The sequence below is a fragment of the Phasianus colchicus genome, chromosome 18 (assembly GCF_987193195.1).
Source record: "Phasianus colchicus chromosome 18, bPhaCol1.hap1.1, whole genome shotgun sequence".
Classification (NCBI taxonomy): Eukaryota; Metazoa; Chordata; class Aves; order Galliformes; family Phasianidae; genus Phasianus; species Phasianus colchicus.
Genome location: NC_143453.1, coordinates 3,106,493 through 3,178,581, shown reverse-complemented (window position 1 = coordinate 3,178,581; position 72,089 = coordinate 3,106,493). Strand labels below are relative to the sequence as shown.

Genomic DNA, 72,089 nt, shown 5'->3' with positions numbered 1-72,089 from the left:
ACAAATTAAACATAACACATCTCCAGGGATGAGACAGATATGGGAATGGGGGTGTTGTGCTCCCTGTAGCCACCCTCCCCTCTCCAAACAAGCTGTCACTCGGGGTCCCTCTCTCTGTGTATCACCGCCTCCTCTCCATCTCTAGTGATGCAGAGTCAGATCCCTTTCTCCCTGTTCCCATGATGGCATTGCCCTGTGTTATACATGGAGCTGAGGAGTGCTGGGCAGAGAGGTGTTGGAGTTGCCCAGATGTTGAGGCTGAGCTTTTTATAAGCAGGAGAAATCTCATTGGAAGCCTTCGGGTGAGGAGAGCCTGATTAGAGGGGGTTGGATGATGAGTAGCCATTGCAGTAGCGCTGATGCTGACTTCACATGCTGTGATGGAGCTCAGCTCCTATGCTCCAACCCACTCCTCTGTGGCTGTGGTGGATTCTCCTGCCTGTGAGCTACAGAACAGGAGTTACAATTGGATGCTAGCAATTGTTATGGAATCCTATTGATAAGAATTATTTTGAAACATCTGCCTCCAAGGACCTCAAATTCAATCCCAGCTGAAGAAAATATGCACACTGCGCTATGCTCTGTGCAATAAAGTGAAGTAAAAACCCCACAGAAGTTAATATGGAAATGTAGAAATGGTGAATTACTACATAATTTCAGAACGATGGAAAAAATAATGTATTTCCAGAGATGAGTGTTAACTTTGACACACTTCACGCTGAAATCTCTTTTACCAATAAAGTTCCTGTGAGAACATTAGCTTTACTCAAAGATATAAAGAAATAAATCCTTTTCCATCTCTAGATCATGCTCTTCTCTCCAAATGGCCAATCACTGTGAACTGGCCCAAATGGAAGTCTGGAGATGCCATATAACAGAGTCCACAAAGTACCTTGAATACCCGTGGATCTTTTTGACCTGTTGAATGTTTTTGTTCATTTGCAAAGCTCACGATAGGATGCTTTATCTCCTACTCCATTTTAATTCAAAGGACATCCATCTTCTGTGACAAGGCATGACCAACTCCACTTGGGTCATTCCTGAAAGGGGTCTTTCTGTTGTGATTGTAACACCCACTAATGATAAGGGTTCCCTGACCTCAGGCAACTGGGTTTTCCTGATGTCTGATCTGAAAAAGTGGCGTGTAGTCCCATGGCATCTGATCCCATCTACAGATTTTGCTTTCCTTTCTTTCACAGCAATTTCTACCTCTCCTCTGCTGTCCTGCCTTGCCATTTCAGTCCCGTCTAATGGGCCAGTTTTCCTTTATCCCTGGACGTGCTTATTACTCTCCTTTGAAATCCCTTCAACAGATCCTCTGTTTTTTTTTTTTCAAATCACTGTTCTGGTAATTAGAAAAACATTATTCCAGTTGATACCTTAGCAGGATTTTTAAGACTTTTTACCCTTGTGCATGCCTGCAGAATGAAACATGTCTTTTTTTTTTTTTCTCCTATGCTGCTTTGTCTTAGTTCATTTTCTCTTTGGACATTTCCAAGTCCCTTCATGCCTGCAGCTGATCCCTTGCAGTTCTCCTTGTGGAAACGCATCCTGCTATTTTTTCTGCCTGTTTCTCTAATTCATGAAGGCATTTGGAATTCTAATCCTGTCCTTCTGCGTACACGCGTTCTCTCAAAACTTGCTATTATCTTGGAAATGAAATAAGCCAGCTATTTCTTCCATCATCTGGGTCATTAATGAAAACACTGAATCGTGCTGGAGTCAAGGGAGACCCCTAAGGAACTCTACACAGCACTGAGATTAATGAAACTTTTTAATTAGAAACGGTGGGCAGAGCAGTAAGTATGAAACTTTCCAGCCCATTTTTAGCCTGTTTCCAGCCTTCAGGAGTTCACCTGCATGCAAATCCCAGGAGTACAAGACCTATGGGTTGAGGGCCAAGAGAAAGAGCCAGGGGCATTTTACTTGGATGATGCTTATCAAACAGCAAGGGAACACTCCCAACTGGGCCTGATCTGCCATTCCTGAACTACGGGTACAGGATGCCTCTCTAGAATTGTTTTTTTTTTCATGTTTGTTGGAATACATTGCCAGGCTGAATGTGGCTCTGGGCAGCCTGGTCTGGTGGCTGGCAACCCTGCTCACAGCAGGGGGGTTGAAATTAGATGATCGTTATGGTACTTTTCAACCCAGCCCATCCTATGATTCTGTGATTCTATGATTCTATGATTCTATGACTCTATGATACATTGGTTATAGTCACCTTCATTTGGTAATTCTGGGGTTTCCCCACTTTCCATGGTGGATGTGTGAGCAGTTTTGTCCCCTCTTTCCATCACAGACGCAGGAACCTGAGAACCTGTTCAGTGTTCCTCTGTCTCCTAGGAGCAAGTTAATTTTCTTCCAATTTTCCTAAGATAAGGCTGCAGGGTTCATTGTAATTAAGTGACTGCTCACCAATACCTCCTGCAGAAAGATGCCTCGGTACAGGGAGAGATACACTGAGCCTGGAGAAACATGCACTGTGCTATAGGGAAAGGTCTGAATGATGCTGCTAATGAGGCATCACGTGAGCTGGGCAGCACTGGCAGGACACGGCCTTCATGGGCCCTGTCATGTTCTAATTGTATCAGTTAATTATTTGGTGCATTCTGACTTAGGTTGAACAGCTGACAGTGAATAATGGTGGGGCTTCATGTGAGGTCATGGCTCTGATATCCTCTCCCAGATGTTTCTGTGAGTGCACGATAATTTGTCAACTCAAGTTATACAGCACTGCAATAGGAAACTAAATTTCCGAGTCAGTAATGGGATTATCCATGACAATAATGCTGTTAGTGTAAGGCAAGTCCCCAGGCCTCCTTAGTAAAACAATTTAAAGGGCTGAAAAGTTGAATTTGCTGTTAGTCTGTCTTCGTGTGTATTTCCAGCCATGGGTTCATAATAACACTGTGCTGAGGTGACCTCTGGGACTCAACTGGGATTAGGGAGGCTGTGGTTACTGGCTCAGAAGGACTCAGTACATGCTCATGTAAGCATCCTGAGAGAAATCAGTCTTGTCAGGTTGGCATCCTTCAGTGATATCCACCTGAAGCACCTTGAGATGCTGCAGCAGCCAGCTGGCCCCATGTGAAGGAACAACCTTCCTCCAGCCCTGCTGGCAGGGATCCCTGGGGCAGTGTTGGGATCCTGCCCTTGCAAGATTTGGGCTCTTGGGGGAGGATGCCCTCCCAAGACGCATCCATCAGCAGAGCCCAGGCTGATCTAGGAGGATGGACAGCTATTTCGAACAGCTTTATGGCAAACATCCATCAGCTCCGCTTTCAAGCAGCAGATAAAACAGGAAAACAAGGAAGAGTCTTTCTTTGGATCATGCCCATCCCTTGTTGCAGTGAAGCTGTTCCCCAACACAGACAATGTCACACTGAGCTTGATCTGCAGCAGTCTCCAGGCACCGGCCTGCCCTTGGAGCATCGCTGCTGGTTGCTCCATTGCTTCTCTGCTGCCTTTGTTAATTGGTTTTATCCAGCCCTCTCTGGCCCTTTTCTTCCTGGTGATTGGCAGAGAATGGAAAGGCGAAGCTGACTGAAGCTGACAAGATTTATTCTAAAAAAAAAAAAAAAGAGAAAGCTTGCATTGGCTCCATCAAAGACTTTTATTAAAGCCACATGGGGAAAGAGCTGCCCTGTCAGGCAGCTTTCTGTATTGAGAAAACATGAAAGAAGCCAACAGCTATAATCAGCTCAAGAAATTTATTGCATTTTTGACCCTGATGTGGTTGTGTGCTGCTCAAGATTTCTTTGAAGGTGTTGCAGGGTTATTGATTGTGAAAAATGTCAATGTGTCACATGCCCAATTAACTTGGCACTTCTTGCAATCAATACCCTAATTGCCTTCTCTTTAGAGAGGCCTTTAATTTAATTAACCCCCCCTCCCCATCTTGTTTTCCCAGCTAACATGTTTTAATAAACAGTTGATCTGGGGCATGTGCTCTAGTAATGGAGGAGATGAAGGAATGTGGCTACAACATCCATTTCTAAAAGATTCAACAGCTCTTCTTGAACCCCAAGCCCAGGGGAGCAAGTGTTAAAAATGCTGTTTTTGTTGTTCATTGCTTGCCTTCGCCCTGACTCTTCTTGGGCACCAAGAGATGAGTCTTCCTTAGCAGGAAAGAGACCCAACAGTGAGACCTGACTCTAACATGCTGCCTTATGGGCATCGTGTTGAAAATCAGAGATTTGGTATCATTGTTTGAACCAACACAAGGAGGATTCATAGAGCTGTTGGTGGGCTGATGCTGCCAGGAGTTAATGCAAGCATCTTCGAGCTGGCTTTGTTTTGATTTGTATTTGAGAAACGGATGTGGCATGATTAGCCTGTGTTTAAAAACTGGTTAACTGCAAGATCTCACAGTATAATTGTTAGTGCTACATCAGCCTTCAGCACAGTCATTTCTAATTGGGTCCCACAGGTATCTCCTTTGGACTCAGTGCTATTCTGTACCTTTAGCAATGATCTGGAAGAAAACAGAAAATCATTACTGGTAAAGTTTGAAGATGGCTCTGAGAGACTGCTGAAGCAGTAAATAATGACAAGAGTGGGGTAATCAGGTGGTGGTGTTTCTATCACTTAGTAAATTGGATGTGATAGAACAGCCCCTGGTTTTATGCAGCTAAATGCCAGATCATAAATGTGGGAACCATAAATACGTGTCACAGTTGTAGGGTGGGGGAGAGGATGTGGTGGGAGCAGTGTTGCTGGAAAGACTGTAGGTTTGTGGTGGAAGTCCATCACAGTTACAAGCTTCTTGTTTGCTGCAGTAATGAAGACTGGAGGGGCAACATGTGGACATAGGCCGGGTTGAAATTCAGTTTTAAGTAGCATAAGAAGAAAGAAATATTGAAAAATAACCTGAAAATAATCGTTCTTGTGGATTTTTACTCCTCCTCCATTCCCTTTTATTTTTGGTTAGTTAAGGAAATGGTCAATCTTCCAAAATCTGATATGTTGATAGTATTGGGACTGGAAATCAAATATCATCTGGGAAACTTTCTCTCTTCCTTTATGGCCAGCTGTATTTAAATACAAGATCAAAGAATCACAGCTGAAATCAGGCTGAAGGCAGCACAGCCATTGAAGCGGGGGCTGCTGCCCTTGGGGAGCAGAGGCGTAGGAAGAAGAAACCACACTTACCCCTTGATCCCCAGCCGTGAAAGGGAAACCCTTAGAAAAGGGATTAAGAGGGAGCAAACAACCCACTACCCCTTCTACCAGCCCCAGAGAGAAACTGCAGGGAAAGCAGCATCTTCCCTCTGGCCCATTACATGTTTAATTAGTTAATAGAGTGAATCCAAGCTAGCAGCAGCTGCTGGATTTCAGTTGCTGCTGGAGAACCTCATCCAGAACAGCTTTCACACCTTGCAATCTTTCTGCATCAGGCCAAAGACAAGCTCTGGTGTGTTCTTGCCCCAGCTCAGGCTCTCATCCTCCAGGTAATGCCTTATTTGTGACCCTGCTCAAAAGTGGGTAGCTGGGCACCCTTCCCTTCCCTTCCCTTCCCTTCCCTTCCCTTCCCTTCCCTTCCCTTCCCTTCCCTTCCCTTCCCTTCCCTTCCCTTCCCTTCCCTTCCCTTCCCTTATCAGGGAATATGTTTCTGCCTTGGGCACTTGAGGACACCCATGCCTGGGAGCCAGGAGCCCCTTCATCCACCCTCAGAGGCACTCATCCTTGGAATCGTTTTCTCAGCAAGCACCCACGTATGCTGCCAACACCTACACCACAGCTGCTGGCAGGGGAGGTGCTGCTGGGATTTCTGCAGGCACCAAACGACCAACGTGTGTCCCAAGAACCAGGGAAGCTTCATGCAGTGCCCTTTGCAGCTCCTCAGGACCCACAGAGCCAACAGGAACTGAAGCAGCACAGTCCATGTTGTAGAGCAGGGTGCTCTCTGGCCCCTGGGAGCAACATCTCTTCCATGCTGGAGGAAGTGTTCTACCCACCCAGAAGACCACAGGCCAGCTAGGCAGAAGAAGAAGGGATGAGCAGGAGGGGATGGTATGGCATCCTTCAGAGAAGGCACAAGTCCTGTGGGTGGAAGAAAATATTGAGATAGCCATGAGAGAAGCAGATGAACATGTGGCTGAGTCCACCTTGCCAGCAAAACGGTGAGCATGGATGGAAGCCACCGGTAGAGCAGCTGTCAAGCAGCTAATATTAATGCAGCTTTAGGCTTCCCCTAAACTTACCAGCCATGAAGGAATAGCTCCTAGAATAAACCTTCTGTTGACATCCCATTGCTTGCAGGGACAGTCCCCAAACACCTCCAAACAGGCTGCCCACCTTCCAGCTCTGCCACTAATAGAAGCAGTGAGTTTTGCTGGACCCTTGAGTGGTCTCTTAGATTTCACCAGACTGGCAAAGGCAAAACTGTAAAGACTTTACTGCCAGTCCCTAAATTCTGAGCTGCACCTGCCTGTTAAATGTGAGATCTACTGCACATTTTCATCTATGTGTGCAGAGCTCTGAGTCTTGTCTGAGCTCAGAGCCCAGCAAAGAGAAAAAGTTTCCCAGAGCCAATGGTCCCACCCAATGTAGTGTGGCAAATTATTATGGCTGGTTGTCCTTTGTTTCTGGAGCCCAGTGGCCACATACCCACCCCAGGAGCTTTGGGAAATGTGCCTCTCCAGCTTTTTGGGATGGTGTTGATTGCAGATATAGAAAGCAATTAGTATTTGGGGTTGCAGGCTGGAGGTGTTCAAGAAATGTGGGCATGTGTCACTGAATGACATGGTCACTGGGCATGGTGGGATGGGTTGGGGTTGGACTTGATGATTGTAGAGGTTTTTTTCCAATGATTCTTTGATCTTATTCTGAGTTCAGCTCAATCTCAGCAGACCTGGGGTCTTGTGCATTGTGCTGTGGGGTACCAGAGGGATGAGAAGCCACAGTAAAGAGCGAGGGGATGCGAATGGAGAAGGGAAGCAATCAAAGGCACTGTCTGTGTCCAGCAAGGAATAAAAAGTTTTCCATGATGCAGGGACCTGATCCGTCTGCTCGAGGTGGAGGAGAGCATCCTGGATAGAGTCACAGATCACTAAGATCCCCAAGCCCTAGCCCAACCCACACCCACCATGCCCACTGACCATCAGTGCCACATCTCCACAGTTCCTCCAGGGATGGTGACCCCACCACCTCCCTGGACAGCTGTACCACTGCATCACCACTCTTTCTGAGAATAATTTACATCTGATCTCCAACCTGAACCTCCCTTGGCACAACTTGGGGCTGCTACCTCTCATTTCACCATTAGTTCCCTGGGACAGGAGGCCAATCTCCATCTCGTTAATGAGCTGTAAGAAACCTCTGCCCTGTGGAACTTCATGCACATTTGGGCATAGCACATCAGCAAGAGATGTGGGAAGTCTGTACCACTTCTCTGGCAATGAGAATTACTCCCCAGGCTTCTCTATTCCTTCTTTCCTTGTGAGCTGGGTTTTCTCAGAAGGCAGGATTACAACTGCTGGAGAGCTTGCACGCATCACACGCTCCTCAAAGGCAGCTCCACAGCAGTGACTCATCAGCCCCTGCCCACCTGGGGCTGTGTAGCATCTCTGGAGGAAGGGTTGCAGGCACCCAAGTTAGCTCCACGCATGTGTGCATGTGAAGAATGCTCCTCTGCCCTTAAGTTGAGATAGATAGATAGTCCTAAATGGACATACGTGCTCCATTTCTCTCTGCTTCCTGGTAGCAAACAAAGCAGATGATTTTGGAGCTAAATGCATTCACAGCATGATTCCCATCACTGACTCCTGGAGCATCCACAGAGGTTTCTTCTGCTTGTGTCAGAATGAAATAAATGTAAAAAAGTCCCCTGAGGAGTTCAGCATCCTGGAGGGAGGACAGCTCATGAGCCTGCACTGTGGGTTGGCTGGGGAAGCTGTGCTCTCTTGCTGTCCATTGCTTTTGGCTTAAGGGTGTCACTGTCACTGCCAGACCTCTGACTTGGGATATTCCTATTAACCATAGAATGGTTTGAGTTGGAAGGGACTTTTAAAGGCCATCTGGTCCAGCTCCCCTTCAATGCACAGGAACACCTACAGCTGATCAGGTGCTCAGAGCCTCATCCCCCGACCTTGGCTGTCTGCAGGGATGGGGCATCCACCATCACCTCTCTGAGGTGCCTCAACACCCTTATCATCAAAACCTTTTTCTTATCTGCTATCTACATCTCCCCTCTTTCAGTTTGAAACCATTCCCCCTTGTCCTACCACAACAGACCCCACTAAAGAGACACTCCAGAATATTTCCCTACCTTGCAGGGAATAACTGTTGTTATTTGAAAGCAATGCTGGGGATGAAGAGAGCATTTTAACCTTTTGAATAGGTCCTTCATAGCCAGAGAGAACAGTCAGGTGTGAGAAACACCATGGGTTAAGCAGCCAGGGTGGAGGTGGATACCTTTGCCTTAGCAGGCTGCAGCCCATGGACAGTAACCATCATAGATGAGCTCTCCAGTCTTACTTCCAGGAAAAAAAAAACAACACAGCCTGTAGTTATCCCTGAGCAGGTTCTTGCTTAGAGCAAGTGTCTCTTCAGCAGAATGCTTTAATTTAGAATTTGTAGTGGTGGTGAATCCCACACAATCCTTGGTAAATTAGCTCCAAATCTCTGTTTTAAGACTTCCGTGCCCTACTGCTAGTTTCAGCGTGGCATCGCTTTGTATCTTGTTAGATCTTTGCTGGTTTGAAGAGCTCTGGGCTATCGGATTTTCACTCTCTGAGCAGGCAATTGCAGATAATGATCAAGCCACTCTTGACCTTCTCTGCGATAAATGAAGCAGAGGGAGCATCCATGACCCATTCTCATGGTTCCCTCCTGCACTTTTCCAGTTTATCATTGCACCTGTGGCACGGGTCACACTATTCCAGCAGTGGTAAACTCAGAAGCATGGCTTCTGGGCTCCTATTTGATCATTCAGATTCATCATTTGTCTCTTCAGCATCATTTTTTGGAAATGGCTCCCAATTAATTACCTGCCAGCTAGTTACCCCCAAATTCTCCCTCAATGTCAGCTCCCCAGAGGTGGCCCCTCCCCGTACCCAACCTGAATGACTCATTCCTGGGTGCGTGGTTTCACATCTGGATGTTTTCTCAGGCTCCTTACCAAATTTCCCAGAGAGTTCTGGGGCTTAACCCACCCTCTGCTGTGCTAATCAGCCCTCGGGTCCTCCTGCTGGCTCCATGCCTCGGCAGCCACGATGTTACTTTCTCTTCCAGGTTGTTGTTAAAAATATTAATCAATGTATGGCCAAGAGCCAGTTTCCTCACCAGCCCTTGAGAAACATCCCTGCTATGTGACACTTTTCACGCGCATTTACATTTTGCAGCCTTGCTTGGGAGGCAGCTTCTCCATTCAGCATCCGCCACATCCACTTTCCTGAGGCTCCTTTCGGAAATGTGGAGCAACTGTGGCTCCCAGGCAATTCCTGGTAATGCTGTGGGATATGAAAGAATAATGTGAGCCCCCTGCTGTACTGGCATGCTTCTTCTGCTCCATGCTCGGACTGTCATGCTCTTGTGTGTCCATCAAGGGAGGAGAGCCATTTGGGAGCATTCAGGGCTGGGAAGTGGGGCTGTTTGATCATCTAGTGACAGGTTTCCATCTGAACATGTGGTTCTGACTCCAAACAAGCTAGTGGGAGAAAATCTCTTAATGAAAGATTCAAATACCTTCTGGGCTGAGAGCGGGGAGGGCTTCTGCCCCAGTTCTCTGCTCCTCTGAGGAGCTTGCCATCAAAAGCAGAGTAGGCTTAGACGTCATCAAGCAACTACGAAGGTCACAAGTGCAATCTCTCCCTCTTCGAGTGACGAACTCCACTGGTTTTGCTCTGATTTAACGCACGCTATTGGGAATGTGTAGGATTTGCCTTTGGCATCGGTCCCACTAGCCAATTCTACAAGAAGATTAAGGACTCGTTACAAAAAAGATCCAAATGCTCCTGCTGCTCCCAAAGGCTGCCTCCTTTCTGACAGCAGCAGGAAAGCCCTGCTCCTTTGTTCCATAGGCATATTGCTGTGTGGGATGCATGCACAAGGTGAAGGTTGCCATGGCTGGTGGTAATACCTGGTGAGCTTCATCAGCCTTCACCTCAGCAGGGGAAGAGCACAACCGTTCCCATGTGTGTTTCCCACTGCTCACTTGCAGGACAGCTTTACCTTGGAGCTGCAGGGAAGGTGATGCCTGGTGATGCAAGTGCTACAACCAAGAGATGCTGCCTGCCACCACACGGTGACAGAGCCCAGCAGTTGCACTTTGGTAGCAGGGCAGTTCAGGCTAGAAAGCTTCTCTTCATCATCTCAGCAGTTCCTTGAGGCTCATATACACCATTATAGGTATAGGTATGTGTTACAAGAGGAACTCATCCATCTGCTGCGGAAGACGACATGAAATCAAAGGACACGAAGTCTCTCTTGCTGTGGCAGCAGAGAAGGAGCTGTCAGGGGCTTCAGAGCATCGTGCTGCAAGGAGATGTGTGCTTTGCCAGGCTGAGCACTGCTCCAAATGGTGAAAACTGTCATGTTCAGTGCCTGAGCATCCTTGAACCATGGAATTATGGTAGAGGTAGTGTTGCACCAAGTTTTTCACAGCATGGTATTCCAGGACACAGATGCATCTCAAGGCCTCTCCCACTGCAAGAATCAGTATCTAGGAGATAGCCGAAAGTGCAACATTCTCTTCCTAAACCTGTTTGCTCATCAACATCTTCCTATAGCTGATCCTCATGCAGGTAATGAGATTGCAAGGATCCACTGCCTTTGCCCAAAGACCAGCTCCACAGGCATCTGGACCTTCTCTCACCAGGATTTGCTCCCCTAGGCCTGCGCTCACTCCTCATGGAAAGAAACCTATTACATATGGAGAGCATTAAAACCCTAATGCACGAAACACAAATCTCAGATAATCCCAGGCTTTATGTACTGCTCCCTGCCTGGCACCTGCCTCCGGGCTGTCCCCTGCTCATCCTATTAAGAACTCCCTGCTTCCCTGCTCCTCAGCAGCTTTTGGAGCGCAGGCCAGAGCCTTCCTATTGTTTCCTTTCCTCCAGATGCTGTCTGTGTCCCTGGTGAGGTGAAGCAGTTCATCAAACTAACCAGATTTCTGGCACTCATGCAGAGGAGTCATGTGGTGGTGAAACCACTCAGAAGGCCCCGAGGTTGAGGGGTTGCACTGGGACCAGCCCCTGGCCATCAGGGAGCAAGAACTATAACTGCAGAACAAAGCACAAAGCAACTCCACTGGGTGTCAGGTTGGTCCCACGTGTCACCTGCTGGAGAAATCAGTGCCCAGTTCCAGGGGTTCCATGAAGTGCTGGTGCATACATACCTCCAAGGCTCAGGGCTGCATCGTGGCTGTACCAGGGATGCCCAGACCTGCCTTGTTACCCATCAGCTCTCCATGTCAGTGCTAGCCCACACTTCTGCTTCTCCCATACCTGAAACTCTGAAATGTTTTACCATTTTTCCCTGACAACAGCTGCTCTGGGCTCAGAAGCAAAAGGGATCAAACATACTGTCAGTCCACAGCAACAGCCTGCTGTATTCCATTCCTCTACCCATTCTGCATCCTCCCAGACAGTTCTGTCTGATGATCCTGGGCTCATGGGGCTCATGGCAACTTCCCATGCAGCATTTCAAGGCTTCTGGAACTCCCCCACACTTTTGTGTACTATCGTGGATCACTCTTATCATTGCTGGGATTTGATGACATGTTGCCTTCTTTCATTTTAAAATGTGAGTGGGCCCTCCTGTGAGATGCTGCATGCAAGCTGCTGGTCCTGCAGCTCTTGTTGGGGTGCTGGGTGTGCTGCCCATGGCCCACGGCTCTACAGGGGGTAACTGCCTCAGGTTTATACTTTGTTGTCTCTGTACCTGCTTCTGAATTTCACATGGTTCCCAGCATCCCACTTTGATTTCATGACTGTTTGGATTTCTCTTCCTTCGCAAAAGTAAGGAAGACAGCATCCCTGATGACCCTGACTCACAGCTCTGACCCTGAAGTTTGCAAACTTGCATTGATTTGCTTGAAAGAGTCAAAGAGAGCACTGCCAGAGAGGCATTGAAGTTGGGTTTCCTTGACCAGCCAGGCAACTGGCAAAACCACCTCAGCAAGTATCAAAAGATGAACTGCTCTCCAGTGACTGAGCAAAAGACCAGGGTCAGCCTGCAAGCCGTGAGGCTGCACACGGTGCAGGTGGGAGCAGGATGGGGAGACAGCGCTGTCAGAGCTCAGCCTTCACCTCGAGAAGTTCTTGCAAAGTTTGAAGCTTTATTTATTTATTTTTTTTTTTGCAGGAGGAGGAGGGTTTCAGGAAAGTGTCAAGAGAACATGAGCTCATAGCGTTGCGTTTATTTATATACCAAACCCGGCATCTGCTGCGCCCAAGCTCGCTGCAGTCCTCAGCATTAAACATTTCATTAGCCCACAGCCCCTCTGGCAGCGCTCACACCCGCACACAGGCTGTTTAGCAGCCAATCCATCCATTTAATTTCTCATTAAACTTTAGATGTAATGAATTTTTTAGTGGTCAAACGAATAAAGCAGTTAAAATAAAAAATGGCTGGATAGCGAAGGCTTGGCCTTTGCTATTTTCAGCCTTTAACAACGCGGTGGTGTAGCCAAGAAGTGCCTGTGCTTGTTTGTTGGGTGAGCAGGTCCCTTCTGGGGGAGGTTCTTTGAAAATACCATCCTTCAGTATGAGCCGAAGGCTTTGATCTAAGGAGGGGAAGCCAGGGAATAGTCAGCCCCATCAACAAACATTTTGTAGAAGAAAGTGTTGGGGATCTTTAAAGGGCCAGCTTTCCTTTTTTTTTTTTTTTTTTTCCCTTCTTTCTCAGGTGAAAATTTGCACTTTTATTATTGCAATGATATGGAAAATAAATAGCCACCACCTACCTGTAGCAGAACCGACAGATCTTCAGATGATTAATATCTGCTACCATTGTAATTAGCTGGAAAACAATATTGACGAATCTTAGACAGAAGACTGTGCACAAAACGTAATGGGTGCCCAGCAGCATTCTTGGTGTCATTCTGTAGAGTCTTCATGGGAGGGGTGGTGTTTATGAAAGTGGAGACCTCTGAGTCTTTCTCCTTCTTGCTGCAGTCTGTCAGATTCTCTTCAGATTTGCCTTTGATGGCTTTTATTTTATTTTTATGAATAAGAACTGGGCCCAACATTGTACTAGCAAGAAAGAAAAAAATGTGTTCACAAGTGTCTGGCTTCAAAGTAGAGGCTCACACCTTGTCAGCTGGGACAGGAAGAAGTCAGTCTGTTCTGATGATATAGATTTGCACAGTGCAATGTATAGTGGGCTTCAGGTCCTCCTGCATAGTATCCAACATGACTTACTTCCAGAAGCAAGATTTGCTGGGTGGTTGGCTTAGAAATCCATGAGTTATGGTATTTCATAGAATGGTTTGAGTTGGAAGGGACTCTTAAAGGCCATCTGGTTCAACCCCAGTGCAATGAGTAAGGACACCAACAGTTCATCAGGTGCTCAGAGCCCCATCCAACTGACCTTGGGCATCCCCAGGGATGGTCATCCACCACATCTCTGGGCAACCTGTGCCAATGCTTCACCAAATTTATTTACTTACTGTTATTATTTCTGATACGCTTTGTCTTCAGGAGCCAGGATGTATTCAGGCACAAGCAGCAGTGCCTCCCAACCAACGAGGCTATCAATTGGTGTCAGTGATGCCACAGAGGCAGCGTCTCAGCATAGAGCTGCACACCCGGACCACAGCCACCTTCCAGCACCGCCTCCTGGATAATTACAGAAACGTGGATCCTCATTCCTGCAAGAAAAGAGCCTAATAAATTAATCAATAGAGATGTGCAAAGCATGACTTACCCGAGGCTCCAGGCAAGCTGTGGTTGATTGAGTGGAAGCCGTCACCAGCGTGGGCTCAGCCAGCCCAGGGTGGGACTCCCCAGCACCAAAGGACTCTCCTGCATCAATCACAAAGCTGAAGCCCGTGAAGCTCCGGCGTGTAGAAGAGAGAAAACATCAAAAGGATGCTTTGACACATACTTAACATTTTATATATTTTCTGTAAAATAGCAAAAAGGAAGATCTTAAAATATTCATCTCCTGGGAAGGCAGACGGGTGGATAAAAAGCTCTCGATCTGCAGGGAAGCGGGGAGGAGATGGGGGCTGATTGCATCTCCTTTGACTGATGCAGGAGACAGCAGGCAATTCCCAGAGCTCCTGGGGTGCCCAGCTGAGGTCTGGGGGAGCTGGGAGAGAGCTCTTCCTACCAGAGCCACATCTGGCATCTCCTTCCCAAGGGATGGCACTGTTCAACTCTCAGGGTGGAATCACAAGTCTCATCGTGGGTGATGTTCTTGTTAAGGTGCCAGCAGCTGGAGTCCTGCTAGGAAGTGTGGTTCTCAGGTTTTATTTTGCAGAGGAGCGCTATCAGCCTCTGGAAATGGAGAAGTTTGAAATTGCTATCGCAGCACAACTCAATGCTTTGGGAGCAAGGGGATAAACTATCAGTATAGATTATTATTTTATTATATATTTTTTCCCCATTATCCTCTTCCTAAGCCAACCCTAAGGCTGAGGGGCAAGGAGGTGGGTGTCTGGGTTTTAATATTTGGTCAACGCAGGTATGCAGGGGCTGTAAGGACTGCATCACAGCTCTGAAAGAGTGGAATTGGGATTGGATGCATCCAGTCTAAAGACCTGTATCAGCTCTCTCTTCCTGTGTAGTAACACCAGGCAACCAAGAGAGTATGACAAACCCAAATCTATCCTGCAGTGCTGCCCTTTGATCCCATAGGACAGGTTCCCAGGAGCACATACCCACTCCTGTCTTCAGAGACCTGCTGTCCCCTTCATTGGCTTTGTGCACAAAGAACCCCTCAAATCCCACACTGGCTCATTCCACCAGCTCCCCATCTGTCATGGTAAGACATCTCCTCCCTGTCCAGTTCTATCTGTTTGAGTCAGAAGGAGAGCATCCACCCTGAAAACAGGTGGGAGAAGAGGGAGTCCTCAGGGACAGGCTACAGGAGGACACTGATGCAGAGGGAAGCTGTCTTGGGGTGCTATGCACAAGGAATCCTTTCAGGATTTAACTTAATCCACTCCCTCGATTAAGCTACTGCAAACTGAAGTTAGTCTACTCTGCAACTGCCCATTTAAAGCACAGTGTGCTTTGCCTAATCCCTTCCCTTCAAGGCTTTTCTTAATTTCTCCTTCATTTTGCAGTGTATTTGCATGACGCAGCTGCCAGGTGGGCTCCATGCTATGCGCACATCGAAAGCAATCCCATCTTCTATGAGTGTGCTGCAGGAATCAGCAAAGCCTCCTTAGAGCCAGGAGAGACAGGAGCCTCCTGCTCCTCCAGTACAACATAGGAAAATGTTATTTCTGGGCAAAAATGGCCGAGAAAAGAGGGAAATTTTCATGTATCCATCCATCCATCCATCCATCCATCCATCCGTCCATCCATCCATCCATCCATCCATCCATCCATCCATCCATCCATCATCTATCTATCTATCTATCTATCTGTCTGTCTGTCTGTCTATCTACCTACCTACCTACCTACCTACCAGTCTATCTACCTATCCATCCATCCATCCATCCATCCATCCATCCATCCATCCATCCATCCATCCGTCTGTCTATCTATCTGTCTATTTATCTACCTACCTACCTACCTACCTACCTACCTACCTACCTACCTACCTACCTACCAGTCTGTCTATCTACCTATCCATCCATCCATCCATCCATCCATCCATCCATCCATCCATCCATCCATCCATCTATCATCTATCTATCTGTCTGTCTATCTACCTACCTACCTACCTACCTACCTACCAGTCTATCTACCTATCCATCCATCCATCCATCCATCCATCCATCCATCCATCCATCCATCCATCCATCCACTTATTTATCTACCTGTCTATCTATCTATTTGGAAAGTTCTTGTGAAGCTCAGCAACAGGAGATCTCCCAGGTGTCATTTGTTGCTCAGATGTGTTCTACTTCATGGCATACACCCCTTAAGTTGGGTCTCAGGGTAGAGAGAAATCTGTGGCATTCCCTCTTCTGAGCAATAGTGTCTGCTTGATTGGCTTGTTCTTGAAGTGTTTTGCTCCTCTGCAAGAAAAATGAAGTGGTCAGAGCAGAAAACCCCAGGAGGGAGGAAATTGCTCCTGTCTTGAGAGCAGCCAAGCCTGCCTGGGGACAGATGCAAGTGAAGGGCAAGGCAAGAGGAAGAGCATAAAGTCACAGCAGGGAGCTGGGCTGGTGAAATAAACAGCCAGGGCCTCCAGAGAGACAGAAGCAAAAATGCCTGGGGATAAAACTTCCAGGAATAAAACTTCCCAGTGCTGTGCAGAGCCTGCTGCAACTCAGAAAGCCAATAAATGGACCTAAACGTAGCCTGGAAGCTGGGACCTACTTGCAAGGGCTCTGTAGGCGGGGGAGAGCTGTTAATGAGCCTTTTCATGTCTATTCTATCTGATCTAATTCTATTCTGTCACTTTGATTTTTCTTTCAGTGTAAAAGTTAATTCGTGTTATAAATAATACCTGTCCCTTGATCTGCTTTGGGGATCTCGTTTTGGGGAATAAAGACACCTCAAAGCTGCACATCTAAACTGGGGTCCCATCACAGCTCTACACACTGCATCACACAGGGAGCAGAACCGTTTTTCAGGCTGCAAAGAAGGAAGGGTTGGGAACAAGTTTATGAATGATCAAACCTGATACGTGGTGCCTAGTGGTTCCATTGGTCTTCATCTCTGGGATGGTGACTTCATACTACGGCAGTGGGGGATGATGGTGGCTCATGCTCTCAGGAATCTGCTGTAGGCAAGGTAAATACTGTAGCAGTCTGGCAGTGTCTGAGCATGGTCTCTATTCTGGGACATTGTCTGCAGGTCAAGCTTCCTTCATTTCTGAAGGCTCCCCTTGAGCCAACTCTGAAGACAAGCCAATGGATGAGGGAATCTTGCCCCCTGTGCTTACTACGTGGCTTTTCATCTTGTTTCTATGGGGGAAACCTTTCCTGCTACTTGTCTCCTTCTCTGCTTCCAGCAATCAACCAGCCCAGATTTCTCTGTTCTCTGCTCTTCTCATCTGCCATACGAGGGTTTTGCTAATCAGCCAGGTGCTGCAAAGTCAGAGAAGGAGAGAGCTGCTCTGCATATTTGGCTTGATATGAGCAATGCTGACATTGAAAAGGAGGCATGTGGTGAGTGTTTTTGGATGGAGAGGGGCAGTTGGTTTGCACATTTGGAGCTCTGTATCTGATGGTGGGTATGCACCAGTTGATGGGGACAAGGTTAGTGGTAGTTTAAGCCATTAATCAGCTTCTTGGGGGAAAGTTGGTTCTATATAGCTGTTCTCCCTCTGCCTACAGCAGGCTGCTGGGAGCTGGAGTCACCTGGGCAAGCTTTGAGTGGGCAGGAGCTTGACTGCATGGAGGCAACCTTTTGGCAGCTCTTCCCATGCCAGTGGGTTCTGGGTGCTGGTAAGCTACCCCTGAACAAGCTCCTTGTTTAGACCTGTGCTTCAGACATCTCAAACTGGGAGTCCAGGTTTACCACCACTTTTTGGAGGAGAAACAGTGAACCACTAGGAGACCTCCAAGACTTGGAAGAATCCATTCAGTGTCCTCTCTTTATTCTGTTTCAGCTCTGAGAAGGCGAAGGAGCTCTGCTGTCTTTGTCTTTTTCCATGGTACTGCAGTTCATCCCCACATGCTGTATTCTACTCTGTCCCTCCCTGTAGCTTGCTGTAGCTATTAGGAGGTTCATGCACCCATAGGTTGGCAGTACTGTGTAAGTACAGCCTTTCATCTCCTCATTGGCTTGGTATTCTTGAGTTTTAGCTTAGAACCCATGCTCTTTTTTCTGCAGTCAGATCAGGCAGTGAAACTTTAATTTGCTGCCCTGCAGTTCTTGCATCCTCTCAGATTCCCTGCTTGGCTGCCTTTCCCTTCTTTTGACTGTCTTCTGTTTTGGATGATTTCTTCTTCTTCTTTTTTTTTTGTCTTAACTGTCCTAGCCTGTATTCACTTGGGCAATTTGCATTTTATTATTTTCTGCAAATATTTTGGAGGTTTCCTATCTATTTCTATTTCCTCTCTGGGGCTCATCGCTTCCTTCTATTTAGCATTATCTATACGGCTCTATCCTTTAAACCTGTTTCAATTCATTTCCAAAGTCTGAAGCTTAGCTGACCTGGAGGCTCTCCCAGCAGGGAAGACAATAAGTTGTTAGGACACAAAAATTGCCTGCAGGGATTAGAAGGACATCTGGCATCTTTTGGGTCTTGGAGATAACCAGCAAACATTTGGGATACACTGACGCTCTCCATGTCCTGCAGTTGTGCTGCTTTATTAAGTCCAGAGCTTTAATTCAGATCAGAAACGAGCTTTTAAAACAAATCTCCCATCATCTGTGTTTACTTTGCCTGGACAGTCATTGTGGAGTGCTCCATGAACACATGAACTTAATTCCATACGGATGGCATTGAGCACATCTGACATTCTTTGGGTGTAGTGGAGATTCAGCCCAAAGGACTGCATTGTGCATGGCATGAACATTGGGTTTCCAGCACTGCTGGCTTCACTCCATGGAGCCACACTAATTACTCTGTACTGCTTGCTAATGAGGAGATCGCCTGCGCCAATGCTCAGCTTGCTGCACGTGAGGGAGCAGGGCTCCAACTCTTCCAAATCCTCATCAGGGCTGAGATCATGTAAGGCTTGCTTAAATACATTGGTGGCTTTTCATTATCCCTGCTGAGACAGGTCCAGAGCAGTCCATGTTCTGTACTGTGAACAAACAGGTCGCATTTTTCCAGCTATAAACAATTCCTTTTGGAAAACTGATTTATTTATTTATTTTTTTAATGCAGTTTCCTGCTTTTCATTATACTAGCTAGTGAGTGTCCAACCTTTTAGTTTGCCTAGGCTGCTCTGAGTGAAGAGGAATTGCTTCGGGCCACATATAATGTGGGTTGCTCTGAAAGTAATGCCTCCTACTTATTTCTATGGAAACTACAACAGATACAATGAGCACAGTAACATTGGTAGTGCAAATTCTCAGCTACAAAACATCCATTTTCAATAGAGTCACCACCATTAGCCATGCTAATGAACAGAAGCCTGCATTCCACACTGGTAAAGAGCTGTATCAGAAGAGGTGACCCACTGCTGCTGTCACCACAGCTGAAACAAACCACCCAGCCCTCACTGTGCCAACATCCACTGCTTGGTCTCCATTAATGTCTATCAAGCATCAGTGAATGCCAATGGGTGTCATTGTTTCCTCATGGAAGAATCCCATTCCACACCTTTGCTCCACACACACTTCCATGCCAGATGCCATTCTGTCAGACTGCCCTTCTGCTGCCATCTGTCACAACAACAACGTGTAACAGGATTTGGTGGGAAGGTTCAACCTCTACTGCCATAAAGGTTCCAGAAATCTGGTAAAGAGGGGTTGGTAGCTGTGTGGGAACTGTTGAGTCAGGGCCTGAGCCACTGATGGAGCACCTGGGGAAAGGAGCCCTGGGAGCACAGGTGAAGGCAATTCAGCTGTGTGATAGGAAGGGATGGAGCCTGGCTGCACCTCTCTTAGGTCTCATTTAAGGGCTGACTGCCATTGGGGAAGGATCTCTTCAGGAGATCTCTTCTTGGTGGAGCTTTTCCCTGGAATCTTTTGATAACAAGTGAGCAATCTTCTTCCCTTCCTTTATGGCACCTCTCTGCTGTGCCAGTCCTTTCATCATCACACCTTTGTTGCAATGCTTTTCCCATTGTATTAATGTGTCCATTTTCTACAGCAGCACATGTGGGGTCCCATTTGGGATGCTGTATGCATGTGGGTCTGGGGAAGGTTCACAGCTATGTAGGAACTCAGAGGTTATGGCAAAGGTGAGAGTGATGACGTGAGGAAGATCCGCTGATGTGCAATGAAGGATGGATTAGAAGATCTCCACAGAAAATAGATTTTTATTCTGATGCCTATTGAACAGCTTTCTTTTTACCTCCTGCCCTTCTATTTGCTTTGAAAAGGGAAGGGAGGGCTCTGTGTGCAATATTGGAGAACTTTTCCTTTTCTCTTACTTGAAAAGACATGGAACCAATCCTGAGAAAAATGGCTTCTTACACTTTCAACATTTCAGTGAGAGTCATTTGGTTGGATTACTTTTGCATCTTCCAATTCCTCAGTGCTGCTGATGCAAATATGTGTTATTTTTAAAATTGAAACAATGCAGAGCGCATTAAAAAAACACAAATCTAACACTTGTACTAAATTCAATCTAGGCTTTAAACAAATCTGCACAATAGCCTTAAAATTAGCAGTACAATTACAGATATTACCAGTCCATTGGTTCATCGCAAACAGCATTTGCATTATGCCATTTCTCCTCAAGTTTCCATTTCCCATGCACACAAATAACTCTTACAACCAAAATATTATAATCGCATTATATATATATATATATAATTTTTTTTTTTTCAGTAAGGAGGCAAAAGGCTTCTGAGCCAATATTGGCAATTTTCAAAATGGCAATAGAAATGGAGTTATGGCCAAAACTCTGAGCTGGCTTGATTTCCACAGCAGAAATGTTTCTGTCTCTCGATCCCAGCAGCCTGTCTATATGAAGAGGAATAGGCAGAGCTGGAGGGCTTTGCTATCATTTGCCCTTCAAATCCAGGATGATTTTAAAGATCCATCCATGACCACGTGTATGTTCATTTCGATTCCTTCCCATCCAGTTACCTGTAAATATGTTTGCTTTTGTCATGCTTAGAGAACGTTTGTTTTTTTTTTCCACCCACAAAGTGGATGCTTTTGGCCAGCTTGATTTTTTTTTTTTTAAGTATTGGAAAATAGAGTAAATTGAACCAGATAAAGCTTTAGAATTAAAGCTGTCCCTCCAACCACCTGCTTGGAAGCTGATGTGCATTCTGTATTCATCAGAAGAGAGTCTAAGCTCTTCAGTGCAGGTGCACTGTAGCTCAGTTAGAAGACAGCACACACACCCTCCAGGTGAAGGCAAATAAGACAAAGTTAGGGAGGTGAAATGTTTTCCTCTATGACTATTCTACATGGAAAGACATCTGGGCATGGATTTTAGTCCTGGGCTGTCCCTGAGGCAGTGCAATGAACTGGCTCACACACATACCAGAGGCACAGTATTGCTACTTCAATCCTTCTCAAGGCTCTGAAAATCCAAACTTTGGCATCACGAGGTCAAGGGAGAAAGTAATTCAATGTGCTTTTGTGCCTTCTGCTCCCCAAACTCGATTTGAGGGTGGCTGCATGGGAAGCTCGTGCCAGGGGTGAAGTGCAGCAGAGCCCAGAGGGGCTGCAAGGCTCTGGTGCATGGCAAGCAGGAGCAGCTGGCATCCCTGCCTGAACAACAGGCTGCTTCTGCAGGTAACAGCTCTTTTCTTGCAGAGGAGTACAGTGTCTGCAGGTAGGCATTACTGGGGCAGTGACTCTATTGGGACTGGTTGTGCTAACTGGGCACGTGAAGCACATCCATGATGTCCTTTTCTGAGATGGCATTTCTAGTTCCTTCTCACAACCCATCAATCTTATTGGACTCTCACGTCCTGCTTATTTCTCTTGGATCCTGAAGCATCACTACCACCCTAACTTGCCTCCCTGCTGCTTTTTGATCTGCTGCCATGAACTATGACAAGTCTGGATCTGTGCTGGGTGGCCTGTTGGCCAGTTTGAGAAGATCAGGGTTGTGCTCTCCCTGCCTTCCCAACAGCATTGGTTCCCTCTGCTTGGCTGCAGGTTCTCATAACACCTCCCATCTCTCAAACCTCTCCATGTGGCTGAATTCACTTATACAAAAGGGCTGGCAGACGGTTGGGCAGACTAGACAGTGATCCCATCAGTCTTTGTTCTTTATGAAACCAGGCTAAAAATGAGGTGTTTTTTTTTTTTTTCCCTCAGTGCAAGCAAGTTCACATTCTTTCTAAGAGCTCTTTGATGATCAAACATTTTCTTATTTTATGATGTTTTATACTCCCTTCCCAAAATAACAAATTTCCTAATGGAATCAGTTAGGCTATTATTTCTAACATCCTCTGCCACAATCTGACAGTGTTTCCTCTAAGTCCAGGTGCACAGATCTTACCAGACCTTTTCTTGCACGAGGCAGAAAGAGTTTAGGATCCAAATCTACCACAGAGTCAGAAAGCCCAAAGAAATCAGCGTATCTTTTAGGCTGGAAGGGAATCTTGAGATCCTCAAGACCAAGCCTTCCATTCAAGCAGTTTCACCTAGAGCAAGTTGTCCAGGACCATCTCCACGTGGGTATTGACCACCTCCAAGAATATCTCAGCCCTTCTGGGCAACCTGTGCTTGATTTCCTCCACAGTGAAGTTTCCTGAAGTTCAGATAGAATCTTCTGTGCTTGAGTTTGTCCTCATTGCCTCTTGTTCAATGGGTGCTGCTAAAAACTCCCATCAGGTATTTGTACATGTTGAAAAGGTATTCCTGAGTTATCTCTTCTACAGTCCCTTCTCTCTCGGTCTTCTCTCATACATCAGATGCTCCAGTCCTTTAAACCTCTTCACAGCCCTTTTCCAGATACCATATAGATGTAAGTACGATCATATCTTTCCTGTACTGGGAAGCCCAGAACTGGACGCATCATTCCAGTGCTGAGTAGAAAGAAAGGATTGCATCTCTCAACCTGGCAGCAATATTTCTCCTAATCCAGCCCATGAAGCTGTTGGCTTTCTTTGCTGCAAGAGTATATTGCTCATGATCAGCTTGAGATCTACCAGGACCCCAAGGTCCTTCTCTACTGACAGACTTTCCTGCTGGCTGGAGTCCACTACACACCTGTGCATGGGGTTACTCCTTCCCAGGTGCAGGATTCTGCATTTCCCCTTGAGATTCTTTCATGGTCTTCCTCTCTTCACACTTTTCCAGCATGTAGATGTCCCTCAGAGTGGCACCACAACTGTCTGGTGTATCAGCCACTCACCCTTGTTTTTTATCTACTCACTTCCGTGTTTTGTTCCACTGCTCAGGTCGTTAACGGAGCTACTAAACAGCACTGGCAACAGCACTGACCTCTGATTTATGGAACCATAGTGTTGTTTGAGTTGGAAGGGACCATTCAAGGCTATCTGGTCCCACTTCCCTGCAATGAACAACCACAATTCAGTCATGTGCTCAGAGCCCCATCCTGCCTGACTTTGGGTGACTCCAAGAATGGGGCATCCTGAAACTGGGCTTTGTGCTGCTTATGACGACCCTGTGGGTCTCTCCTCTCAAGATGATGAGACACGAGTACAAATTTCATGTTGTTGAGTGGTTATTTTACCCACTTTTCATTTGCATTTCAAATAGAGGAGTTCCAGACTAACGGTCTCCTTTTACCCCTAAAAAGATGGCAAGCAAAAACAAGTTTGCTGTTACTTTTTGGATCATCTTCATTTGTTCTTAGCAACCACGATCTATGTAAGACAATAAAACTGTAATGAGTTCCAGGACTGCTCCTTTGTACGTGCATCACTGATGGAAAGCACCACTGGGCTCTGCCATTCAGCAGCTCCTGCCAAGAGCTATCAAAGCTGGCAGCTGTTCTACAGTCTGGATATTTTTCACTTGTGGAGAGATAACTGGTGCAAAGTTGAGGCAGCAGCCTTTAGAAGCATTTCTTGGAACTTCCCTGAATGCAGTACGTAGCCTGGCATTAAAACCTTCCCAAAGAACAAGGTTAGCCAACAGTAACTTCTCCATGAGCAAATCAATGAAAGATTCAAGGTCTGTCCAGAGAGACTAATTATAAAATGAAAGCCAAGGAAGCAAACAAGCATTCAAAGTGAATAAAAAAGGAATTAGTTGGGAAAAAAAAATAACACAAAATGCCTCAACGCACGGGTTTCCTGATGTTGGCTTGAAAGATCTGACATTTATTTGGTGGAGAACAAGGAGGGCCATCTCTCTTGTGGGTCTGACCTTCTTGCTCTCTTTTTAAGAGGTTTCAAATATTGGAAGTTAACGTTTCTTGGAGAAACATGGCATCTAATCAAAACCCAGAGATTTTTAGCCACTTTATTCTACAGGACATGGAGATGTGTAAGTTAGTCAGCCCTGCCTGATGTGCCTTTCTGTCTCAAAGCTTCTGTTCAAAGACTTCCTTGGAAAAATCTCTCCTTGAGTTTCTCATGATCCTGCTTCACCCATACTCCTCGTATTTACCCTGTTGGTTTGGCTTACAATTTTTTTTTTTTTTTTTTTTTGCATTGAGCAATGAAGCTTAAATTTGGGCATTTGATTTTAGGCTAGATAATAGGTGGAATCTGACAATATTTATCTGAATGGCCTTGTTGTTTATTTTATTGTAACATGGAACAGACTGTTTACCTGTCTGAGCATTCCTACCTCATTTCTCTTTTCCATCCAGACACATGAACAGTTGGGATATTCAATAGCTGTCACACTCCAGGTTTCCTTAACAGCCCTAAATTGCAGTTCTTAAGCTCTACCTCCTCTCTCATAACCCTGCATTACAGACACTTTACCCAGAAATCAGATTTCAAATGGTAAAAAGCAGCATCACTTTTATCCAACGTAACACATGCACGGCGCTTGTGATACATCTCTATCTGAAGCACCTACAAAATCACATCTTATCTTTGATTTTACAGATGCATCTTTTGCTACCCTGTGCAGGGAGAGCCCTTCAACCCTACAGCTGGGTACCTGATTTGGAGGAGCCAGGCTGGCTGAGGTTCCACCCCCCCATGGCCATTTGCTGTGATTCTCTCCTGCCTTTCCTCTGGAAGCTCCAGCCTTCATCAGACTTTTCTTGGTACAGCTGAAGATGGCAAAAAAGGGAGATTGCACACAGCTGTCCTGTGCCGATGAGGTTGCCATCCATTATCTCCTTGTTCCAGGCTTGCCTTGAATTTGTTATCCTCAGGCCGTTTCTTATGTGTCAATATGGAGTTTCCCCCTGTGCCTCATGCTTTAATAAACCCTAAAGGCTCCATCCTACTTTCACCTCCATGTGTGAGATGAAAGTCACGTGGACGTAGCTGGATTTACACGCTATGAGCAGAGCCCACTTTTCAGCTTAACCATGCAGCTTTTGGTTCTTTTTCTGTTTTGCTCATAGGTGCACAGCCATCTGCCCCTCTACTACAGTGCTGTCTGCCATCTGTCCTAGGAAAATAAAATAACTGTAAACTCCAAATGCTCACAGGCTGCAGAGTTAACAGCTGAGATGGTACTGAGCATGCAGAACAGGAGGCAGCAGATTATTAATTTTGGCTGATTCCTAACCTGAGTTATTTGGGCACTTTTGACCAACGGAAAGTTTGAATGATGGAACAAGCAGAGATGATGGTCAGGGCTGCACAGTAGCTGCCTGAAGAGATCTCTGTTGCCTTAAAGAGTGTGGCATGGAGGTTTCAGTGCAAGGAACCTCTACCTCCAGGTGCTGCTGATATCAGAGGGTGATGCTCAGATATCTGGCATTGTTCAAGGCTGACTGGCTGCGAACAAGGCAGGGTACCCCAGTGCTGGTCTGGCCAGTGCCCTGCATCCTGCTAGGACACGTGGGGAGGATGGCTGTGGCCATCTACAAAGCTGCTCCCTCTGCAGGAATGAAGTCCTCATCACAGAGCTGCTCTTCCTCCTTTGGGTTCTCCTCCTCTTCGGGTCCTGATTTGCCCTGGTACATACACCAGCTACATCATAGAATTTTTTCAGTTGGAAGAGGCCTTTAAAAGTCATCTAGTCCAACTCTCCTGCAGTGCACAGGGACACCTACAGCTTGATAGGGTGCTCAGAGTCCCGTGCAGCCTGACCTTGGGTGTCTCCAGGAAGGGGGCACCCACAACCTCTCTGGGCAACCTGTGCCAGTGCCTCACTACCCTTCTCGAATATAAGGAAGAAGTGTTTTACAATCTAAGTCTCACCTCTTAGTTTGAAACCATTTCCCCTTGCCCTATCCAAACTGTTGAAATATCTTCTTAGATCCCCTTCCCAGCAAAGGCTGGGATGCCAAGCCACGTTCACTAATCGTTGCATTTTTAACAGAGGTGAAATACAGTGGGCTCTGATATTTCTCAGGCATCTGCTCTCTGCAAGTCATCAGCCAACACACAGGCAGGGGGCCCGGTGTGATCATTTGGATGGTACTGTGCTTATTTTCAGTCTTTCTTCCTTTTCTGCTTGTGGTAAGGAGATAGAAAGAAACAGGTATGTCCTGCCCTGCTCCCTCACACCACTTCAGGGCAGCGGGGGGTCTGCGTGTACTGCAGCATTTTCAGAGAAAAAAGGCAACTATCCCTAAAAGCCCTTGATTACCTGCTGGGAACGTAGCAGAAGGCTGGTGTCGAATACAGATGATAGCTTTGTGGGCCTAAAACGTTGAGGACAGAGCTCCTTCTGGAGGATTTTACCCCACCAGGAGCTCTTTTTCGCCTAGTTTAGCTCCAAAGGATTTTAATAGCTCTGGCCTTGATCTCTTCACCAGCACATGAATGACAGCTGCAGGAAGAACTATAACATTTTAATTGACATTTGTGTTTAGAAGCTCAACTATAATTAGAGGCAAGTGAATCATCTGCAAGAAATAATTAATTCAGGCAGTGCTGCCTTTCTTCCTCTTCGTGAATTTTCTATGAGCAGGTTGCTACGTTCTCAAGACCATTCTTCATTCTGACTTTGTCACGCATCTTCTCTTGGTCTGATGATGGTTTGCAATAGGCAGTGGCAGGACCTGGGATTTCCCATTGCATTGGTCAGCAACACAAGTTAAAAGCTGGTGTTCCCAGTCCTCAGTTAGATGGCATAGGGAGGTTGTATGGCGTTGGCTGTGTGGATGTGAATTTCATATCCAAGTATAGAAATGCCATTTAAAGCAGTTGTGATGTGTTGGAGAGATGAGATCTGTGCAGTGCCCAGTGCCAATTTCTCCAAGTGTTTGGCTCCAGACACCGTGGAATTGTTTTTGGGGCTTGGAACTTGATGATCCTTGGGGTCCCTTTCAACCCAATCCGTTCTATGATTTAGGACTCCTGAAAGTAAACCCCAGACAGAGTTTCATCATCAACCACTCCCAGGTGTTTTCATGAAGGATGGAACTCTGGGCCAACAGCTAGTTCTCAAGTCATCCATCCAGCAAAATGGAGGAAGGAATCTTGGTGCATTTCTTTTCCTGTTGACTTGGTCTTGCAATGGCACAAGACACCAGACACCCTGATTTCCAAGCCTCCAGCTTTGGGCTCTCATTAGAAGTTGGAGACCTGTTCTCTGAACAGGAATGTTGGCTAGACAGTCTCTGGATGAAGCAAGGGCCTGTGTTCATAGGGTGCTGGTGAAGTGGAGAGAAGGTAGGGTAGATGTGGCACTTAGGAGATATGGCTTGGTGGGTTGGTGGTTGGACTAGATGATCTTAGAGGTTTGTTCCAACCTTAATGTTTCTGTGATTCTGTGAAGGTGGTTTGTTCTTTTGCTTTGGGTCCAGGTGAGCTGGTTCCTCCATCCTGAGGAGTCCCTCAGTTTTCCAAAGGCGTCTGCTGTTTTCTGAGCATGTGGAAATAAGAGAACCAAGGATCACCAGTAACAGCATTTCATTTTCTCCCAGTCTCCATAGTTTCATTACACCTGCCAGGAGCTGGAAGCTTTACAATGAAATTTGCTGAGGCTCAAAAGCTGGAGGAAATGTTCAGGATGGTGGGTTTAGAGATGCCTCAATTATCTGAATGGGAAGGAAATGACCCAGGAAATCAGGGTGAAAACAACATCAGTGCAAACTGATAGCAGATCAACCTCAGGTTACTTAAAAGAGATACACCCACAAATGGATTTTGTCTTTGGAGTCTGAGTGCCATCAAGACGGTGTCTGTGACACGCTGTGTGCATTTACGAGGGACTGGCAACCTTCCCTCCACCAAGAAAAGCAATCCATGACTGGAGGCTTAGCCCAAAGGCTTGGAAGGCTGTGTGATCAGGAATTGTGGCAGAAACCAGATCATTTCCTGCCCTGCCACATCAGCTCGTCTTGGCTCAGCCTCCTTCCCTCAGATTGGCCGTGATTCTCTTTCTTATATGGATTTCATTTTTTTAGTGTTTCATTTGTGCCTTCGACTGTTTCCTAACAGTTCTGTGCTCTTGTTTGCTATTTTGCATTTAGGCTTATTTCTCCCTAAGAGCTTGATGCAAAGCCCAGTGTAGCTATATTTGCCCTGAGTAATTGTTATGTCTTTAACAGTCTTAATACGGCTTCTTAAACAAGTTGTGCGTTTTTCATCTGGGAGCATCAATAAGCAAGTGCTGACAATACTTTCAGTTTTTATTAACTTGTTATTAGTGGCCTAGACAAAGAACTTGCAGTTTGTACATAGCTGTAGAGTCTAATCTAATCTGATCTATCTATCTGATGTACTTGGCTGGGCAATCAGCCACAGCTTGGTAGCTGTGGAGTATGAAGTTCATCTGCCAAATAGCTGAAATGACAAAAAGGACAGCAGCTGAAAAGCAATTATTAATTGATGTGTTTTTGATTGAAGTTAGCTGCTATTGATCATCTCACTGCTTAAATGAACGAGGCTCATAATGTAATCTTTATGCTGAACATTGATGCACCGCGCACCTTCCTCATTGATCTGTTGCGCATTGGCAAAGTTATTTAGCATCTCATTACATGAAAATCAATGATGAGATCGTATTACACAACTGAGGCCCAACTGTGGCACTTCTATTCAAATCTGTAGCACAGCCACCACAACAGAGGAATTCATCTGAGGGGCTCTCAGTCGCCATCAATCTGTGGGATGCGTATGCATATGTGTGTGTATAAAATTAAAACAAGTAACTGCTAGTTGGAAATCATTATACCAGCTGATAAGCAGTTTTATAAGATATTTTATATTAAAATCCGCTGAAATGTTTTTCTAAATTCTTCTGCATCTTCTGGGTGAAGTTGCCGTAATTCACTCGATAGAGTTTTTTATACTGCACCATATGCTTTCATACCCTAGCTGTTTTACATCGTTAACATAACCGAGGGATAAAATTAGAGTAAGGTCTTGATATGCTGTCCCACCGTGGCACTTCGCCAGCTCATAGCCGGGCTTGGAACTGGCTGTGGGTGGACTGGTGCACGCATCATGAGATTTCATAGCTGGGCCTCGGATGAGCAGTAAGACTGCTCTGCTGCAGATCTTAGGGTAGAACCACCCAGGAGCACGTCCTGAATCAGGCTCATGACCCAGCAGCAATAGGAAACAGGGCATCTAGCTGGAAACAGGGACCACGATGCACATATTGCCTCTCTGCTGCTGTAATTGACTTGGAACAGCCTGCACAAAGAGGTGTTCCAGGACCATGGGGATGTGGTTATGGGCATTGTGGGGGTGGGTTGGGGTTGGCTTTGAGGATCTGAGAGGTCTTTTCCAACCTTCACGATTCTATGATCCACTATGCCTATCTCACATGCTTTTTTTTTTTTTTTTTTTAACTCTTTCACCACCCGAATACCTCTGGGTTTCGTTTTCATCCCATCATCTAGCATGTCCTTTAGCAAAGAAGTGGAAGCAGTTTTTCACCTTTCCTCATTCTGCCTCCCTATCCATCTTCACAAAATCTTCTTAACACCAGCTCAAGTTTGTTTCAATTAAATCTGCTTGGAAAAGGTCATCCACACACTGTAGCAGCTTCTATCTAAGCATCACGTTTATGTAGATTTTTTTTTTCTCCAGGGTTTCTAAAACATTTGAATTATTTCCTGGATATTTTCTCAAATTCTAACAAAGTATCTCCACTCCATATGCTCCTGATTCATATATGTCACAGGCTGATAATCAGCTTCAGGATTGCGAGAGTTGCATGTTGGCTTTGTACAAATCTCTTTTATCTGCTGAGCAACTTGATGTTGTTCAACTCTTAGTTGTCCTCCCCTTTTCTGGCTGGGGACAGCACCACCTTTTGTGCTGAACTGAGCATTTTGGGTTCTTCATTGAAAATTCTAATTACGAGAGGTCTGTTTGTGTCTTTTGCAAATGCCTCATTTCTCTAAAAGCAGCTCCTGGGCAATTATCCATGATTTCATTTGTGTTTAGTCCATTTAGCTACTAATACTGCTGAATAAATCTCAAGACCTTCATTTCTAAGAAAGCCAAATGTTATATTGGGTACTCATCTGCCCATTTGTCCACCCACCCACCCATCCATCCATTCACCCACCTGTCTATTTCCCATCCTTTGGTGTAACTGAACACTTCCCAGGTAAATCAATTCTCCATCAGTATGGAGACTCACTCATTCACAACAGCTGAGCCCACTAAAAGCAGTTTCTTGCCATAAAAATCATTTGATGCTGTGGGTGAATTACCAGTCCTTGTAAACTCTGTGCTTCTAGTTGTAATTTATCCTAATTTAGCTCTTGTATTGTCTCGTGTATTGTCTCTGAATAAGGCAATCTTGAAAATGCAGTCTCAGATACAGTAATGCATACTGAAAGCCTGCAATGGAGTTATCCAGCAGCTTATCTTCTCTACCTGGTGATGCTATTCAAGAAGGCTTTTTTTTTTTTTTTTTTTTGAGCTGGCAAGTCTTTGCAAAATATTTTCTTAATGGCTTTTGTCCAAAAAACATATTTTGCCAAGAAAAAATTGACAGCATTGGATTGTTGTCTAGCGTTGAACAATTCTTGTTTCTGGGGCAATTTTAAATTAACAATTAACAGACTGCTCTGAGACTGACTTCCCTGTCACATCTGCACCTAGCATCTCTACCACTCCTCTCTGTGGACCTGGGACCTTGAGGAGCAGAACTTGTCTTTGCCATGAAGTATCTCCCACAGGCAATGCTACAATTCCACGTTAGCATGTTGAAACCTTTAGTCAGTTAACTAGCACACGTATTCTACTTCTTTCTTCCAGAAAGTGAGAAGCACATATTACATCTCATTAGCCATGCTGTGCATCCCCTTTTTAAATCAGAGCTTCCCACAGCATGGTCCTTCTCGGAATATGGCAGCTGGGTAATAGGAACATGTCAAGGAGCCTGCCTGGGCATGGGCACAGCTGGTCAATCAGGCACTAATTGACTCATGGGTGGTCTCTTTTACTGGCTTGCAGTCCATCATTCTAGATCAGAGTTTTCCTCTTACTGATGTGCTATGGGCCATGCTGCTCCCAGAGATATGAGGGAAGAAGGAAACAGCCTGTGCTCAAGTTTGGGACCTCCTGCCTAGTTTGAAATGGTTTCAAACTAACCTTGCAAAACAACTCATACAGCCTGCAGATGTCTTGGCTCACAGACACCAAGCAGACCCCACAGCCCTGTACCCTCAGAGTCATGCCCACAGCTCTATGCCCACCACAGCAGCCCACCAAACACACAGAACAGAGCTGAGCTATGCTCTCTTCTGCTGGGCATCCTCTCCACCATGCCACCCCTGGGCAACCAGGGGAACAGCCCTCAGCACAGACATCTCCCATGAGATGTTGGATGAAGAACACTTCCCATGGCCTCGATGGGCCCTGGGCTAGCATCCCCATGGAGATGTCACCCCATCACAGCCAGCCAAGGCCAACAGGGCCATGCAGGCTGCAGCCTGCTGCCTCATTATTGCTGCTACCCCCTCACTGCTTCACAGCACGGCTCCAGATCACGGCGCTGGCAGCCAAAAGATGGAGTTGCCTTAGCAACAGGAGTGGCGTGGAAGTGCAGGGACCTGCTGGCATCCCTTCAGCTCAGCCACATCTACAGCTCACAGCCAGATCCGAGGGAGGGAGGGAGGAGAGAGCAGAGCCTTTCTCAGCTGGAGTCATGCCCCCATGGCCCTGAGCTACTACACCACCAGTAAATTGCATGTGCGTATTTCTTTGCTAATTGCTGCCTTTTTAGCAGCTTCTGAGGCTGGAGCAGTAGGGTGACACCCAGGAATAAACACATGTAAATAACCAGTGACAGAAGCTCCAAATTGCTGGCTGTAATTCGTGGTTAAGTGCCACATAAGTGGGGTCAATTGTGAGAGAGCTGAAATAGGTTTCCAGACAGGAGCCAGAGCAGAGGGAAAACCCCAGGGATCTCTGAGGGGGAAACTCTGCTCTTGGTCTGTAGGGCAGTGCTGCCAGCAGCCAGCAGCCAACAGCATCCCTATGCAAAGAGCTGAGCATGCATTTCAGTCCAGCGACAGATCACAAAGCAAGGAAGGCGGTGGGTACAGAAATCCATTCCTGATGTGCCAACAACACTTGGGATTGCTGCAGGTACAGGAGGTGCACCAGGAGTCAGGGCATTTTCCTGGGGCACTGCTGCTACCCTGTATGTGCAGGCAAGCACACGGGCACTCACGTACACTGACGTTTGGTGCCATAGTGGAGTTACAACACCTGAAATAACAGAGGTGTCTGTCCCCTTCTTTCTTACAGACACCCTCTAGAGACTGAAAAGCTGCTTTGAGATCTCCCTTGAGCCTCTTTTCCTTCTCTTGTCTCATAGCCCAAGCTCTCTCAGGATCTCCTATATGATGTACCTGGTCATCCCTACTGCCCTGTGGCACATACTATGCAGAGGGTGCCTCTCTTAGAAGACAACCCAATATCTTATCCCTGTGAAAGACCTCCAAGACTCGGCTCTCTGCTGCCTTTCAGCAGGATTCCTCATTGCTTTGCCTTTGGGTTTGGCAGTATGGCTTCTCCAATGACACTGCTTCTAGGAAGATGCATTGGTGTGACAGCTTTGGGCCAGGACTTGTTCTGGTTTGGATGGAGCAAAGAAGGCTCCTATGGTAGGTGCCTTCGCTAGGGGAGTTTCTAAATCTGCACTAACTCTCTACATCAAATATGTTGCTACTTTTATCAGAAGTTTTTCTTATCTGCTCCTAGCAAGAAATCCCACACACATCATTTCATGGCTCCGGTTGCTCAAAAATACTCAAAAAAGAAAACAGAAGGCATTAAATCAGCTCTAGTATTTGACAAAACAGTCTGTATTTATTTACATCTGGCTGAAGCTTTTGACTGATACCTTTTCACAGTAAAATACGAGAGGGAATATCCATTTTGATGCCACGTTCCATTTTTAAAAGGAGATTCTAAAAGTGCTTCATTTCAGCTCAAAAGTTTGCTGTAAACACAAAATATCAACTTCAGGAATCGGAGCAGAGTCCAAAAAGGAGAACAGAGTTATTTTATAACCTTTCTCATTCCTGCTAAGGAGGAAGACTTGTGACAACCCTATTCAGACTTGCTCTACCACCCATCTTGAGCAGAGGTCCCCTTGGAGGTTTGCATTTGTGCGTTTATGAAAACAGCTCACAATGATTAATCTTTGCTGTGCTACCTTGTGCTTCTTGGTGGTGGTTTCATTCATGAGCTGATGCTCAGTCCTGTAAATGGATTCATTATTCATATGAGTGCTATAAGTGCAGGTAAATAATTTCTCTTCTCCAGGGTTGCAGAGACTCTTTGTTGTGACAGCTGACTGCTAATGAGCGTTGGTTGCATGCAATGGGTCAGCTGAGACAATTTCTATCCCTCCATTGGGTTACTGAGTCTTTTTTACCAGGAGTGCAACAATTAAAAGTGAGTGAAAAACAGACAAGCCTGCCTTCAGCATCCAAAAATAATGATCTACATGCAGAGACAACGCTGGGAGAGAACCGACAAACACTGCAAAACCAACAGAAAATAATTAACAGTTATCCATTACTTGTGTGGAGGGTTTATTCAATATTTCATGCTTTTTCAGCAAACGGGAAGGATAGAAATGTACTTTTGATGTCCTGGTAGTAACGGCGTACATTCAGCAGCTGGAGCTGAAAGAATAGGCAGCGGGTATGATATGACTTGTTAGGTAAGTAATGAGAATCATAGACAGCAAGGATTCCCAAGCAAGCATGCAAATACACCAGCTGCTAAAGTTGGTGCTATTTCCAGGATGCAGCCTCCTTTCCCCAAACACTGGATGGAGATGGAGGGCTAAGCAACATCACCAAGCAACCCAATCTTGGAGCGTATTTCATTGGTACACCACGGCTGAGGCAGAGATAGGCCTGCCTAACAAAGTAAAAGCTGAGCAGGGCCCATGTTTTACACAAAGCAAGGTTCATTTGTATAGAAATGAGCTGCCGTGCAAGAGATAATGGTTTATTATTGCACTTTGCAGATCTCCATTCATCCTCAGCTCATGTGACTCCGGCTACAGCCAAGTCAGTTTGAATTAATTTCTCACGTATGGCTCCATGAGACAATGCATCAGATGTTTTAATAAAATTCAGACAGGCTGCAGCTATCAGGGTCCTTTCAGACACTAATTAGGGGTTTCTATCAAAAAACCCACAATCCTCCATCCTCCTCTCCCCCCTGCCCCAAAAAAAGACCCAACAAAAAACAACAGCCATCAATTTTCCTGGTGCTGTCTTTTTGCAATAGTGATACTTGCAAATTTCATCCTCCTGGATGTTTATAAATTCCTGCCTTTAATATTTAACATGTAGTACATTGGTTTATGAAGGATTAGGCAGATATTACAGTCAGCCCAGTGCCAAAAGCACTCTGTTTTGCTTTGTTCAAGATGACTCTCACATCTGCTTTGTTCACCCGCTCTTGCCTTTGTTTTGCTCTCTAGCTAAACAGAAATAAATGTCATTATATTCATTCAGTCCTTAAATAAATCCTCTGCCTGTAAATTAGCCACTTCCTATGATGTACTGATGCTTTACTTTGGTATTACATGCATGTTCATTAAGGTTTTAAGGGATTTAGTGTTTCTCCAGCAGATATGAATGGCATGTTAGTTGGCTGGGACATAAGGGCCAGTTGAAGTGAAGGTTCAAGCAAACCAGGCATTTCAACTCACTTTCTTCTCACTTGTGGTTTGAGAAAGCAGCTGACCAGGTCAGAAACCTCACGAGCACCATGATGTCAGTGCCTGACAGTTGTGGTTGTCAGCTGTCACAGTTCTCCTGTTTGGTCAGGCTAGGAGCAATAGATGAAGCTTTGATTTGTACTTTGTCTTAGGACAAACCACCATGACCCCAAGCCTGCTGGCATCCCAGAGCTCTCTCCCAAGGCACTGCTGAGCAGCCAGAGGGAGATTCAGGCTCAGGACAGGGCTGAATCATAGCTAAGGGGTTGGCCATGATGGGGATTGTTGCATGGGACCTATTTGCCACGATCCACACAAGACCCCACAACAAGTCCTGGATTTTCTTTTGTTGTGAACGTGAGCTCGTCATCTGGGTGATGCTCTCTGCCATCTGGGGCAGTGCATCAATGGGGAGCAAAATGAAGAGTGTGGGATGGCCAACACGGGGACAGAGAGAGCAATGTGTACTTCAGGTCCAGCAGGGTACCTTCTCCATATGGACTTAATCCATCACAGCTTGGGATGCAGAGCTAACCACTGAAACAAGGATTCCAAATGGATGGACCAACCTGCACTTGATCTAGAGGGGCACCAGGCTGATTTGCACTGTCAGAAGTGTTGCGTCCATCCCAGCTGCACCCAACCTGGGTCCAGCAGGTTTTTATGTGCTCCTACAGAAGCCTGGCATGTTCACTGTGCTGCCTACCACCTTTCTACACATACTTTTTAAGAGCAAAAAAAACCACAAAAACACTCTTGGAATTCTTTTCAAAGATGAATGTGTCAATTCCAACCAGGCTGCAAGCTGTGGGTTTGATGGGCAGTCATGAGCTGCTGTTTTACAGTGGTGACAAGCTTCAGTGGATAATGAAGGGCACAGACAACACTCACCACATCCCAGCACTCCCAGAATCTCAGACACTTTGGTCTGATTGCAGACCACACCAACATTCTGCACTCGGTAACTCTGAACTCACACGTGGGATATTTTTTGGTAGATGGCACCATGGAAGTTAACACGTGGACGGCTTCAAAAGAGCATTTATTTCCCTTCCATAGACACACTCCAGATCAGAGAGAGCCAGCCTTTGCTCCACAATGTCTTACAGGTGGCAAAGAGAGAACCTGGCAGGTTCAAACACAAAGAAATCTGTATTCATAAATGGAGCTGCCTGAAAGTTCCAGTCTTTGAAAGATTCAACTAGTAGGTCAAGACCACCATTGCTGTAACTCCTGCATTCCCAAATTGTGCCTACTACGTTAGGAATAAAATATGTCAGTCTGAGAGTTCTATTCCAGCCACTTCATTAGCTGTACCAACAGCACACTGAGCTGTGTTCACTACTGTGTGCACTGGCACTCGTGACCCATCCTCACATAGCCTGCAGATTTGGATCCAGGCTGTAATAGCCTCTATACCCACTGCTGGAACAATGCACTCACGTTTATTCAGGGGGGCATATGATTCTGAGATCCACGTATAATAACTAAACAAAAAAAAAAAAAACTAAATCAAAGAGGGTGGAGCCTTTATTTGAGCTGATCCATTCTAGGTAAGACTTGTTAGGAAAGTAATTTGGGTTCCTCGTTGAGAGATCTGGCTATGTGACAGAGCTGGGTGCCAGGGCTTTGCTTCCTTCTGCAGATGTTGGACCCCACTCCTGGGTTATTTCTGAAGGGCTCTCCTTCCACAGTGACTCTGGCTTTCCTTTGCTGCTGGTGGCTCTCCCTCCATGTGGACACCATCCAGACAGCCCCAAACCTCCCAGGGTTGCTTCTACTCCTGCACACCTGGGTAGTTCCCTACTGTGTGAATGAGTCTGCGTGTCCAGCAGGACACATAGGGCTGGAAAAGAGCACTTCCCCCTGTGATACCTCCTGAGTGTGCAGCTTACACCCAGTAGAGTCCCATTGGGGTTGGCCAACCCAACTCTGTGCAAATCGGAGATGGCAGCCCTGCAACTCCAGGCACCCCCAGCTGCATGGTGTCAGACTACACAGCCTGACTCTGCACTGCTTTGTGTCCCCAGCCATGTGATGCTGGCCACTGGTCACCTTTCCCAGCATGGTGCTGTCTCACACATCACAGTAGGCGATGCTCAGGTGATCTGATTTCACCATGCCAATGGGGCACAAGGCAGACCTGTGGGCTCTCTGCAATTCCCTCTGTAGGAATGAGCAGAACCAGAGCTGGTGGTGACACAGGGGACACCCAGGCAGCTGAGAGACCTCCAGTGGCAGATGCTGTGAGTGCACAGACGCACAGGGAGCAGCTGCTCCCACCGCACATGACTCAGCTGGTGATCTGGGGAAGTTAAAGCCTGAGCAAATTAATTACTCAGCATTATTTTCAGTTAGCGACTGAATAGCTTACTCTCTAATAGAAACAACTGAATAAATCAATTAACAAATGCAACCCCCAGTAGCTCACTTGCAGGTATTTAAATGAATTACTCCATGTAACTGCTAACTCTTTAGAGAAGAGGCAATTATCTTTACTGCACCTCAGTAATTACTAACTGTAGTACACACCACAAAATTTCGATGCAAGTCAGAGGACAGTACTGCCAAACCACCTGGCAATCAATGTGGGCAGCAGAACTTGTGGAAGCGGATCAGCACAGAGCAGAAGCACGCAGTGTAAAACCTGCTGTGCTGTCCATGCGTGCGTGACACACAGTCTTACTCTGGAAAGATGTTAAATGAGGAATTCGATCCCATTACACAGGATTTTGCCAGCAAATGCAGGCTCCTGCACATGTCTAAATTTCTATAGTAGAATTTTCATTCACTTTTTCTTTCTTTTTTTTTCTTTTTTCTTTTTTTCCCTCTGGGTAAATGAGATATAGAATCATTGAATCATAGAACTATTAAGGGAAAGATCTCCAAGATCTTCATGTCCATCCCCAGCCCACCCCCACCGTGCCCACTGCCCACATCCCTCAGTGCCACATCTCCACATTTCCGGAACACTTCCAGGGATGGTGACCCTTATCTCCATGCGCAGCTGTGCCACTGCATGACCACTCTTTCTGAGAATAAACTTGTCTTAATATCCAACCTGAATAAATAACTGATGGTGGGATGATAACACTCAGATCAAACCTTCTTATTTGGTTTATGTGGAGATCCTCGTTGGCCAGCGTTTGTATCTGAGCTGAGATCATAGTCACTAAGGTTGGAAAACACCACCGATTCCAACCATGATGGAGATGCAAGTGTAGAGCTCTCCCTGAAAGGGAAGGGGTACTTGCAGTTGAATCAGAGTTTGTTCCCCAGCTGTTTTTGTGATAATTCATGTTCAGAAGGATCTCTTTACAGATCTACTAGTTTCTCTTTGCTTGTGTATCTTCATGAGCCCATAGGGAGTTGGGACTTCTTCCTCTAGCATCAGGTCAGTACAATCCAGCTGCTGGGAGGTGCTTGGTAAGGATGAGTTGATGTGTGTCTCGATGGTGCTGCAAACACCTCTGGACAGTCATAACCATGTCAGGGACCTGCTGTATTCATTGACTTCATCATCTCTCTGTCCAGCTTCCTTGGGGTGGTTCTCCCAGTACTGCTGGTGTGGGCACAGGGCAGCAGGAGATCCTGCTTGCACCTTATCCCCATCATAACACAATCACTCTCAGGGCTAAGGAGAGCTCTGCTCAGGCTTGACCTTGCTGTTTGAGCCCTCAGCTGATTGGTATGCTGCAAGCTGAGCAGATAAATGAGTGTCTTAAATGCAGCACCATGAAAGGAATATATGAGGGAGAGTCACCATGGAACAATCCCCCAATAACTGGGCTGGACAAAACAACAGACCTCACCCCTGACTGCTATGTGGAGACTCCCAAAAACTTTCCTGAATCTGGAGAGAGCTCAACGGATCCCTTGGACTGCGAAGGACGAGGCCATGAAATCTCTCTGCCAGACTCAGAAGTGCTTTGTACCACACCTAGGTCACCAGGACCATGGCAGATGTTTGGCTTCAGTGCTCTGGACAGACATCACCTGCTGAGTGAGTGCCCTGAGTGCGGTCCCTCTGGCTGAGTGTTGTGTTGCAATGAGCTAGGCAATTTTCACATGCATTTTGGGGTAGTGTAGGTGGGGCTGGGTGGGCAAAGGTGTCCCTGAGAGGACCAGGAAGGTGCTTTTGTGGATCCTGCCCACAGATACTATAGGTGCCAGGAGCACATTTCTGGCCAGGCAGTGCACACCACAGGAGGTGCAAGGCTGGGGTGGTCTTAACCCCATCACACTCTTAGGAGGAAAGTGCAAAGTTGAGTTCAGTGAGACTCTGCAGAGGAAATGTGCCAGTTTCCCCATTTGCAGCAGCTCCTGCTCTGCCTCTCATACTTCAAGCTTTGCTGATGAAGGTGAGGAAGGTCTCAAGCATTCAGACCATTGCCACTGAGACCCACGTCTCTCGTACCCTGCAGACCAGGGCATGCAAAAGCCAGCAGAGGTGCATTGCTCCCTTGCTCTCCTCTCTCCAGCCTCCTCCTGGTCCCTATCCGCTTCTCTCCATTCTCTCCCATTTCTGCAGAGCAGCTTTGCGTTCCCTCTTGCGGGGGAGAGGATTTGTGGAGCTGATTGGCGTGACAAACCTCTCCCAACCCACAGCAGCAGGTTACCCCTCCGCGCTGCGAGAGGCCGTAATGAGATGAAATAATGAGCTACGGAGAGCCCAGCCCAACCTACGTGGCAGCACAGTGACAGATCACCGCTCAGATCTGCCCGGCACATGCGCAGCACTGCGTCCCTTGGGTACCACCATGCGTGGTAATGAAGCTGTGATGCGACTGAGGAATCCACCCGCCAGGATTGGCATCGAAGGAGGGGGGGATGTGGGGGTCTGCTGTGCTTTGAATTGCAGGAGAGCTCGGTGCAGCACCCACCTCTCGTCCCTGCAGACTCTGCTCCAGCACGTGGTGGATTCGGGGGGAGGAATTACAACAATAACAACAACAACAAAAAAAATCGCTGGAATCAAAATAAATCCCAGCCTCTGCCAGCAGCACAGGTAGCTTCTAATTAGCACGGTGCTAGCTCCAGCTTGAGATTTTATCTGGGGAAAACGAAAGCTCCCACTGCAGCTCTGCTCAGTTGCTGATGTGCACCGGGAGATGCAGCTCTGTGGCACCTCGGCTGCCTCCAGACATCTCTGAAGCCTCTTCTGTGCTGCTGCAGGGCTCTGCCATCAATTCCAAGGCTTCCCAAGCTGTGCTGACAAAAATAGGCCGGGATCACGAACCTGGCAAAAGTTTCCAGGCGAGTTTTACTCCAGTTTGAGAGCTGATCTGAGGCGGTTTCTTGCCCTCTCGGTGGGGATTTAAACTGATTGCATCAAGTCCTCCCATTAACCGCCGATGTGATTAATGTCTCCTGTATTGTTATAAAGTGATTCTGTGTTGTAGATCTTTCTGAATGCCTCCTGAATTTATTATTTCCTTGTCCCAGTTGCTATTGGTGACGGCCTTGGTAAAATCCCTAGCAACATATAGAATGCAACATACATGGAAATTAGTTGAATACTTATCAGTATTATAGTCATAAAAGGCCCTATTTATTAAATATATGGCTAAAGTGACACCTTAACAGCCAGGGGTACTAAATGACATGGGTAACATTCATTTGTATGTTGGTACATTGGTACGATAGTGCTCCGGCGATGGTGAACTTTATTGCCAACATCAAATTAAGATATATTGTGGGTAACATCATTAGGGTTGGTTGGACTGAACGGAATTTAAATAATGTCTTTAAGATGCAGATTTTTCTGCTGCTTCAAAACACTTCCCAGCTAATCTCCCATGGCCCAGAATAGCTAGCCAGTGAGTGCAAGTCTTCACTCAGAGAAGTGCTCTGATTTAATGATGTCCTTCTGCTGAGATTAGCTACAGCTCCTGAGCAAGACCTGGAAGAGGCTGCTGTGCTGAATGAATGTTCCTGGTGGGTAAGATCAGTGCCTTTGCTGAGATGAATGGAGAGCTCACTATTTAGCTCATCACAGGGAAGGTGGTGAGATCACGGAAAGAGCACTTCTGATTTGGGGAGTTCTTTAATGTGACAGACAGAGTGATATCATTCAGAATGGAGATGGGACATGGGCTTCTTCCAGAATGGAGAGGAGAGAAATGCTGAAAGCCATGGAAGGTTTTTCACCACCCAGGGACTTACGGAGCTATCAGGTGATTTATTCTACAAGAACAGCTTTGGATGAGCTGTGAGTTACAGAGTTTGAGGCACAGGGTGAGATTCTCCAGCCTGAATCATGCAGAAAGTCAGAGAAAATCCTCTGAAGTTGAAACTTGCAGGTAGCTCGTAGCAGAGGTGGTCATTGGCCCATGATGGCACTGTGCAAAGTGTGCCCAGTCTCTTCTGCTCCTTTAGAGGAAACAATCAGTACTTCTTGACCAGAGAGGTGATGGATGTCCCAGACACCCAAGGTCGGTTGGATGGGGTTCTGAGCACCTGATCAGCTGTGGCTGTCCCTGTTCATTGCAGGGGAGTTGAACCAGATGGCCTTTGGGGGTCCCTTCCAACTCAAATGATTCAATGATTCAATGATTCTGTGATTCTTGTGGGTTCAGTGAGGGAGAGAATGTGCATATCCTGAGGAAAACCTGATGTCCTGACATCCTTGAGGCCACTCTAGAAAGATTCTTGCACCATCTGGCATACCAGACAAGTGTGTATGGAGGCATACAGAGACCACAAAGAAAAGAGGTGGTAGAGTCATCATACAAACATTTCTGTCCATGTAATGGGCTCTGTCAAGCCCCAAGGCTTCATTGGCTGATGAAAAGTAGCATAATAAATCACACAGTTTGCAGGCAGCAGCTTAAAGCACGGTGCTTCAGAACAAATAGGACACATCATCTCCCATTGAATACACTATACAGTGGAATTTGTCACTGTGGGAAGACAGCCAAATACTTGGCAAGAGTTGGAGTGGAGCCTTTTCTGTAGAGACGAGGCCCCACCAGGGAGCTTGGGAGGATGCAAGGGAAGTGCTGGAGAGGGATGGACACTTCTGCTGCTGAAGTTGTGTGACTCTCTTGTCATTAAACGCTAAGAAAAGACCCCAGTTTGGGAAGAGAGTGGTTTTATTTCTTCCTGCAGCTTCTTACAAATTAGAAGCCTCCAGTGTTGGCACAGCCATAGCTGGGTGGGTCCATTCTCACCAAATCTCACAGTGTCAAGGAGCAGTCAACAAAGCTGTTCTTTCTCCATAGAAATGGGGAAAAACAGTGTTTGCAAATGCTGCCCTAAGTCAAGGCTGTGAAAAGAATCTGTGATTCCCATATCTACAGATGGGGATGCAAGACCTGTTTCCCAGCCAGAAGGCACTGGTGCTGGGTGAGCACTTTATCCATGGCTCCCATGGTTGCATTTTCACAGGTGTATGCTTCCTGATGCTGGCCATGCCCTGATGAGCACAGCTCTGCAAATAGCTTGGCAACTTCTGTGTGATTGGCAGTATGAAGAAGAAAAGAGACAGGAAAATGTAGTTGGTTTGGGACTTAGTCAGCTTGGGCAGGTAGGTGTGGAAGTTGCATGAGCACTGTTTTTCACTTTTAGATACATACAGAGCTCCAGAAACCTTGCAGAGATCTGTAGATGGAGGATGGGTCCCAGCCCTCACCTATTTCATAGCTGCAATATTAGACAGCACTGAGATGTGTGCTGTGGGTCCCTCCACAGGATTCTGTGACTCAGCCTTTCTCTGTGCTTTGCCCCATATTGATAGGAGAAGTGATGCCACACGTTTGGGCACTGCACTGCTAAGAAGCTGTTCAAGTGAAGCAGGTTCACCTTCTCCTGTGATGCAGGAAAGCTGGCAGCGAGGTTGTGTTACCCACACGAGTAGAAAAGAATTCAGAAAAAGGGAAAACAAAGTGTTTTTTAATCCTTCTAAAAATAAGTCTCACCCTTAGGGGCCAGTTCCAGGATTTCCGAAGGACTCGTGTCTCTTTCAAGGTAGGTGATTTTGCATTCTGCAGTTTGGGTGTTTGATAGCATCTCTCATGCTTTTTGTTGACCTCCTGCTCCCAATCATTTTCTGCAGCCACGAGGGCACCAACCTCTCCAGCTCTGCTCCTTGATGCTAGAGGGAGCTCTGTGAACCATGCTGGATAGCTAATAGGGCTCCTGAGGGCTTTCTCCAGCAATACGTGGGCCTGTTTAATCCAAGGTTTACCAGGAAATCATTTTGAAAGGAGCTGTCATTTCCTATCTGTGTCTCAGCACAAAGCAGCAAGGTCTGGGCAGGGACCCCAGCTGGCCCCACTGGTGGACACAGTGCATGGTTAGCGATGGCACTTTCTGCCCTAGGCTGATTATTTATGTTCCTTATGCCATATCTCATTGCATCTGCAAGATGATCCCCTTCTACTTATTAGATTGCTGTTCGCACATTCTGCTAATGCACATTTATGATGCAAAAAGCATCTCTGCCCAAATCTCAGTCTTCTGCTGTTGCATTCATCAGCTGGCACGTGGCAGTGGGAAGGTCCCTGCAGATATGTGCATTGGCTCCTTGGCCTGTAAATTTGCACTAAATTGCAAAGGCCCCAAAGCAAACCAAGTGGCAAGTAGTGGGAGGTCAAACAGATGCAAACAGCTGGTACAGATAAGCATGGAGAAAATCAGAGAGCCTGTTGGTTCTCCCACTCACTAAGTGATGGAAAACCAGATCGTTGTGATACAGGAGGGCTGAGTGAGTCTTGGTTTAGGTGGGACAGCAGCTTGCATCCCTGTTCTAATAGTTGTTTTTTCTTCCTGACTCCCCAGATCCTTGTGCAGGATATGGGATTGGATGATGGAAGCTTAGCTCGATAATCTTGTCCTTTTAAAATGGGCAAAGAAAATAAATTGTTTTGGAAAATAAGCCAAATGTGCATGGTATGGTGCTTTTTCCACCATTTTTTGGCTTGTGAGATCAGGGCTTCTACTCTGGTTAAGCAATATTCCTCAAAAACATTGCCCACTTCCCCCTATTTCTTCCATATATTTATTTCACTTCTCAGGACATTTGCCCGAGTTAAACAAGCTTGAATATCTTACAGGAGGGCACACATTACTGATTTCGGTTGATTTCAGTCTCATAAAAGGGAGGAGGGCTTTGCCCAGCAATACATGGTCAGACTGCTACAGAGAGCTCATCCATGAAAATCCTACACAACACCTCAGGTGAGAGAACTAGAGGAGTTGAGGTAATGCATTACGTATCTCTGGGAAGCACAGGTACTGGTATCCCCACCTGTAGACACACGTAAGGTCATCCTATCCCATCATGATGCAGGCCATGAGAACTGGAGCTATTGGAGGCCACAGGCAAAATAATTGGCTGTTCTGGGCATAGAAAAGACTTAAATCAGCCCCTGGCTCTTCCAGACCCTTGAAATTGTTCAACCACAAATCTCCTGATGGCTTTCCGATTATGCGAATGTAAACGACATCCACAAACTCAGACTCATTAATGAACAAGATCTTAGAAAGGAGCCGTTCAATGCACAGAGCAATTAACGCAGCAGTTGATTAAGGCAGTTTGAGGGTAAGTCTTATGAAGAATTAAAAATTGCAGCATTGCTTCAGATAGGCTCTTGGCAGAGGCACGAAATCTCAACAAACCTTTGCTGCTAGCAGCAGGCATGCAGGTTTCCCAGCTCCATCTGGGACTCCCAGCACCCAATAGCATTCAGTTGTTTTATATAAGAAGGTGCAAATACGGAATCACAGACAATCATTAAGGTTGGAAAAGATCTTTAAGACCCCCAAGCCCAATCCCAGCCCACCCCCACCTTGCCCACTGATCACATCTCTCAGTGCCACATCTCCATGGTTCTGGAACACCCCCAGGGACGGTGACCCCACCACTCCCTGTCCATCACACTCCTTCTGAGAAGATCTTTTCCTAATATCCATCCTGAACCCTCCTGAAGGGGTTGAGCCCAAGCTAAGGAAGAGAAAAAATGGATGACCCCCCATGAGGCTGAGAATAGAAACAACGACACTGCAAGACTTGGGCCAGGCAAACCTACTGATCACCTGCTTGCTTGCAAGCAACCATCCACTTTTCTCCTTCTTCAAACCTTCATTCCATGTTTGTTCTCCTCAGATGTACTTTGTTCCTCCCCATTCCTCACTTTTGACCTTTCCAACAAACATTCCATAATAAGTTTTGAACATTCCCACAGAGATTTTCAGCTAGCTGAGAAGAAAATTGTCTTTCTGCTGAGGCCCCTGGTAATCTACTTTCCCCCTTATTATCAATGAGAAAGTTCTGTCTGAACATCAGTGAGGTGATGTTTGAATGGCCTATCAACACATGCCTCCCCAATTCAGACCATTGGTGTTGCTGCATTTCCATACTAAGCATTAGGGCTTATGTATCTATCTGCTGATTTTTGTTCTCTTCTTGTCCCTCATCTCTTTGTACTGATTTGGATATCAGAGCCCAGCCGTGCTGTGGTGATCCTCTGCTCTCACACACCATCTCAGCAGCACTGTCACACCACTGACAACTCGGTGAGAACAAGAGTGCTCTGATCAGCACATGCAGTGACTACAGCTATGGCACAGTACTAGATCTTTCTGGATACAGTAGGTTCACCAGTTTCATTTTCCCCTTCCACAGAATGGAGATGGCATTGAGTTTCCTGCCCTTTGCTGAGTGCTTTGGGGCGTGCAGTGCAGAGGCGAAGTTCTCTCACCAGCCCTAAGCATTAGTACTACTACAATTGTGAGCAAGTAGGAGAGGTGACTCATTCTCCTAGGAAAATACTGCTTTCATTCGGAGCCTGGAGCACTTCCCAAAAGTAATTAACTAGGAGAAACTGCTAATTAAAAGACCTTGTGTCTACAGGAGTACTTGGCAGAGGTGGGTGTCATCTTGCCAGCTTTCAGGTGCTAAGAGATGATGCTTGAGCGCAAAGCCCTGTAGGTGCTGCTGCCTGCTCTGCCCCAGTGATGTCCTGGCTGCATGGATGCTGGTTGTTCCCAGCAGTGAGATGTGAGGACAGCAGCTGTGGGGTTTTCCTCTCCCCTGAGCTCTCTGGGAAGAGGCTGAGGTCCAGCTGTCAAATCTATTACACCCTGCAATGGGGTCTTGGTGCAGATTCACCATCAGTCAACTTGAGGTTTTCTGGCACCACTCCTGGTGGGCTGATCCCTCATCCCCAGCCTTATCTAGGGTGTTGTTTCTGTGCAGAACCACAAAGAACATAGCCATGCAAGAAAGAAAAAAAACAAAACCACATAATACCAACAGACATCTCACCCATGCAGATCCACTGGTGCCTGGCTGAGCTCAGCCAGTACAATGGGGAGGGAGGAAGAGAGGAAGGGTTTTCTTTCTTTCTTCTTCTTCATCTTTTTTCCCACCCAGTGCATTATACCACCAGCACTTTGTGTTGTGTGCGTTACTTGTCTGTCCCTGGAATATCAGTTTCAGTCTCTTGGCTGGAGGGGTGGCTCTGATGAATGGATGGTTGTGCTGGTGGCAGCTGCAGCATGGGAAGAACTATCAGCCATATGATGCCAGTTCTGATCCAAAGGTGTGCCCCAAGGCTGGGAAATGGCTGTTCTAGGAATGCTTTCTGCCTGGCTTGCTGCTCAGAGGGACAATGTGGGCTGAGATGAGGCAGAGGTTGTGCTCTCCAGGGCATCTCTGTGCTCCCACAGCGGTGGCTGGGCTGAGCTCCAGGCACAGCATCACTGAGAAATGAGAATCAGTTACTTCTTTAGCGCTGTTCCAGCCATCTACCTTTGGCATTAATGACTTGCAAATGTGCTCGGGTCATTAAGGTAATAACTTGTCACTGTGGGATCCAGAGACTGGCAATGTCAGAGGAGCTCTTTAGGACTCAGCAGCAACTGTAAGCAGCAGTCTTCCAGCTGCTTTGATTTACACTTTTTATGGCTTGGAGCACGAGTAGCTTTAGATAAGACGTAGGTCCTCACCATGTCTACCTCCAGATCCTAATGGCCAATAGCACCAGCTGGGCATTGCAAGCATCCCCTCCCTGCAAGAGGAGGAGGGAGAAAGCCAGGCTGTGCTTTGGGATGCGACTGTGTACCTTTAATAGAAAGCACAGGTAATCAGACCTGGGAAGAAATTATTTGTGCCCAGGTCTTCTCTTATTCTCTCTGTGTACCACTGTAGATTTCACTGAAGTGACTCCAATTTACACCCCGTCAGGAAAGAAAGAGTTAGCTCTTGCGTTTTCAGCTGTAGTAAATTATTTTTAGGAACCACAGCATTCATCACGAAAGCTTCTCTGTCTCCTCCTGCAAGGAAGGACTGAATAATGAATGAATACAGCGCTGGACTAATATCTACTGCTCAGCCATCCATGGGAACGGGCTGAGCAGACTGCATGCATGCTGCTAGTGGACAAGGCTGTGTGATTCTGCATCCTAGGATCACCAGTATGTCCAGGAACCCTGTACACTCCATGCAGCACAGCAATCACAGGACCTCATTGCTCCTGCATCCTGCAGGACACTGGGGCAGAGCATAGCCCTGCAAGGCTGTGACAACCCCTGCGACCAGGGAGGAAGTTTTTCACACAGAGGGTGGTGAAGGACTGGAGGCCCAAGGAGGTTGTGGATGCCCCATCCCTGCAGGCATTCAAGGCCAGGCTGGATGTGGCTCTGGGCAGCCTGGTCTGCTGGTTGGGGACCCTGCACATAGCAGGGGGTTGGAATTAGATGAGCATTGTGGTCCTTTTCAACCCAGGCCATTCTGTGATTCTATGATTCTATGAACAGTGAGGACCCCTGAAGCCTTCAGTGACGTTTGGTGGTTCACTTCTCAGGTGTTGCTGGTCTTTGCTGCCTGCACCACACTCAGACCAATGGTAGTAATCTCCTCAAGCAGTGGATAGACGTTATGTGGATGGATGCCCTGCTGAGGCTGCTCAGGGCCCTGCTGATGTACCCAGAACCAAAAATACGCTTGTTTGAAAGACTGGAAGCACTTGATTTGGGGAGAAAAATTTGAAAACCACTTTCCCTTGCATCAATTTCTTGTTGCGGGTGGGTTCCAGGTGCTTGGTATGCGCAACCTGCAGAAGCACAGCCTTTAAACCTCAGCCCAGGTTGATGTTTAGCACCGGCCACACAAGGATTGCATCTTACTCTCTCAGATGTTGCCCTTCAGTCAGGTTGAACTGTTTAATTCTTCAGGCCCATAACTATTTCAGGTCATGTACTAATGGGCTTGAAATCAGTTATTGTGCAGGGAATGATAAATGACTGTACACTGCGGCTAATGAAGGGGATAGATTATTGGGTTATAAATCAATTAAGTGGTTCTGAGGAAGTTGCAAACCGCAAGAAAAAACCACGAAGGAAGAGAACAACATCCGACATCTGGGGATGGGTGGGAGGCACCAGCTGCCATCAGCCATTACGTTACCTCTCAAGGGAAACAAGCACAGCACTGGTATGCATGGCCATCCTTGTTTTGATGGTGGGAACAGGTTTGTGCTCTGTGGTTATCAGGGGGTGTATGGGAAATGTTGAGTTAGGGCCTGAGCCACTGATGGAGCACCTGGGGAAAGGAACCCTGGGAGCACAGGTGAAGGCAATTCAGCTGTGTGATAGGAAGGGATGGAGCCTGGCTGCACTTCTCCTAGGTCTCATTTAAGGGCTGACTGCCACTGGGGAAGGGTCTCTTTCTGGGCATCCCTCCTTGCTAGAGCTTTCCCTGCTGAGCCTAGAATCTTCTGGTACAGGTGAGTGATCTTCTTCTCTTCCTTTATAGCACCTCTCTATCATGCTAGTCCTACAGCTCTGCTGTAATGCCTTTCCTATTGTATTGACCTGTCCAATTGCTACAGGGGGTTACTGACAGCAGGCTGCCTCTTTCAGGAAATACCTGGAACCTCTACACAGCATTAAAAATGACTACATGTCTTGTGCTTCCTCAGGTGGTCAGGATTTATTTGGTGTGTGGTCTAGAACTGGCTGTGGTGACCATCCAGGGAGACTGCTGCTTGAAACAGATGTGTCCAGAAAAGGATGTGCCTACCCCAGGCCACAGTCCCAGCATTTCAATTTGCTTCAGGGTTTTCCCTTCAGTTTGGGAACTATTCTTATAGTCCCTCAGTGGGATGTTAAAAGGACTAGTGGGTGTCCTGCAAATCCTCAGCACTCTACCCTGGACAGTAATGTCCAATGGTACTGCATTTGTAATGGCAACTTAGGGACGATTTGGGCACACGTTTCTGTGTCAGAGGAGTGCACTTTGCCTGAAGGACACCCATCACATGCAGGAGGAGCTAGCTGGCAGCATGTTTCCTGAGTGTGTAGGGTGTCCCACCAAGGAGCCAGAGCATAAGAACTCTTGAACGCAGTTCTCAGTAAGTATAGATAGAGTGATGGATCTGGTGACTGTGAGGACCAAATGGAGTAATAGCATGTGCATCACTTTGTGAAGCAGCTGCAGGATTAACTTAGTTTGACTCTGGGCATTTGCATCATCTTATGGGCACATTGGACAGGTTGGATATCAGAGAAAATGTCTTCTCTGGTAGAATGGGTGGATGCTGGAATGTCTGGGGGGCAATGGGCTGCCCAGGGAGGTGGTGGAATTGCTGTCCCTGGAGGTGTTCAAGGAATGTGTAGATGTGACATTTAGGGATGTGGTTTAGTGGGCAACGTTGGTGGTAGGTAGACAGCTGGACTGGATGATCTTAGAGGTCCTTTCCAATGTTAATGATTCTATGATGCCATGAACAGTTCAGATGCCCCTCCATGACTTTCCATCATATAAAAGGTTCTCCTTACAGGATCTAGAGATTCCAAGGCTCTCAAGCAGACATACAGCACACAAAGTGTGAGCCTATACATTTCTTTGTTTTTCAACTCAAAGTTCTTCATGGTAGGGCTGGGAAAGTTGGCTGTTTGGGGAAAAGTGAATTACAAGGGGAATAAAACCTACTGTTATCTAGGGAGCTGCATGGTTTATGTGCTTCTCATTGTGTTCTGACTTGTTTTGTTCCGTATCAGCAAGCCTTTAGAAAACCAGCAATGCAGCATTTTCAAAATTCTAATGAGCTTTTTTTCCTAATAGTTATCTAATGAGCTGTGGCAAGCAGCAAAGAAGCCTGTTGTATGCTTTAATGTCTTTAACTACGGTGTATCTTGGAGGCAAAGTGTCTCAAGGGAGGAATGGATTTGAAGCTAAACAGATACCTTAGAGAGTGGGGCTTGTCCTCTATGACTGGTGATGTTATCTAGTATCTAGTGCAGGTCTGGCTGATGCCATTGCAAGCATTAAGCTATGTGTATTCTTGGGTGTGTAACATCCTCTAGTTCAGTAGGAACCAATTTACAAAAGCATACATACTCCTCACCAAGGATACTGTGTCCTGAGCATGGTTTGGCTGCTCTCAAACACCTTTCACTGAAAACAAAATATCTTCAGGGGAAGGAGGGGAGCTGAGGAGCTCAGGCATCTTCATCTGTCTGCAGTGACCCTGCCACTGATCATCACACCTGGGCATCTTGGATCTTGTTTGAACTCGATGGCTTTTCCAGCCCTTTCTCCAGCACACAGGTAGGATGCGTATCTTCAAAGTAAGACATGCATCTCTTTGATATGGGTGCTCAGGCCCCTGGACAGATCCTAGTGGGTTAGGGAACTTCCCAAAGTAGCTTCTGTGCCTTGTTTTGCACCTGAAGGAAGGTTGGCAATGGTTTTGTTGTGCTGTCTGAGGGCATCCCTTTATATAGAACTGCAAGTTTCCAGGTAGAGCATTTGTCTCCCAGACCCCAGCATTCACATTCTGGTTTCAGAGCAGTCTGAAAAGCCCATCTAGTAGGAGCCAGTGGTGGTCATGAAAGCATTTTGTTATGTTGGGGAGAAAGCTATCACAGGATCAATCTCTTTAATACACTGGGTTATTGTTAAGAGGCCTGCAGAAGGGATGAGCCAGCTGTCTCTTTGCCAGTATTTAAAGAGCTCCACCTAATCAGCCTGCATCTCCTCCAGTAGGCAATTTTTCTTTTAGCAATACCTCTCCATGCTGCAAGAAGTCACTCAGTTCTCACACATTTGTATGGAGAGTCATAGGAAAAGAATTTCCACCTACAAAATCCTGCTGGGAAGCCTTTAGAAACGCCTGCATCTTCAGTATTCAGGTGCTGAACTTCCACCAGGGTGAGTGCTCAGGTGATAACTCTCTGCTTTTGATCTATTGGATTTTGCAGTGACTTTGGTATGGTGATGAGACTGCAATATCCCATAATATATAGCTGTTTCTAGCAAGAGCTCTGCTGTAATTGTATTTATGAGCAGAATACTTATAGAGGCCTTCAGGGATCTTCAAGTGTAAAAACATTCCTATAACAACATATAGACAGCCAAGAGCCAAACAATTAATTTCTTGACTGCAAGTGGTGATTGGGGGCTCTGTCTTGGGATACAACATCCATTAATGTTGAAGGGAATGAGGCAGCTGCTGCTGGACACTTATTCTTTCCTATGTGCTTTGTACACGGTGCCTCAAGATGTTGCTGCTTTGGCTGAAATTAACTTAATAATGGCCTTCCTCCTCCAGTTCAGACATCCCGTAGAGTGACGTTAATCATTCCTGTATGCATAGTACAGCAGAAGAAGTCATGTTGCACTTAAGGATAACTTAGAAGGGTGAGAGGAAAGGAGATTCACTCCGTCATTTTATGAAATGACACAAAGTATTCCATTAATTGCTTTCAGATTCATCTGGAGAGTTTTCCACTCAACAAAGCATCACAGAAAACTGCTGAAGCCAATGACTTCGAAAGCATGAAAGGACTTCAGCATTTATATAGGATTATGAATAATGCCTGTGATTGTCATGGAGTCCCAGTATTACGAATAAAAAAATATGTTGAGAGTTGAATTGTATCCTTCAAACACATTGTAAGCTTCTTTGTGAGGAGAAGTTCCAATCTGAGTGCTGCAAAGCGCTTCCCAGAGCAATAATGTGAGGGCAGCTGTGCCTGTATTGCTGCTCAGCTTGGGTATTAAAAAGCAGTCATTGGGACTTGGTTGCACCCTTCTGGTTTCTCATATATCCCTGGCTGCATTCAAACAGGCGCTGCAACAGCTGGTGAAGGGAAGCTAAGAAGTAGAAAGTGCTGTCTTAAGGCTTGGGACTGGGCTGTTCATGCATAGAGAGAATTAAAGGTATCTGTCTCCCAGGTAAAAGCTTCCGCTGTACAAGAGGCTTTGCTCAGAACAGCTCTACATTGAGAAAATCTCTTCAATAATGACATGCTGGGCTTCAGCTGGCCACCTGCAGCAACCAGGAGGAATTTCCCCCAAGAAACCTTGTCTTCCTATTTTAGGGGGGAGTTTCTTAATCTCCTCTAATGCATAAGGATAACTGCAGCTGGAGATGCAATACCTGCCAGTGGGATTCTCCTCAACGAAGCAGCACTGGTTTGAAGCTCTTAAAGCCCTACTGGAGAGGTTTGTGTGCGTATTTGTGTTTCCAACTGAGCCTGCCTTGATGTGCACTGCTAGAAAGCTGGTTGTATTTATACAGAACATAGTTTGTAAACCCATATTGTGTTTTTGTTGTGTACTAAGGGGAAGGCATTACGCATCTTCAGGGATTCTGGGATAATTAGCAAGAACAAGAAGAAAGAACAATGACTGCTGATGCTCACACATCCCTTGGACCTCTGGTTCCTCCTGTGGGGTGGGATGAACCAAAGTCCTTTTCAGCAGATGCCATCCTGTGCTGCACTGTTTCCCATCTGTGACTACAGACCTCTGAGACCTGAGAGTGCTGATTAATTGCAGGCAACATGAAGGGGTGGAAGCCCTGCACCTGGAGACTTTCAAGGCCAGGCTGGACCAGGCTCTGAGCAACCTGATAGAGCTGTGATGTCTGTGTTCATTGCAGGGGAGTTGGACTAGATGACCTTTAATGTTCTTTCCAACTCTAAGGATTCTATGAGGTTGGCAAGAAAACAAATCTTGGGGAAAAAATGCTTTTCCATGCAGGAATGACACTAGGAAGGGCAAAACTCACTGGGAAATGATAGGGAAACAAGAACTTCTATTGGTGTGTTAGTAGCAAAATGAATTAATAAGGAACCTACAGTTGCACTGTTGAATGAGAAGGATGTGATTCAAAGGCAATGGATATAAGGAAGGTGGAGGAAATCTGTGTGTGTTTTGTATTCTCTACTGATGAGGTCTCTGTGCTCAAAGAAAAGGTTCAAGGAGAGGAACTCTTACCATTAGTGGAGGAGGACTGAGTCAGGGATCTCCAACCTATGTGAATTCATGGGACAAAAGAGGATGCATTTGAGCTGGTATCCTCCAGAAGAAGAGATAAAGTGATTAAATTAGAGTAAGTCAGTCATGAAGTTGGTACATGTGGCACCCAAGGAGAGGCTGATGGAACTTGTTTGGGCTGGAGAAGGGTAGATGGAACCCAAACAGCACCTTCTATTGCTTATCAGGAGGTATTAGAAAGGCTCTTTGAGAAAATAAGAAACAGTGGTTCAAGTCTGAAATAAGGAAGATCTAGACTAAATAGAAGAAAGAAATGTGTAAAGATAGTTTAATGTTGGAATAGGGGCCCCAAGCACTTTGCATGACTTCCTTTGGAGGAAGGAGGCCTAGCTGGACAAAGAACAGAGTGGTTCAGTTTGGTCCAAGATCTGAGCCTGAGGTTGGACTAAAGGACTCCTGACATCCCTTCTAGACTGAGTCATGATGTGATGCAGCTCACAGGAATCAGTGCAGTCAGGGGCTTAGCTGAAAGTCTGTAATAAAAGCTTTAAATGTGAGCCTGGAGAGAGGACTCCCTGTCCTCCTTGGAAGCAGCTGGTGCTGGCTTGTGTCAGAAGTGCCTGTAGCTCTGCGCTGGGGTGACCACACTGGAGATCAGGTCCTGCATGATGCTCTGACCCTGTGCTGCTTCTGTTTTGCATACTGATACAGCTACAGGAAGGTGTAGGCTGTAGAGGTCAATGGATCTGTGTTTTCACCTTTTTCTCTTGCCAAAGCAAAATCACAAATACTTTGGAAAAGCTTTCCCTAGTTGAGAATTTCTGAGATGGCTCCTAGCAAACAGGTGGTTTCCTCATTGCCCTTCTCTTCTCTTGGGTGCTGGCTCAGCAGTTGGCTTTATATGTGACTTTGTCCAGAGTAAAAAGACCACCAGCAGCTTTTGAAGTTGGTATCTTCTGCTGTGCTTTTGCCCATGTCCTTTGGCTAGGTTGTCTGCAGACAGATGAGTGCTCACACCCAGATGGTTCATCACTGAGGGTTTTTGCCCAACCCTACTATTGTTGGTGCTCATAGCATAGCCCAGAAGCTGTGACATCAACTACACTAAGCACTTTTCTTGAGATGCTGGTTTGGGACAGTATGGCCAGACACTGACCAGAATATAGTGGTATATCCATGTGCATTTCTCACTGAGCCATACTTTTCCCCAGCATCCCTGTGTTACACACATCAGCACCTGTGTTTGCATACAGGGTGCTGCAGCTCACCAGAGGGGACCTTAATGAAGGGGCAACTCCAGCTGCTCCCACCTCCTCCTTGGGAGGTGGTTGGGAAGGTGCAGAGCTGCTTGCCACTCGAAACTGCCACTAATTGGACCTTATTAAAAATTTACTTCTGTTTGACAACAAAGCTGGAGCATTTATCTTTCCCCAGCAAAGCCATTAATTAACAACACAAATGGGCTACGCTGCCAGAACAGCAAAGCTCTGCCTGTCAATACAGTGACCTCACTGCAGCCCTTCTGCCAGCTCTGCAGAGAAAAGCAGCCACCCACACTGCCCTGTACAGGTCCACATGCAGATAAATAGCCTCTGCTGCTTGCTCTCGCTGGGTTCAAGCTGTGGGATTTCCTACTTCCTTTGTGAAGAAGCTAGCGTGCAAGAAAGTGTCCTGGAAAACCCTCAGCTTGTTTAAAAAAAAAAAAAAAAAAAAGAGAACTAATGACATGATTGAAGCAAGCTGTCCAAGAATCAGGAGAGCTTTAGATATCCCTGAGTCCTGGGGGTTGTGGCTAGAGTTTGTCTTGATGGCTGTGCTGCAGCAACAGTGTGCTTTCATTGTTGGATGTTGTGGAACAGGAGCTGGTCGGTGCTGTTGATGGCTTTTTTTTTTTTTTTGCAGAGGGCACTGTTAGGGTTAAAACCACATAACAATGTTCTGGCTTGAGAGACAGAATCATTATGGTTGGAAAAAAAACACTAAGATCACCTAGCAGAGCAGAGGCACTAGGGATGGAGGTGAGTGCTGGCCCACTCCTTGCACTCTGCTCTGAGTGGGAAAGAGCCAAAATTCTTCCAGTTCCATTTGTGCAGCAGTGGTGGTGGGAGGGATGCTGCAAACCACGGTTCCAATTAGGTGCAGCACTGTGGCACCTGTCTGGATGTGACATGATAATGCACCTGCTAAACATTAGAAGAAGCTTCAGAGATTCAATGTGACACGTGTGAGGGAATAGCTGGAGTTTAGTCAACACGGCATCAGTTAGAAGTCTATATTTCCAATTATCTGCGGACAGTTTGCCTTCAAGGATAATTGGCTTCCTGAAGCTCTCTAGAACAGATGTCAGGGAGCTCTTTCTCTTCCACACAGAGGAAAATCTGGAATGGTTTACAGCACGTGGAAGTGTGGAGATGTCAGTGCTGGGGGATTTGGGGATCAGCATTGTGCTGCAGGAGTTTGCAAAGGAACCAGACCCCAGGAATGTGAGGGGCAATGGGTGCTGATGATGGGCTGTTGGGTTTTACACCTACACAGTGAGGCCAACCTGTGGTAATATCCTTGTCCCATGAGATGGGCAAAGAAGAGTTTAATATCCAAGCTCTGCAATGGCCCCTTTGGCAAGAGATGGACTGAAACAACAACCTGGAATGATGATGACCCCATTACCCTCTTATTCTTGGCCTCTGTGGATAATAACAAAAAGAAAATACTTCATTTGAAAGTCAGTGTTTGAGGAACTGCATGTAACTGGCATCTTGCAAACAAGCCTGGGGCAAACCTTGAGCCACAACCAAATGCAGCCTGAAAGCTTCTGCTCAGCAGCTCCAGGAAACCTGTGCTGACATCCAGCACAGTTCCTGCAGAAGAACTGATGGAGAAAGAAGGGAGCCCCAGGTGATGGGGACTATGGTGCTAAATGCACTGGCAGTTATCAGTTGTGTCACTGACTTCAGAAAACTTAATTCACCGGTGAGTTTCTCAGCTTTGCCCTGGTGTCAGAAATAATGATTTTCCCATATTTGATAGGGAAAGCTCAACTCAGTCTCTCATAACCCAAACAAAACTCCAACATGTCCCATAAGAGGGGATGTGATATAACTACCTGAGCAATGGTGAGCAGCATCATACCTAAGAAAGCAAAGGAGAAGCAAGGACATGTGACAGCCCCCAGCAGTTATGTCTGAGGCTCCCAGTGCTGGGAGATGCTGGGCTAGGTAAAGGCTATGTGCCTTTGTGGTCTCCCTTTGCAGTCTGAGAAGGATCTGCTGCCTCCCAACAGCCTTTGTCAGCACTGTCCCTTGTTCAGACTGCTGCTGGACTGCTAATGAGGCAGTAATTGGCTCCATGTCAGCAGGATGGCAATAGCCAGGGACCATGTGCTGCACGTTCCCTGGAACAAGAGTAGCAGGAGAGCTGTGCTCTGGTCTCTGGACATGGTCCTGACCAAGCTTTGTTTACCCAAATAGCTAAAGGGAAAACATCCTTCCCCAGCACCCAGCTGTGCTGGGTGTGGAGCTTTTGTCCTGAATTTTACCCTGTTTTGGTGTTTCTGCTCTCCTGTGAAGGCACCAGCTGCATGGTGCTAGTGCCCGGACTGCCAGGAGCAAGCAGGCCATAGGATCTGTTTGCAGATTATTCACAACTGGTTTTTTCTCTTCCATCTGCCTAACTTGACCATCTGGTACATTCTTCATTCCTATAGGATAGCAGCGAGGCTTCTGGGCCTGGCTTTCACTCCAATTCATCAACAGCAATAACACAGTTATCACAGAGCAGCTCTCTGACTCAGGTGTTTTGGCTTACCAGCATGGTGATATCACACGTTATTGCCCTATAAGCCTTTCTGGATAGAGGTGCAGTGACTGGATTAAGAGTCCCCAGCCTGCTTCCCATGTGCTCTGCCCACAGCAATCCTATCCTGTGCATTTCAGGGCAACTCAAGGCTGTTCTCCGTGTTGAATTGAAAGTCTTTTCTCTTTCAGCAAAAGGGGGTAGTGCAGAAACAGGTTTTGTTTCCATCCGTTTTCCTCTGCTACACCCATAGATTGATACAGAGCCAAGCAATGTTCCTTTGTGTGTGATCAAACTGCCTCTCTGGGCATAACTTTGGACAAATCCAGGTGTTTTCAGTAGAAACCTTTCAGCTCTTCTTGATGTTTTAAAGAGCACAATGCGGCTTGAGAAATGGAAATCCCACCACTAAGAAACATGGGGAAAACCTTTGAGGTTGGAGTTTTGCTTGGGTTATGAGAGACTGAGTTGAGCTTTCCCTATCAAATATGGGAAATCATTATTTCTGACACCAGGGCAAAGCTGAGAAACTCACCTGTGAATTAAGTTTTCTGAAGTCAGTGACACAACTGATAATTGCCAGAGCTGTGACTCCTCATCAAGGAAAAGAAGAACTGTGCTGGAATAAACTTCAGTTCAATATCTGACACTTTTCTAACCATTTCCTTGACATTCCTGTATCCCAGGTGCTGTTTGCATGGTTATTGAGCTCGTCATGGTCTCTAGGCTGTATCACTGTCATTATGGAGAAGAAGTAATTTCCACCAGTATGAGATGGGCAATTTCAGAATGGCTTCTTTGAATGCACTGGGCCTGTCCTGGTGATGGTGTTTCTATGGGAAGTACCCCTGAATTCATGGGAGTTGGTCACCGTGACAGATACCTTGGTAAATGCCTGATTGTGAGATGCTCTGGAGAAGGGGGGCATTGCCTTCCCTGCTGTGATGGCTGGCTGGAGGGATGCTACCCATAATGTGAGCTTTCAGAGAAGGGTAACTAAGCTGGTGAGGGGTCTGGAGCACAGGCCTTATGAGGAGCTCCTGAGGGAGCTGGAATTGTTTAGACTGGAGAAGAGGAGGCTCAGGGGAAAACTTATCACTATAACTGCAGGAGGGGAGGTTGTAGTGAGCTGGGGGTCGGCCTCTTCTCTTGTGTAGCTGGTGATAGGACTAGAGGGAATGGCTTCAAGCTGCACCAGGGGAGATTGGACTCTGCTTGGATCTTAGGAAATACTACTTCTATGAAAGAGTGGTCAGGCAGTGGAATGGGCTGCCCAGGGAGGTGGTGGAGTCACCGACCCTGGAGGTGTTCAAGGAACGTTTGGACGTTGTGTTGAGGGACGTGGTTTAGTGAGAACTATTGGTGATGGGTGGATGGTTGGACTGGGTGATCCTGTAGGTCTTTTCCAACCTTGGTGATTCTGTGATTCTTTGGCAGACCTTCTACAAGTACTTCCAGCACATTGAGAATTCAGGATGGATAACGGAAAGGAAGCAAGAAAGTGTTTCTAATGTAGAGTTGCAAAGCATACGGTGTAATAGTCACGAAACCATCAAGATGACTCAGCAGGGTACATCCAGCTCAGTGATGCTCTGCAGTTTGTGGGATGGTGCTAACCTAACCAGAAGACTGCTTTTGGTTTGATCAAAGCCCGCATAGGACTAAAAAGTATTTTTCAGAAGTAAAAAAAAAAAAAAAAAAAGACTCAGCTAATATTTGCTAATTGCTGATATTTGTACTGACCTACAGATAAAAGCAGCACCATTCCCCAAGTCTAATTATGCTTTGGAAGGATCAGGTTTTATGCGTTTTTCACAAATCTGATGGATATTGACTTAAATGTTTCTACTGGCAGGATATAAAATAAAAACAGCTCAGATGCTAATTGCTACTTAGTCAATCAAAATGCTGTGATTTTTTTGGGAAAAAATAAAATTCGGAAATGAACTCAAAGTGCTTCATAATATTTTGGAGTGAAAAAGAGAGCTGGTGGTAAACGTGGAGAAAATAATGTGAAATCTTAGTGTAGGACGGACTTGAAAATAACTCTATGATTCAAGCATTAATGGTGGCCCCTTTCTTCATTGGGTTGGTTGTGGAACAGGTGGCTCATTAGACACTTAGAGATCAACTGCAGTCATCACTATTGCTAGAATATTAGCAATATTCTAATAGGCCAGATTGGATGGGGCCCTGGGCAGCCTGGTCTAGCATTAAATGAGGAGGTTGGTGGCCCTGCGTGTGGCAGGGGGGTTGGAGATTCATGATCCTTGAGGTCTCTTCCAACCCTGGCCATTTGAATATAATGTCAGCACCTGAGGGCTGTTGGTGTCCTCCAGAAAATGTGTTTTTTCTTACCAATGTAATAAGTAGTACCGCTAACCTCAGATTAATTTTGACTTCTCGTATCGATAGCCTCCAATGCCTAAACACACACAGCCAGCTGAAGTCCAATAAAAATACTCTTCAGGGCAAGGATGCATTTGCAATAGACAAAGCTCTCCTGTTTACAGCTGCACAATTAGGTTTTGCATTTCTTGGGCCAACGGTTTCGGATTGAACAGAATATTTTCCTAGAACGTGTCAAGGATGGCTTTGTTGGTGTGGTGTTGGGTGTTTTGTAATATTTTCTTTAGAAAGAAAAAAAAAAACAGCTTAAAAATGAAAGGATGGAGCTCTGGGAAAAAGCCTACTGTGCAGAAAAAACAATAAAACTTCAGATCTTGAGGGCATTTTTGAAACTTCATCTTTTGACTGCAACAACTTGACAGCTTTGCAAACTGTTTATGTTGACTGTTTACATGTATATTTTCTGAGGGAAAATATTGTTTTCAGCCAAGAGAACTCACGGATCTGTAGCTCTGTTACAGATGGATCTGGTGCTGCTAATGTTGTGTGATTCTCCTGTTTTCAGAGTGTGCTTTTGTCACACTTGGATAGGTTGGGCTGATGTTTCCCATGCCAACTGCCTTCCTCCAGAAGAGCATTTTTATGTTTGTGCTGGAAATGTCATTTAAAAAAAAAAAAAAAGAAGAATTAAAAACAATGTGCAGATAAGCAGCTCTTGAAGATGGACCCTCACCAAAAAACATCCTTTGTATGCTGTTCCTTCTTTAAGAAAGCCCTATGGAACCTGAGTACCAGGGATAATCCAACTTCTGTCAACCCTGTTGAAATCTGTTCTATTTCTATTAGGATGGAGTTTTTCAATAATTTCCTACTGAAGTGGGGAGTTCAGCAACACACAACAAACAAATCCAGTTTGCACAAAGCATGGCCTCTCTCTTTGTGCTTTCTTCACGTGCTGCCATAAGGGCAGTATGGGTCTTCAGGTTGTCCCTGGTCAGCACCAGCTTTGCAGAGCTTGTTGTGGTGCAGGGTTGATGGGTGTCCACTATTAGTGCCTTGAGATTCTGGTTCTCCTGAGATGCCTATTGCTACTGAGTTACTCCTGTGAAATGAAAGGTCACCAGAAGCCAGCAGCTGGGCTTGGCTGACCTGTCCTGCATCTTTTGTCGCATCCTCCTCAAGCATAACCTGCTGGGGAGCTGTTTGGGATGACGTACAGGGCTGGTGGCTCTTCATACTCTTCAGAAAATCCCAGAACAAATGATTCATCCTGGTTACCCCGTGGTTCCAGTACCATGAGTGAGCCTGTCAGCCCGCCAGAGAGGTTTGGTGCCTGGTCATATAGGTGTGTATCTGCTGGTCCTCCTGCAACCTATCCTTGGGATGCAGCACCCATAAAGCTTGCCTGCTCCCACCCTCAGTACTCCTGGGGGCTCTATGTCAGGGAGAATGTTTTGAATCTGGGTAGCATAAAAGCAAAGAGAGGGAAAGCAGCTCCCTGGGCACTGCTTGGGCTTTGACATCAAATCTCAGGTGGGATTGGTGCTCCTGCTCATCCAAGCTGCAGCTTGCTTCTGGAAGACAAGAACTGACAGGTTGTTCCCATGTGGCATTGGCTGTGGGAACCGAGGTGTCCTCCTGCCCTGGAATGGGCTCTGGAGGAGCTTTGTCCTGACAATGAAGTGAAGCATGAAGCTGGTCCTGTTGCTCTTTGCCTCCTGTAGTCTCAGTGAGAGCAAAGTCAGAATGTTGGGATGGGGACAGAGTCGAGGAACAGCAATCTCGTATCCTGAGGAGTTGAGACTGAGAATGTTGCCAAAGAACTCAGTGTTATAACTCAGAGGGAAATCTGGAGAATCTGTGCTAATCTCCATATTCCAGAGAACATATTGACATGAAGCATTCTCATCTTAAAATTAATACAGAATGTATTAATTTTAAAACGAACCACTATTGCTGTGTATTCTTTGTGCTATCTTTGAAGCCTCCTTCCTAAACAACAAAGGGTTTGAATCCTGGATTTAGCCACAAAAGCCAGCCTGGCCATTAGCTATGTAAATACAGTGGCACATCCATAGCATATATTTTTTTCTGTTTATGAGCATAAATACTGAGTGCATAAATCTATAAAAGATAAGCAACAATGCCAACACATTTTCCCTGGCACTGTGGAGTTTCTCAGTTTCAAGAAGGCTGTGGTCAATTTATTTATCTCTGATACAAGGACAACAACAGTGCTGTGTTATGTGGGGAGCTTCAACAGGGTTTTTCCATCAGCTGCCTTATACCATGGCCTTTCCCAAGTCCTGGACTAGTGAGATCATGTGCAGATTTGCTTTTTCTCCATATCTGGGAAAAGTTTATTTAATGCAGAGAAGATGAAACTTTGCCTTATCCATCACTGCTGTTCAGAGCAAAATAAAGGCTCCAATTGATTTTGTGTTAGGAGGTAATTAATTGTTGTGCAAAGCCTGGTTTAGAGTTTAAAGGCCATATTACTACAGCTAGGACCTCTGGCTGTGTCAGCAGCATCTGGCAGCTGAGAAATGTGTAGAGAGGCGCAGAGTTTGCCCTGAACAGCCAGGCTGTGCACTCCAAAAATAGGCAGAATACACAATCAGATGATGAAGGATGGTGTGAGGACTAGCAGATATTAGAGCACATAAAAAGAGGACCTGTAGGCCTACTTCTCTCCCATGCCACCATTTGATGTTAGGTTGCTCCTGATACACACCAGCAAAGGGTAACCACGTAGGGCCAAGAGCTGGAATCTCCATAGGCAACACCTGCTGATCCCCAGGGATCTCAAAGCTGTAGTGTTGACCTGCACCCATGGCAAAAGAATTAGTGAGTTGCTACCTGTAATTTAGAAGCACACAGGGAAGCTGGGGCTGAATTCGTAATGAAGCAATGGATGCCCCATGTCATGGACCTCTTGTGAAGAATAGATGATGGTTGAAAGTCATGAACTTCGTAGGTCATTAAAATGATGTTCTTTACAGTTTTCATTGCATTTTACTTTAAGGAATTGGTTGAGGTATCACTGGGGTGTGTACACACCAGGGCAGGCAGTCTGGTCAGCATGCAGATTGATGGAACTGTTGTGATGAGATGCATGGCCAGAGTGTGTGTCCAACTGTTGGGCAACCAGAGAGTCAGGGCCAAGATGCCAGGCCTGCTGTGACCCACTCTTGTGGCAGAGGCTGCTCTCATGCTGGTTGCTTTGCCTGTTAGAGCTGACCTCTGTGCCATGTGTCAGAGGATGTCATCCTTCCAAGTCTGGCCTTCACCAAAGTGTTTACAAATCTATGGGAAAGGGTCTTGATACCCCAAGTGCAGCTCCATACCTTTTTTTTTATACCCGTGGCTGCAGTGATCCTTGAATCCAGTCAAAAACCAAACACTTTTGCTTGCAGTTACACATAAGTCTATTAATGATGGATAATTAATCAGTAGGACATTACATTGCTACAAGTACTTGGGCCATTAGCACAACAGGGGAGATTTGCTGAGATAGCTTTCCAAAGCAGACCCCAGGGCACATGTAGGGTAAATTGCTCGTGACGTGTTGCTGCTTTGACCATTCCTAGTGCAAAATATACTGTCTTCACAGAAAAAGATGATGTGGCTTAGTGTGCATCTTGCCTGGGAGATTCTTGAGCCTCTGCACCCAGCCCAGACAGCCTTACAAAGGCCAACCCAATAACAGTTGGCTGAGGAGTGTCTTGGTGAGAACTGGATAGAGTTGACCCCCATGGGCATTAAGCAGCTTCTGGACTCCAGTTCCAATTGGAGGACAGCCTCTAGTTCCTACGCACTGCATCCCTCTGGGTGAGTTAGAGTGGATGTCCTAAAATGGGTGCCAAGAGCAGAAAGGTCTTGACGAGAAACAGACTCTTGTAAGCTATCAAATCCCTCAGTAGGGAGAACTGCTTGTTAGGGTCAGCAGAATCCTGCGTCTCGAAACTGGGGTTGAACAGAGCCAGCTGCTACAGGAAAAGAAGCAAGTAGGGATGATGAGTTGGCATTTCAGTAATGGCCTTTGATTTAGGGCCCATTCAGGTTGGTACATCCTGCAATGTGACCCAGCAGTGCAGGAAGAAACGATGCAAAATCTGTTTGGCATTACTGTCCCACTGGTGCAGTGGCACCCACCAGGCACTCAGGTCCTAAGCTTACCTTATTTTTTTTTAGGTAAGAATCACAGAGGATCAAGTCTTTCAGAAGTAATTCTTTCAAAACATTTTATTTGATATGCATGCAAGTTGCTTTGGCATCAGCACAAATGCAAATACTTGGCTCTTCTGCTAATCACAGCGTGATGCTGGTCATCCAAGAAAAGTGGGGGCTGTGTGATCTGTTACCACTTGGTAGCATCCTACTTTAAGTCACTTGGCAAGAATGAGAAGTGGCCCCATAGGAGGAACCAGAGCAGGCTGGTCTTTTTCCTAACCAATGTTCAACATCACAGCCCCAAGACTTTCAGATTCCTTTGAATCTGAAGAGCCCAGACTGAATCCCAGGCAAGTCCAGCCTGCTTACTGAATGACTTTTTTTTTCTTTTGTAAAAAACAGTGAATAATCATATGATTAAATTCAGCCTCTTAAGAATTATTCACAAGAGACCCTAATGGCGATAATGGAAGCAATCTTATTTTTAAATACTGATTGGCTTTGCAGTCCTACATTGGATGTGGAGTTCTGCATGTCCTTGTGTGTGTGCTTGGACCAGCACATCCCTATGTGTCCATATACTTTCATGCTCATTTCTGTGTACACGTATGATTGTTTTCAGAGTTTTTAAGTATGGGAGGCAATTCCTAGACATCTTTGAGTATTTCCAGGATGGGTAGAGCTTGAATTTGAGTATATACCATTGTGATGACAGTAGGGAGAGCAAAGAACAGCTTCTTTGGGGCAGCAGGGAAGGAGTATCCCCGCAAGCTCTGCACTGTGGTGGTTCCTCTCATATATTACAAAGCTGGAGGACCTGCCTGCCGTGGTCTAACTGTGGCTATGTTGATTTTCAGCACCTGCAGAACAGAACAAGGGTGTTTCCAAGGAGGTTGGAAGGGAGTTGAGTAAAAGGAAGATGCACCTATTATGTCTTTAAAGGATGAAGTAAAGTTGCAGACTCTTATCTTGCCTGCCTCTTGATGTCACGTTAAGACTCAGCTCACTGTGAGCAATATCTGAGGCTTTTGAGTCCTTCTCACTCAGTTGAAAGAACTGAAAACATGTTAGAGTTGCTAATTAGAGCCTGAGCCAAGGGCTGTTGTAGAAATCCTGATCACTCTCCTGTCACTAGCAACAAAAACCAAAGCAATCCCTTCCTGTACAAGCTACACTTTCCCTGAAGAGCAGCTCTGGAATCCTTTGCTGATCTCTGGAGTGATGTTTGTTCAGCTGCAACTGGAGAAACATTTCCCCACTGTTGCAGTGGATGGGAATGCAAAACGCAATTAACTGGCAGCCCAGGCAGGGAGCTGGTTGTTGGCGACCCAGCCAGCTCCCCACAGCCAACCAGCCAGGAGCTGACTTTTCCCAGAAGATCCTCTACCTGAGCAAAGACTGTGAGAACCCAGGTTCAGTTGTGAACAAGAAATAATGAGCTCCACACACCAAGGACTAGTCGCTACGGTTATGTAGGTCTCTACTGGAGTGGCTAATTTACTAAGGAGCATCTTTTCTTCTTTCCTCACCTGTCAAGTATGTGTCAGGACTCAGAGCTTCTGTTTTTCTTTTCCTGGGTACCATCCCCAGCACTGCTTATTGACAAGGATACAGCAAGTAGCCCAGGTTGCCCAGAGAGGTGGTGGTTGCCCCATCCTTGCAGACACCCAAGGCTGGATGGGGGCTCTAAGCACTGATCAGCTGTGGGTATCACTGTTCATTGCAGCAGAGTTGGATGAGATGGGCTTTAATGGTCCCTTCCAGCTCAAATGGTTTGATTTTAAGAGTTCTAAGGGCTAGGAGACTGTCTTGTGTGTAGTTCCCTCAGTGCCAGGAATGATGTAATGCATAACAAGCTAATATGCTAACACAGCTCCATCAGTGTTTCATGTGATGTTTGGTGGTGGCAAACTGACCGTTGATACCATGCATGATTTTAGGTAGAGCCAGATGCCAGGGATAAGTATGTTCTCATGGTATTTGTGGATGCAGAGGAAGCCAACTGTGTCCGTGAGACAACCCAGCCCAACACAGCAGCAGTGTGCTTGCAGCGAGTGCTGCAACATCCACAAATCACCACCCTCTGCTAACAGAGCTCAGTCTGCATAGAAAACTTCTTCTTATTGACTTCTATAAATATTTCCAGTGTCATTTTAACATAAGCACCTTTTTAGGTCAAGTTTTCCAGGGGACACCATTTACGAAATCAGGACAGTCCTACAAAATCTGCAGATTCACTCCTTCGTTAAGAAGCAAAGCGCATTGATTTTATGTAGATGCACCCAATTTTGTCTGTGTGAGCACAGGCTCGGTTTTGAGGGCAAACCAGAAAACAAGGCAAGCTGATGAGCTTTCTGTTTACCTTCACATTTAATTGCCATTTCTCAGGTCTTCTGTACCTGACATACTTTTCACCCTTGCAGTATTTGTCGCAGGAGCAGCATGTATTTATGATGACACATCTGGGAGCGTGGACCCTGATGTTAGAACAGTGGAATTGGATGGAATTCATTAAATATATGAAGAACAATTGATCAAGGTAATTTCAGGGGAATTTTTCTTGGTCTGTCTTAAAATAAGTGGATGTAAAAAGAGGGATCACCAACTGAAATCTACGCCTTATCTCACTGATGAGTGCTCAGGTCCAGAAAGACTTTGCAAAGACAGAATGCATAGGAGTATTTGTTGTGACCTGTTTGGATAGGAGAGCACATGCCATCAGGCAGATGGAGTGAGTTTTTTGGGAGCTTCTGGGCTCCATTCTGCCATGGAAAGCCAACAGTGTATTCTTGGCCCCGAACACCTCTAGCAACCAAGTGGGTCTTGTGCTGACTTGGTGGAATCCCATATTGGAGTTGAACTAGATGACCTTTAAATTCCCTTCCAACTCTGTTTTAAAGATTCCTTCCAACTCAAATGATTGTATGATTCTGCCTTCAATTTGTGGAGACTGTTTTGGAGTTACCAGAAGAGGTTTGCCCATGCATCTATATTGCCAACTAGGGTCACTCAAAGCTCCTGTTTAACCCAACATGTAGTGGTAGTGTCTAGCAAAATCCCTCTCATGGTTCTCAGAAAGCTTTTGCATTTTATTTATTCTGTTTCTTGGATTGCTCTTTACCCATTCAGGCCATTAATTGCAGCTCTTCATTTTTCACAAGGAGGTTCTGTCATTCAGATAGGTCACAAATAGAAAACTGCACCTTTCAATATTGGTTTCTCCTTTAGACCACAGGGCTGATGTCATTTCAAGAGCGCAAATACAATTTGGTAAACAAACGAAAATGATTTGAAACAAACCTTTCTAATTCCTGTAAATGTAATGATCACAGTTACACATGTTTGTGTTATGTATTTTGGAACTGTGAGGGCTTACAGTTGAGGCAAAAGCATTACTCACCCAAGGCTTATCTCGTTCACACAGCAGATAAATATGACTTTTGATTTCAGGTGAAGGACAAACCGCAGAGCCAGATCACTCTATCTGCTTGATTCATGAGCCAAGGAAATATATATTGGGTTAAACTCGTGGGGATGTTTGAGGAGAATCACAGAAATTTGCTTCAAATAGTGTACCGAGCAAGTCCTCATCATTTATACTGCAGAAGCATTATCTCCTATCCCTCAGACTGGATTCACCCAGGTGTAAAATGGGTACCTGATCCAGGAAAATGGGGCATCTTTCTGCCCACAGGTCAGAATTAGAAGGGCATTTGGAGCTCTAACATGCCACAACCCACCTAACATTGTGTCTCAGCTGGAGGGGATAGGAAAGGTTTCTCCCCAGGCTGAGGCAGGAGGTTGCTGCTTTATGGAGCTGGGCACTTCTGCAATCAAATCCAAGAGTATGCACTGCAGCAGGAGGCTCTGGTGGGCAGACAGGGAAGGGCTTTGTTTTGCCCAAATTTTACAGCTCAGAAATACTGGGGCTTCACCCCTCTTCTTGTTGCAGAGAACTGCAAAAGGAGGAACTTGTGTCTGAGCAGATGGGGTACGGTTTGTCCCACATGGCTGTGTTCTCAAGAGCCAGCAAGATTTTGCAGATAAAAGGCATTTAAAAGTTTTTAAAATATATTTAAAATCATACCCTACACTCTGAGGGCTTTCCACAGCCCTCAGTGAAAGGTCCAGCTTGGAGTGCTTTGCTCCTTATGATATTTGCTTTGTCACGGATTCAAGGTGCTGTGAACTTGGAGGGGACGATTTACAATTCTGTAGCTGCAAAACACTTCATCAGGAGTGTCTGGAGGTGATGAAGCCAGGCTTTGCACAGCTTGTTTTCTATCTGGCTCTATCCTCCAACTTGGATATTAATGCTAATAGATTAGGGAGAGATTGAGCTGGATCAGATAAATATATTAACACATCATCTGCATACAACATTAATGCAAAGCTCTCTGAGCTCTTATAATGCTGGGGATATTTTCATTTTGGCATGTATTAGATGCCAAATATCCAGTTGAAAAATCAACTGACAGGAGAGCAAGATGTTCTTTTATCACTTTTCTGCCCAGGGAAGCACCTGGATATGAAACTTTTGTCACTAATTGGGAGAAAGAAGGTAGGAAAAATGCAATACCATAGCTACCAAGGAGCTACCCAGCAGCTGTGAAGTCAGGAGTCAATGTGTGTTAACTTGCCAGGACACTGATGGCATCAAATTAGCATGGTTTGTTTTCCTAAGGATATTCTGGGCTGTTTCTATCTCTGGAGCAAGGGAAGAGAAACAGAAGTTTCTGGTCTTGCAATATGGTCCTAGCCATGTGCTCCAGCAATGCTGAATGGTGGACATCTCACCATTGCAGAGCTATGGGATGTCACTCCCACCTGCATGCAGCCTTACCAGCAGGCTCCCCATTGACTGTACTCACTGCATGATTTCATAGAATCAAAGAATCATAGAACCATTTGAATTAGGAGGGACCCTCAAACACCATCTGGTCCAATTCCCTGCAATGCACAGGGACACCCACAGCTCCATCAGGTGCTCAGAACCCCATCGCCTCACCTTGAGTGTTTCCAAGGATGTGGCATCCATCTATTGCCAATCTGGGCCACCTGTGCCAGTGCTTCACTACCTTTAGTGTAAAAAACTGTTTTCTTATATTCAGTCTGTATCTCCTCTAAAGATCTCAAGATTCATCTGGCTTTCCTAACCAAGCAGGATCTTCCTTACAGGGGATTTTCCAGGTAAATTCCTTCAGTGGTAAAATGGTACTTAACCAAGGGGTTAACTTGGCTTGTGAAATGCTATGTCAGGTGGATTAATCCCCCTGCTGATGTCTCCTGCCCAGAAAGGGATTAGCTTGCCCTTACTGGGCAGCTTGAGAACAGCATTTCTTGGAAGGAGTTTAAAATTGCAGCTCTGGAAAGTGGACTTAGAAAAAATCCTCAACGAAGGGAAAGGACTTGTAGTCAACTGCAGACCATTGAGAGACCTGGCAGGATGGAAAAATGGTTGCTGGTGGCTTAAGTGCCCCAAGTAAATGAACAGTATTCCAGTTTATAAGTCATTAATACCATTAGTTTGAGTAGCACTGGTGTAAAGCTTCAAGGTGGATAAGTAACGTGACACATAAATGATTCAAATGCTCTTTTTCATTTACAACATCAGATGCCATCACTGCTGTGACTGGGCAGAAAGGCCACACACCATGAGATGCGTGTCTAGAATGAGGCAGATTGGCCTCCCCTCGCATATGGCACAGCCACACTGCATGCTATGAATGCAGATGAGGTGTGTGTGATACTGAGAAAAAGTGAAAAGCAAAGAAGGAAAAGGTTTATTAGCATCTCCCCCTTCCACAGTGCGTGCTTCCAATAAGTATGCTTCCCTAGTGTGACGAAGTACATCCCTTTGAACATCTATGGGCTCCATCACTTCCAGTTCGTGGAACAAGCAGAAATACCAAATGGTAAGAAAACTCCACTATATGCTGCTAAAACCAGGGTCATCTCAATGCATGGACACATATAATACCTGGGGTTATAAAGGGAGGGAAGCCAACCTGGAAAGGCAGAGACTGAAACCTGCAGACATGGGGACCAATTGAACACGTGAGGGAGGCATCCACTGAAAGCCCTGATGGAGGGTGGCTATGCCAGGGCTCAGCCCCACTCATAGTGCACTTTCTGCCCCTGGCAAGGCAGAGCATGCTGTGATGCAAGAGCCAGAGGAACCTGTGGGTTTAAACCAGTCAGATTTGCTCTGGGCAGAGACACAAGACTCAATAGTCTTTCAGTAAGTGGGAGTTAATGATTTCTTCTCCTTTTCTTGGATTAAACTGACTTTTTCTGGCTGGAAGCATAAACGTTGCTGTCTTTCCAAACCGAGCTAATTTGTGTTGAACTCTGTTGACAGAAGTCAATGATCATCCATGCAATGGAAATTGGGGCCAACACGGTTCTGATGAAGGAAGGAGGGAGCCAGGAGTCCATACCCAAGCCCTGAAAGCAGGGGCTGCCCTTCGGTGATCCCACAGGAGACCTGCCTGACCACAGCTGCACCTTGCCCTATGCCATCTCTTCTGCTCAGTGCAGGTGTCATACAAGCTTTGCCTTGATTTGTACAGGACCACTCAGCTCGCCTTTTGCAGCCCCTCTTGCATCTTCTATAGCTGCCTTCTACCATAGTAATGCCACATCCAAGTCAACGTTGGCTGTGAAACCCACTGCTTTCTGCTTACCCACATCAGCACTGACACAGACTTGGGAAACTGCAGACACACTGCCTGCACGGTGCAGCTCTTGCCCTGTCACTTGTGCTGCTGAAGATGTCATTTAAAATGTGTTTGATGTAACGCTTCCCGTTAACCTGACAGTGCTGAGAGCTGGAGAGTCACAGCAAAGCAAACGCAGAGGTTGGAAGTGTGAGCAGGATGAAGTTCAGCTTCATGCAAATTCAGATGGTTGTTCCTGAAAGCTCTCCTCGAGTTCACTTCAGGAGGATGTAAGAGGTATGGTGATCGTTTCTGCCTTCTCTGCTTCACAAACCTCAAAGACAGATAAGTCCCCACCTCTTCCAAACACCTATCACATCTCTGCGTGGTAGCTGAGCTCACATTTTATTGCTGGTTTTAGAAGAAAATCTCTCTAAGGTCTGTGTCAGCTGGGAAAGCAGCTGCAGGAGTGATTTGCTGGGTTTCTGAAGGTGGCTTAGAGGCTGGACGGACAGACGTTCTGCTGATTCACTCTGTGAGTTCATTGGGTGTTTCAGGCCAAAGCAGATGCAAACTTACCCATGAGTCTGGTGTGATTGCTGTTCCCAGATGTCTCCCCTCCTTCCAAAGGCAGTGGTTTGGATAGTAAAGGCTCACAGTCTCTGTCTGAGGGCTCTCAGCTCAGCCATGAGCCCTGCAGAGTTGCTGGACTACAGGGTGCAGAAATCCCTTTAATTGAGCTTCTCTTGGGGAGGGAGAGAGGAGAGCAGTTCAGATAGTGGCCTGGCAGCCTGCATCCTCATTTAGCTATCAAGGTTAATTGGCTGCAGGTCCTCTTGCCTCTCCTGAAGCCTTAGCACCCTGCTGACGTGCTCTGACTGTTAAACAGGATATCCCTGCAGTAAGACCTGTCATAGCTTTGGAGCATTGGCCAAGGATTAAGACAATCCCTGTGTCTGCTTTTTTCATAGAATTGTTAAGGTTGGAAAAGACCCCTAAGATCATCTCGTCCGACCATCAACCCATCACCACCATGTCTTCTAAACTGTATCCAAGAGACTCCCAGGCAGGAGATGCTCTCAGAGCCCTCAGAGTGCCCTACCCTTCCCATGGGACTTGGCCACGCACTGAAAACTGCCTGGTGGATCCTATTCAGAGATGTCTTCTGCTTGTGTCCCAGTGGACATGGTGAGCAAGGCAGAAGTATGGCTATGTGGGGAGAGGCTGCAGGAGCTGCTGCTGTTCAAGGAGGTAGGAAGAGCTGTCTACAGCAGTGGAGGGCTGTGCTCATGTGCTCTGGACGATGCTCTGACAGTTAGCACCTATTTAGTAGTGGAGTTAGATGACTCATAAAACAGCCTCTTTCACAGGTCACCAGGAAGAATTTTTCCCTTGAAAGCAGTAAGAGCAAGTGGGGAGTGCAGCGCTGAGGAGTAGGTTTTGGGGAGGGTTTCAGCATCCCTGCCTTGTTCCTCTAAGGACAGGCAGCTCTCAGCTTTGCTGTGAAGCAGATCAGCAGTGTCACACCAGGAGAACTCGGTCATGCTCGGAGCGATGAGGCACAGAGAGTGGAGGAATACTCCGGGGAAAAAGTTCAGATAGGTGGGAGCTCACGGTGAGGATGCTTTGAGAGGAGGTCATGAGGAAAACAGCTATCTCATGCCTACATGAGCAATTAGAGCAGGGGCTGCACACACTTCACAGAACACTGTAGTTATGGCTAATCACTTCGAGCTGCATCGACTCTCACTGGAATAATTGCCCATGGGAATTCAGAGCATGTCCAGGCGTTCAGCTCATTAAGCCTGCAGGCTGCAGGCTGCTCACACACACCAGCTTGGTTTTGTTGAGATTCCCCCCTGCCCAGCCAGTCTTTGCCTCACAGGGTGCCAGTGACACTCGCTGGCTGCTGGAATCCTGGGGTCTGCCCCCCAAAACATCCTTTCAATCAATGCAGGAGAAGATTCTTGGCCACAGAGGGAAGCACGTGTTTGCGTGTTCCTGGATTCA

At 46.2% G+C, this 72,089-nt stretch overlaps 1 long non-coding RNA gene across 2 annotated transcripts; it reads left to right on the top strand.

The window, feature by feature from the left end:
* The first annotated feature begins 48,515 nt into the window (after nucleotides 1-48,515).
* On the top strand, nucleotides 48,516-52,266 carry LOC116228313 (uncharacterized). 2 transcript variants are annotated; one of them, XR_004166750.2, is made up of 4 exons: nucleotides 48,516-48,604; nucleotides 50,346-50,430; nucleotides 50,866-51,033; nucleotides 51,592-52,266. It is a non-coding gene; the product is annotated as an uncharacterized LOC116228313 (long non-coding RNA). The 2 variants fall into 2 exon arrangements; XR_004166751.2 differs by having other exon boundaries at nucleotides 48,550-48,604; nucleotides 50,299-50,430.
* The last annotated feature ends 19,823 nt before the right edge of the window (nucleotides 52,267-72,089 follow it).